Here is a 72,089-nt window from a genome sequence, read left to right as displayed (position 1 = left end):
TTACCTGAGAAAGGAAGTAAGGAGGTGAGTGATAAGTGTGTTTAGTATGCATTATTTTATGTTATTTTATATTTATTTTGCGTGTATTTATTTTATTTTCGTGAGTTTTATTAGTGTTTTATTTTATATGTATGCATTATACTCTCCTGGTTGAATTTTGTAGGAAAATAAGCATTTTATGGGAATCCTGTGCAAACAAGCCGCGCGCGCACGAGCCTATTGCTCACGCGTGCGCAGAAGGATTATCCAGAGGCATCCAGGCTAATGTGCGCGCGGAGGAGCTTCTGCCCCGTGCGCGCGTAGAAGAGTTTTCCAGAGAAGTTGCAGGGAAGTCGCGCGCGAGGCGTTTAAGGAATCACTGTTTTTAATAGGTGCGCGCGCGGAGGAGCTTCTGCCCCGCGCGCGCGCAGAAGAGTTTTTCAGAGAAGTTGAAGGGAAGTCGCGCGCGAGGCGTTTAAGGTATCACTATTTTTTATAGGTGCGCGCGCGCGAGCTATGCAATGCGCGCGCGCGCGTGTTTGTGAGGTGAAAAATCCGAGAATTTTAGTTTTACGAGGATTCTAATTGGCGCGGCCCTATAAATAGAAATTTTATACTCTTTTTCCAGACTTTTTGTCTTTTTAAGTACGCGCGAAGCTTACGGCGGCTGTGGAACAAACTTCTCCAGATTTTCTTCTACTCTAGTATTTTTTATTTTATGATTTTAGACTTGGTTTATTTAATTATGTTTATTAGTGAGTAGTAGTTTTTATTCGATCAAGACCACGTGATTGGGCCAGAAAATTGATGTAGAAAACTCGTTTGTTTATTTGAGATTTTCAGACTTGATTTGAATTTATTGTTTATTGAATTTATATTTGTCTTGTGAATTTCCTGACCAGTTATTTGCTTGCATGTTAATTGATTCCAATTCGATAGAGGAGGTTTCAATTTTGATCACTTCAATAATCAACATAGTGTAAAATTGACTAGAAATAGAATTCGGTTTTATTATGCGGTTTAGGTGTCGACTGAATTTTCACAGTTATTCATGCATTCAAATTTGATTAGAATTATGAAAGATTAGTTCATCAATATTTGAATAGGTTTGATTGTTCTAGAAATAGTCCTTCGAACAAATTAGGAAAATTCTCGTGAATTAAGATTAAGTATGATGTCTTAGATCGACCGCTTGTTACATGAATTGTCTGGTACCCGCGTGTGTCCTTGATCGAGCTTTTCCCAAATTGGATTTAAATCTAAATTTTCCAGGTGCGTTTTAGTTAATTAAATTTTAATTGCAATTTTTATTTTTATTTTAAAATCTGAAATCCTTCTTTTTGATTAGTCTAGATTAAGTAGAAATAAATATATTTTGGTAATCATATGTATACAGTCCCTGTGGGTTCGACATTCAAATTTTATTCACTATCTATAATTTGACCTGGTGCGCTTGCCAGTTGATTTTTAATCATACCGATTTAGCCGGTCAAGTTTTTGGCGCCGTTGCCGGGGACTGTTTGATATCAGAATTTTTATTTCGCTTGAGATTAGACCTTATTTATTTTCTTAATTTCTAACTATAATTTCTTGGTGATTTTCAGGTACCTTCTGTTGTGCATGCATAACATTCGATCAAGGAAATTACTACCACTTGATTTGGAGATCGAACGCACGCTTAGTAGGATCCGAAAAGCCAAGAAATCTATCAATCTTGAACTAGAGTCAGAATCTGAATCTGAAGTAGAGATGGCAGACAACCGTACTATTTGGGATATTATCCGTCCGCCAACTGAATGCTATGGATCTAGCATAGTTCGCCCCGCTGTTGAGGCGAACAATTTTGAGCTGAAACCCTCTACTATTCAGCTGATTCAATTGCAAGCTAGATTTGGGGGGTATACATCTGTGGAAGACCCCTACGCTCATCTGGAGCATTTTCTGTCGATCTGCAACACGTTCAAGTTGAATGGGGTAACATCTGATGCAGTGCTACTGCGGTTATTCCCATTCTCTCTACAAGGAGAAGCTGTTGAGTGGCTAGACAATTTGCTTGCTGGATCAATTACTACATGAGATCAACTTGTTCAGACCTTTCTGAATAAGTATTTTCCCCCTACAAAGATGGCTAAACTGTTCTCAGATATCATCTCATTCAGGCAGAAGGAAGCTGAATCTTTACATGCTGCTTGGACTCGATTCAAAAAGATGTTGAGGATGTGTTCTCAACATAATCTTACTCAGATCCAGCAGACTCAGACTTTCTACAATGGGGCTGATCAATCTGTTCGATCCATGTTGGATGTCGCTTCTAATGGAAGCCTATTCAGAAAAACACCGGCAGAGGCATGAGAAATCATTGGAAATATGGCTGAAAGCAACATTGGATGGCCAGATGCTAAAAAGGAAAAAAGGCTGGAGTACTAGAAGTTGATGCACTAACAATACTGAATGCCAAGATTGATGCTCTTACTCATCAGATGGCAGTTATGAAGACATCTTCAGCCAACCAAGTGCAAGTTCAACAGCCTGACGAACAACAAGTATTTGAAGTTGATGCTGCGAATTTTTTGGGGAATCAAGGGAGAAAGATGTACAATCCCTACAGCAATACTTACAATCCTGGCTGGAAGAACCATCCAAACTTCTCTTGGAAAGCTGCAGATTCTACAGCTAATACATCGAAGCCAGTCAAGAAGAAGCCCTCCTTTGAAGAAATCATGATGAAATATGTAGCTGGTACTGAGATCCGTCTACAAAATCAGGAGGCAATGTTGCAGAAGTTAGAAACACAGATGAGTCAGATAGCAACACAGCTGTCTACTAGGCCAGCAGGATCGTTGCCTAGTAATACTGAGAGGAATCCCAAGGATGTCAATGCTATTCTGGCGGTGACTAGATTGCAAGCAGATACTGTGGAGAAAAATACTGAGGATGAGGAAGCAAGTGAGCTAAGCAAGGAAAAAGGGCTGGAGGAAGTGCCAAACCAGTCAGACTCGACGCCTACGGGCAAGAAAGGTAAGTCCTCTCACCCAATTATTAATGAGAATATTGATTTGAGTAAACTGCCCTTCCCCCAAAGAGCAAAGCAACTGCAATTGGATAATCAATTTGCAAAATTCTTAGAGATTTTCAAAAAGCTTCATATTAATATTCCCTTTGCAGACGCTTTGGCTCAAATGCCCAGTTATGCAAAATTTTTAAAAGAGATTTTGTCTAACAAAAGAAAACTTGTGGATTTTGAAACTGTGAAGTTGTCGGAGGAATGTTCTGCTATTTTACAAAATAAACTCCCTCCGAAACTCAAGGATCCCGGTAGCTTTTCAATTCCATGCACTATTGGAAAATCATTTTTTAACAAGGCTTTTATGTGATTTAGGTGCAAGTATTAATCTTATGTCTTATTCATGTTTTGAAAAGCTAGGAATTGGTGAATTTAAGACAACTACTATCTCCCTGCAATTAGCTGACAGATCTATAAAATATCAAAGGGGGATTGTAGAAGATGTGTTAGTTAAGGTTGATAAGTTTATATTTACAGTGAACTTTGTTGTGCTTGATATGAAAGAGGATCGTGAGATCCCTCTTATTTTGGGTAGACCGTTCTTAGCCACTGGAAAAGCATTGATTGATGTGCATAAGGGAGATTTGATGTTGCGTATGAATGATGAGAAAATTATATTTAATGTTTTTCAGGGCATTCGATATCCTGTAGACGATTCTGATTGTTTCAGAATTGATATTACTGATGATTTGGTTGAGTATTCTGTGCAGGAACAGTTGTCTGTGGATCCATTAGAAATATGTTTGACAGGTACAACTGATGAAGAGCATGTCAGTGAGGAAGTTCATGAAGTAGCACGGTACTTGGATTGGAGTTTGCCCTTCGACAGAATCATCAATACCAAGATGAGGGAGCTTAACCATACTCCAAAACCACTGAAGCCATCCACCGAGGAGCCCCCCACTCTTGAACTTAAACCACTCCCTTCTCATTTGAAATATTTGTATTTATTAAAGAATGATAAACTGCCAGTAATTTGTTCATCTTCTTTAATAGGTTGTGAGGAGGAAAAACTATTGCGGGTGATTCGAGAACACATAAGAGCCATCGGATGGAGCTTAGCCGATATCAAAGGGATTAGTCCAACCATGTGCATGCACAAAATATTGATGGAAGCGGAGCACAAGACATCTACTCAACCACAGAGGCAACTCAACTCAGCGATGCAAGAGGTAGTGAAAAAGGAGGTAATCAAGCTCCTTGATGCAGGTATTATCTATCCTATTTCTGATAGTGAATGAGTGAGTCCAATTCAAGTAGTGCCTAAAAAGGGAGGGATGACTGTAATCGAAAATGCAAATAATGAATTAATTTCTACTAGAACTGTTACGGGGTGGAGAGTTTGTATTGATTATAGGAAATTGAATGATGTCACCCGTAAGGATCACTTCCCCCTCCCCTTTATTGATCAGATGGTTGAGAAACTTGCAGGGCATGCGTTTTATTGTTTTTTGGATGGTTATTCTGGATATATGCAAATTCCTATAGCACCTGAGGACCAACATAAAACCACTTTTACTTGTCCTTATGGTACTTTTGCTTATAAAAGAATGTCGTTTGGTCTTTGTAATGCCCCTGCCACTTTTCAGCGGTGTATGATGTCTATTTATCATGATATGGTTGAAAAATTTATAGAAGTGTTAATGGATGATTTCTCTATGGTTGGATCTGAAAGAGTGGGTGCCCGGTTAGCCAACTTGTGGCTAAGGGCTTTTATGACTCTATGTATAAATAATCTTTGTTTAATATAATTTACATTCATTAATGGCATTTTCTTTGTCTTTCTTCATATTGTTATATTGTGATATACTATTGTTGTTTTGATAAAGACCTTGAATATACTATAGTGTAAGTAAGATGAGATAGTGAATAAAGAGAGATCACTATTATGAAACACATTTTATAGTCACTGTATATTCTAAACAGTTCCTAGTCAATTGAGCCGTCCGCTAATAAGGATAAGGATCGCTCGAGATTGAGACTAGCATTTGTGATGCCAAGTACCATGTTTCATTGGTAATGGACATGGAGATATTCAAAGCATGCAAATGGATATTCATATGATGAATGATCGAACTACCCTATTCGGACTTTCCAAGTGGTTATCACTTATCGAGTGGATAAAGTACGTGATTTTGGTTGTACACCATTAGTCCTTACTACTTGAAACATCATTGAGACTCTATATGCTAGTACTGTACTTTGACTCATTTACCGACTCTATTGGGGTCAACAGGTGTCGGGATTGGGTACAGTTACGACACATATAGGAGTCGATGCTTTGTTGTCAAGGATTCACCACATACTTGCGAGTGTGGATATCCTATGCGATCTGAGGAGATATTAGTGTGACGAATCTCTGGCCAGAGTACATGATGTGTTTTAGGTTACTCGATTTTCCTAGTAACACATGCGATGTCACTATTTGATCTCCAAGATGTAATGCATAGTTATCGAATCTCGAACAACTCTCGATGCACCAATGATTGTTGATTCGATCGGGATATATGGATGAAGGGACCGTACTGTACGCTAACCAAAATCTACTGGTTCTTGCAGGCACTATCAGTGATACCTAGGGAATCATGGGGCGATGTTGCTAGACGCTCTTACCATGATTCATTGGGCAAGTCGGAAATTGTTGTTCCAAGTCACAAGGAGTTGTGAGCCCATGGCTAGCTGTATCCCTGAGCCATTGAGGGTCACACAAGTAATGGATTACTAAACCCCGTTGAGATAGTTAAATTTAAAGAGTTAAATTTAATGAAAGAGAAGTTGGACTTCTTAACTAAAAGGGAGTGGAATTTCCTAAAATGACATAGGGATGGGCAATTTTGGAAATCACTGAATTTGAATTCAGAAAAATTATCTTGACTTTAAAAGGTGCAGAAATGGTTTCTGTGCACATTGGTGAAATCGGTTTATCAATCGGAGTCATGATGAATTTTATATTAATTTCTATAATAACGGGATTGGCTTGTTAGGCTTAAGTTATGGATCGTGGGCCCTAAGGAGTTAGAGTCCTAATACAATCATAACTTAATCTAGTGTAGAAATTATCTATAAATAGATGAGTAGTGCGAAAATCACAAGAATTCATTCTAGCAATTTTTGAAAATCACTCATATTATTTCAAGGGGATTTTCGAAATCCTCTGTCCCTTTTTGAGAAAATTCAGTTTGTGATTTTTACGGAAAATTACATTCTGAATTGACAGATCAAATCTGTTTATTCTCATCGATAAACATCTGATTGATTTCTAGTGCAATCAATCAGAGGGTTTCTGTTTTCTGTTCGTGGACCTGATTTCGGAGATTGATCGTGAAGCCATCGGTACCCGGGATATACAAGAAGAACAGATTAAATTCTGTTGGTGTCCATAATCAAGCCGTTGCTTGAAGAGGTAAAAATTTAATTGTGATTTTATTTTTACTTGCATAATTTAATCGTAAAGTTTTGATACCCATAATATGGAATTGTTCCATATAAAATTTTAAACTTCCGCTGCACCGGGTATCAATTCTTAATTGATCTGAACACATTTTTCCAACAGTGGTATCAGAGCCAGGTTGCTCAGATCAAACGATTAAATTAATCGATTGTACAAAATTTTTGGCCTCGGGTTTTTGAAACAAAAACAAAAATTTAAAATTAAATTTTAATGGGCACATCGGGCAGCGAACGTCGCTGCCCAGGGCAGCACAGCGATCGTCGCTGCCCAAGGGGCAGCGACGGGCTGCCCTGCCCGGGACCCATTTTGGGACGCGTGCTGCCCGGGATTGTCCCGGGCAGCCTGGGAAAATTAAAATTGATTTTTTAATTATAATTTTAATATTTTAGAATTTTAGTTTTTGGTCCGATCGAAAATTGTTTTTGATTGGTCCACGAGGCATCGGATCAAATTGTTTGAGTCCGAAATTTTTAAAATTGATTTTTGGATAAATTTGAATTTTTGGAAAATTTGTAAATCTTATCCGTTAAATTAGATTTTATAAAATTAATTATTTTGGTACAATTGATGATAAGATATGATCTTATGAATGTATTATATAAAATATGATTTTATCTTTTAATTATGATGTCATTGCATGTTATCCAATGTTTTAATTATTGAATTAATTATTGGATAAAAGGATGATCGATTGCCATGACCAATATTGTAGGTGTATGTTAGGTAGTTTACATTTGGTTTTATTGTTGTTGGGTTTTATTAATAGGCTTGGTTTATGGCCCAATTTGAATTGTCATTTGTAATAAAAAGTGGGCTTGGTTTATGGCCCGTTCCCACCCATTAAATATGTATCCCCTACTTGTCATCGAAATTTATTGTAAATTTGTTAGACTTAGTGGGAGATAAAGATTTGAAGACAATGGTGGGCCCAGCAGACGATAAAGACCAAAGAAATGTAAATGGAAGCTCAATGTAATAGGATTGCATTGCATACTTGCATATCACCTAGGATTGAACTTAGACTCGTGATTGGCAACCACGGGTCGATTAGATAATGGGATCGATCATCCTTAAATAATATATGATATTATTGATGTATGCATGTTTAGACTAAATTGTATGAATCCCGCAAGCATACATAAATTGCATGATGAGACAGATTTTCAAAAATTAAAAATCCCTCATTTTAAATATGATTTAAAATTGATATCAAGATAAACAAAAGGGAATTTAAATATTGTTTAAATATTCCTACCTTCCATCAACGATCAATGTATGAGATGCTACTCGCGGGCACGGTCCGGCTCATATTATTGGGGGGGCCCGTTCGTCGGAAAGCTGTACATTGGATCGACACATGTTGTAAGTTGGGTGGAACTCCCATGGGATTGGCTCATATTATTGGGGATCCACATGGCGACTGTCCATCACAACTTAATATTGATGGGTCATCTTGACATGTCACATTAAACAACATCATATTATTGGGCCCTTATTGGACATGATGTAAAAAACATGGGGGTTGCTTTGGAAGCAATTGGGCTCTATCTTTTGAAAATTATGGTTGGCTGATATTATTCGGGACTATAGTTTGTCAATTGGACTCCATGTTCCCACTAAGAAAACAAGTTTTCCGTTTTCACTAGAGGGTAGTGAAATCGTTAAAATAGTGGGAGTGAAATTCATAAAATAAATTTCGCCATATTTTATGTCTTAGTAAATTAATTAAGCAATCATCGATTATTGTCTGTTTCATCTCAGTATATCATTATGATGAATATTCGTAATCCACATGTTTCAATTCTCGAACAAAACAAACTTTCTGACGCAAACTATACGGAATGGTTCCATAAGTTAAGATTGTCCTGAGCTTGGAAAAACATTTCTAAGTGTTAGAAAAGGCTCCTCCGAAAACAGCCCCGGCTGATGTAACTTCGGAAAGGTTGGCCGAGCTAGAGAAATGGTAGGATCATGATCTCAAGGCCAAATGTTACATGCAAAGATGGACAAGTCTAAATAAGTTTGCCATCACTGCAAGAAACTCGGTTACTAGAAGCGCAACTGCAAAGAATGTATATCGAGTAGTTACGAACTACAAAGGATATATTTTATAAATGTTTCACTTAATACTATTTTTTGGGTATTGGATACCAGATGTAGATCTCACATTTGCAATGAGTTGCAGATGATGACAAGAAGTCGTAAGCTTAGGATGGGTGAGACCCAGTTAAGGCTCGGGAATGGTTCCAGAGTTGAATCCAAAAGCTATGGGAAACATTTGTTTAATTTTGCAAAAACAATTTTAAGCTATATTTTGAGAGAGATGTTTTTATTTGTACCAAGATTTCATTAAAACATTATTTCTTTTTCTATTCTTGATAGAGAAGATATTTCTTGAAAATTTGCGAATGGGATTTGCAATATTTACAAGAATGAATGTTTGATTTGAAATGGACAATTTAAAAACGATCAATATAACTTAAAATTAAAAGACATTCCAATTAATTATGTTGATAAACCGGTAACAACAAATAAAAAGAAAAATGATAGTCAAAACCCGGCAAACCTTTGACATGCTAGGCTAGGTCATATTTCCTCAAGGAGGATGAACAAGCTAGTGGGAGAGGGCATGTTTGATATGTCTGATATTAACTCTCTAACTACTTGTGAGTCCTGCCTAAAAGGAAAAATGACTAAATCTCCTTTCAAAGGAAAGCCTGAGCGTAGTCAAAATCTGTTGGATTTGATCCATACAGATATTTGTGGACCATTTAGTATCAGTACTAAATTTGGTCACACCTACTTCATTACCTTTACTGATGATTATTCTAGGTATGAGTTTTTATATTTAATTAAATATAAGTCTGAATCATTTGAAAAGTTCAAAGAATTCAAGGCTGAAGTAGAAAACAAATAGGTAGAAGTATTAAAGCACTTCGATCGGATCGAGGTGGAGAATACTTAAGTACCGAGTTTTTGAGCTATCTAAAAGAGAATGGGATTCTCTCTCAGTGGACTCCTCCTATGACACCTCAACTAAATGGTGTCTCGAAGCGTCGCAATCGAACTTTGTTGGACATGGTTCGATCTATGATGAGCTTCACTGAGCTCCCTCCTTCGTTTTGGGACTATGCACTTGAAACGGCGGTGTTGTTGTTGAACAATGTTCACACCAAAGCAGTGAATAAAACTCCATACGAGTTATGGAATGGCAAAGCTCCCAAGTATTCGTACTTGAGGATTGGGGATGTCCTGCTTACGTGAAGCAGAAAGTGGGAGATAAGTTGGATAGTCGATCCACCTTATGTTATTTTGTAGGATATCCGAAGAATTCAATCGGATATTATTTCTATCATCCTACTGAAACAAAAGTGTTTGTTTCGAGGAATGCCACCTTCATGAAGAAGGAGTTTTTATTAGATAAGAAAGGCAAGATGATGGAACTCGAAGAAATTCGAGAAGAACCTGAGATACAAAATAACGATCCCACACCTCAAGAACCTTCAGTGGACACGCCTAAATCTAGGAGATCCAAGAGGACTTCTAGACCTCCTATTCGATATGGTCTTCTTCTTGAAAGGGATCAAAGTGAACCCGACATTGGATGTGATCTAAGAAACTTAGAGGAAGCAATTTTTGATGTGGATTTATGGCTTGATGCTATGCAGTCGGAAATAGACTCGATGCATACAAACCAAGTTTGATCTTTAGTAGATCCTCCCGATGAAATTGTTCCAATAGGGTGTAAATGGATCTACAAGAGAAAACTTGGGCCTGATGGCAAGGTACTAACCTACAAGGCACGATTGGTAGCAAAAGGTTATACTCAAAGACAAGGAGTTGACTATGATGAAACCTTTTCACCAGTCGCAATGTTCAAGTCCATAAGAATCCTTATTTCCATAGCAGCATGGTATGACTATGAGATATGACAAATGGATGTGAAGACTGCATTTCTTAATGGAAACATTAAGGAAGAAATCTATATGATGCAGCCCGAGGGATTCACATCCATGGGAAGCGAGCATAAGGTATGCAAGCTTCAGAGATCAATTTATGGTCTCAAACAAGCATCAAGAAGTTGGAACAAGAAATTTGATGAAACAATAAAGGACTTTGGTTTCATCAAAAACCCAAAGGAACCGTGCGTGTACAAGAAAGTAGTTAAGGATGCGGTGACGTTCTTAGTGCTTTATGTTGATGACATCCTACTCATTGGGAATGACGTAGGGATGTTGCAGTCAACAAAGATATGGTTATCAGGTAGATTCTCGATGAAGGATTTGGGTGAGGCCTCCTATATTCTAGGGATACAGATCTATAGAGATAGATCTAAGAGAATGATAGGACTCACTCAAGTAACCTACATCGACACCATATTGAAAAGGTTTTCTATGGATGAGTCCAAGAGAGGACATCTACCTATGTGTCATGGAGTTTCTCTATCCAAGTCTATGTGTCCCAAGACTGATGAAGAGATAAAGAAAATGACACACATACCATATGCGTCAGCCATAGGTAGTATTATGTATGAGATGATATCTACCAGACCGGATGTAGCCTTTGCTCTGAGTGTCACGAGCAGATATCAGGCCAACCCCGGTCAAATGCATTGGAAAGCCGTGAAGGATATTCTTAAGTACTTGAGAAGGACTAAGAATATATTCATGGTTTATGAAGGAAGAGAATTGAAATTGGAAGGCTATACCGACTCTAGCTTCCAAAGCGACGTGGATGACTCGAAGTCAACCTCTGGATTTGTATTCATGCTCAATGGCAGTGCTGTCTCTTGGAAGAGTTCCAAGCAGGACACCACAGCGGATTTCACCACTGAGGCAGAATACATTGCAGCATCAGCTGCTACTAAAGAGGCTGTTTGGATGAGGAATTTCGTCCAAGAGTTGGGCGTAATTCCTGAAGCTGTTGGTCCAGTTCCGGTGTACTGCGAAAACACTGGTGTCGTTGCTCAGGCAAAGAAACCAAGGTCTCATCAAAGATCCAAACACGTACTGAGGAAATACCACATAATCCGGAAGATTGTGGAAAGAGGAGACATCACTGTCGAGAGAGTGACCTCTACAGACAATATCGCTGATCCACTTACTAAACCCTTGCCAGGACCATTGTTTGACAAACATCGCGAAGCAATGAGATTACGTAGTATGACTGGTTGGCTTTAGGGCAAGTGGGAGATTGAAAGAGTGGGTGCCCGGTTAGCCAACTTGTGGCTAAGGGCTTTTGTGACTCTATGTATAAACAATCTTTGTTTAATATAATTTACATTCATTAATGGCATTTTTTTTGTCTTTCTTCATATTGTTATATTGTGATATACTATTGTTGTTTTGATAAAGACCTTGAATATACTATAGTGTAAGTAAGATGAGATAGTGAATAAAGAGAGATCACTATTATGAAACACATCTTATAGTCACTGTATATTCAAAACAGTTCCTAGTCAATTGAGCCGTCCGCTAATAAGGATAAGGATCGCTCGAGATTGAGACTAGAATTTGTGATGCCAAGTACCATGTTTCATTGGTAATGGACATGGAGATGTTCAAAGCATGCAAATGGATATTCATATGATGAATGATCGAACTACCCTATTCGGACTTTCCAAGTGGTTATCACTTATCGAGTGGATAAAGTCCGCGGTTTTTGTTGTACACCATTAGTCCTTACTACTTGAAACATCATTGAGACTCTATATGCTAGTACTGTACTTTGACTCGTTTACCGACTCTATTGGGGTCAACAGGTGTCGGGATTGGGTACAGTTACGACACATATAGGAGTCGATGCTTTGTTGTCAAGGATTCACCACATACTTGCGAGTGTGGATATCCTATGCAATCTGAGGAGATATTAGTGTGATGAATCTCTGGCCAGAGTACATGATGTGTTTTAGGTTACTCGGTTTTCCTAGTAACACATGCGATGTCACTATTTGATCTCCAAGATGTAATGCATAGTTATCGAATCTCGAACGACTCTCGATGCACCAATGGTTGTTGATTCGATCGGGATATATGGATGAAGGGACCGTACTGTACGCTAACCAAAATCTACTGGTTCTTGCAGGCACTATCAGTGATACCTAGGGAATCATGGGGCGATGTTGCTAGACGCTCTTACCATGATTCGTTGGGCAAGTCAGAAATTGTTGTTCCGAGTCACAAGGAGTTGTGAGCCCACGGCTAGCTGTATCCCTGAACCATTGAGGGTCACACAAGTAATGGATCACTAAACCCCATTGAGATAGTTAAATTTAAAGAGTTAAATTTAATGAAAGAGAAGTTGGACTTCTTAACTAAAAGGGAGTGGAATTTCCTAAAATGACATAGGGATGGGCATTTTTGGAAATCACTGAATTCGGATTCAGAAAAATTATCTTGACTTTAAAAGGTGCAGAAATGGTTTCTGTGCACATTGGTGAAATCGGTTTATCAATCGGAGTCATGATGAATTTTATATTAATTTTTTTAATAATGGGCTTGGCTTGTTGGGCTTAAGTTATGGATTGTGGGCCCTAAGGAGTTAGAGTCCTAATACAATCATAACTTAATCTAGTGTAGAAATTATCTATAAATAGATGAGTAGTGTTCAAAAATCACAAGAATTCATTCTAGCAATTTTCGAAAATCACTCATATTATTTCAAGGGGATTTTCGAAATCCTCTGTCCCTTTTTGAGAAAATTCAGTTTTTGATTTTTACGGAAAATTACATTCTGAATTGACAGATCAAATCTGTTTATTCTCATCGATAAATATCTGATTGATTTCTAGTGCAATCAATCAGAGGATTTCTGTTTTCTGTTCGTGGACCTGATTTCGGAGATTGATCATGAAGCCATCGGTTCCCGGGATATACAAGAAGAACAGATTAAATTCTGTTGGTGTCCATAATCAAGCCGTTGCTTGAAGAGGTAAAAATTTAATTGTGATTTTATTTTTACTTGCATAATTTAATCGTAAAGTTTTGATACCCATAATATGGAATTGTTCCATATAAAATTTAAAACTTCCGCTGCACCGGGTATCAATTCTTAATTGATCTGAACACGTTTTTCCAACAAGATCATCGTTTGATGCATGTTTATTTAATCTGAAAAAAGTGTTGCAGAGATGTGAGGAGAGCAATCTTGTGTTAAATTGGGAAAAATGCCACTTCATGGTAAAAGAGGGCATTGTTTTAGGACACAAGGTGTCTGAGGTAGGTGTGGAGGTAGATCGAGCAAAACTTGAAGTAATTGAAAATCTTCCACCTCCCACGAATTTAAAGGCATTAGGAGTTTTCTTGGGCATGCGGGTTTCTATAGGAGATTTATTAAAGATTTTTCTTCTTTTGCTAAACCCCTTATAACTAATTTATTAATCAAAGAGGTGCCTTTTAATTTTTCTGCTGAGTGCTTGCAGGCCTTTCAGATTTTGAAGCTGAAATTAACAACTGCACCAGTGATAGTAGCGCCTGACTGGAATCTGCCGTTTGAATTGATGTGTGACGCCAGTGACACTGCGTTTGGAGCCGTGCTTGGACAAAAGAGGGACAAAGTACTTCATGTGATTTACTACGTCAGTATCACCCTATCAGCCGCCCAACTGAATTATGCAACTACTGAAAAAGAACTTCTCGCAGTAGTGTTTGCCCTGGATAAATTTAGGTCTTATTTGGTGGGAAGCAAAGTCATCGTTCACACAGACCATTTGGCATTGAAGTATTTGATGAGAAAAAAGGATGCTAAACCCAGGTTAATTCGTTGGGTTTTATTGTTGCAAGAATTTGATTTGAAAATTGTTGACAGGAAGGGCGCGGAGAATCAAGTTGCGGACCACCTTTCTCGTTTGGAAAATCAAGGAGATGAAACGCAAGTGATTCATGATGATTTTCCTGATGAATAGCTATTTGAGGTATCTAATTTACCATGGTATGCAGACATCATTAACTATATGTCAAGTAAGTTTCTTCCTTCGCATTTAACTTATCAACAGAAAAAGAAATTTTTCTCTGAGTTGAAATATTTTTTGTGGGAATATCTTTTTCTGTTTAAGATCTGTGCAGATGGTATAATTCGTAGGTGTATTCTAGTGGAAGAGGTAAGATCTATACTCTCACATTGTCACACAGGTCCGACTGGAGGTCACTTCGGCGCGGGTCGTACCGCTGCTAAATTACTTCAGTCGGGATTTTATTGGCTTTCTTTGTTTAAGGATGCATATGCCTATGTGATTACTTGTGATGTTTCTCAGAAAATTGGTAATATTTCTAGGAGACATGAAATGCCCCTCAACAATATTCTTATTTGTGAAGTTTTTGATGTATGGGGTATAGATTTCATGGGGCCGTTTCCTGCGTCTGAAGGGAACAAATATATCCTGGTTGCGGTCGATTATGTGTCTAAGTGGGTTGAAGCACTTGCATGTAGGACAAATGACTCTAGGGTGGTTGTTAAGTTTTTGAAAAAATTCATATTTTCTAGATATGGTACCCCTAGAGCCATAATTAGTGATGGAGGAACCCACTTTTGTAATCAGCAATTTGATACACTTTTGACAAAATATGGGGTCACTCACAAGGTGGCAACACCTTATCATCCCCAGACTAGTGGGCAAGTTGAGATTTCTAATAGGGAGTTGAAAAGAATTTTGGAAATAACTGTGAATTCAAACATAAAAGAGTGGTCGAATAAATTAGATGATGCGTTATGGGCCTATCGCACTGCTTTTAAAACACCTATAGGAACTTCTCCCTTTAGGTTGTTATATGGCAAAGCATGTCATCTTCCTGTTGAACTTGAGCATAAAGCATGGGCTACTAAATTTCTAAATTTTGATGTGCAGGCTACAGGTGAAGAACGTTTGCTACAGTTGAATGAACTTGAGGAGCTCAGGTTGGATGCCTATGAAAATGCCAGAATTTACAAAGAAAAGACCAAGAAATGGCATGATCAGCGCATTGTCTCACGTGAGTTCGAGGTAGGCCAAACTGTTTTATTATATAACTCACGTTTGAAGCTCATGCCAGGAAAGCTACGTTCGAGATGGTCAGGACCGTTTACTATCAAGAAAGTGATGCCGTATGATACGGTAGAAATTTATAGTCCTGCCACAGGAGCATTCAAAGTTAATGGGAAAAGGATAAAAGTTTATCGAGGTGGTATCGTGGATCAGACACAGACCACCGTCGACTTGCAAAACCCGATAAATTAAAAAGGGAGGTACAGTCGGGCGATAGACTATAAATTTAGCGCTGGCTGGGAGGCAACCCAGCAATTATTTTGATCGTTTACATTTTTATTTTAGTTTTGTTTTTAGTATTTTTCGTTTTTATTGTTTAAGTTTTTTTTTTGTTTCGTTTTATTTTTTTTATGCAGGCCGAAGTTTCTGTTCTATTCCACTGCGCATGCGCGAGGGCCCTTCCTCGCGCGCGCGCAGGCTAGTACTCCAGAGGCTTGCTAAGGGGAACGCGCGCGCGTGCGCGCAATGCAATCTTCCAGAGGCACACTTAAAGTCTCTCGCGTGCGCGAGAGACGCAGATTGAAAGCGACGGGATTTTCTCTTTCTCTCCCATTCTTTTCTACCTCTTTTCTTTCCTCCCTCTCATAAACCCTAAATCCCCAAATCTTTCCTCTCCAATTCCTCCATGTATTCTTGACATCCTTTCTTGTAATTTGCAGATTTTTGGAGTTTATCATCGCGCTTCAAGTTCGGGTCCGCCAATTTCTGCCCAAATCCTTTTATTGCTCACCACCACTAACCGCCGCCACTCACCACCGTCAGCCACCACTGATCGCCGCCTCTGTTCTGGTCGACCACCACCATGCCAGCCAAGCGATTTCGTTAGTCCGGCCCTATCATCGCTAGCTCCTCATCCTCCGCGGCAATCTCCAATAAGTTCGTCTCTCGGGAAGCCCAAGAAAGGTACGAACATGCTCGCCTCAATCAAAATCCTATTGCTGAGCGTGGGATAAATATGGATTGTAATGAATTTGTTGCATTGGGGATTATTAAGAGAAAATGGATTGTATTTTGTCAAGTGCCCGAACCCGCCATTGTTCCAATGGTTCGGGAATTTTATGCTAATGTCCCTGCCCGAGAGGACTCGAAAGCTTTTGTCCGAGGAAAACTTGTATCATTTGATGCCGAAACATTGAATAGGTTGTTTGATACTCCTGCTGTTGAGGATAGCCAATTTAGGAGTTTTAAGGCGAATCCGGACTATTCTTTGATGTTGAGAGAGATGTGTTATGCGGGCGTTCAGTGGCACGATCCCCTCCGGTTCACTCATTTCCCGGAGCGTTTTTTGAAACTTGAGTCGGCTTTGTGGTATGCTTTCATAGCCCGACGACTTTTACCCGTGCTCCACACAGTTGACGTGCAGGCAGATAGGGCTATTCTTGTTTATGCTATCACGAAGAGGTGGCCGGTTAATGTGGGCACTCTTGTCCACGATTCCATTCTTTATTCGATGCGGACTCCGACGGTGGGCCTATAATTTCCCCATACCATCACAGCCCTATGTCGCCAGGCGGGTGTCCAGTTTAGTCCCGATGAGGAGTGCCTTTCAAGATCGTAGATGAGAAGCTTGCTACTACCAAGCAAGCGAAGTGAAATTTGGAATTCTATAGCGGTCAGCGGCATGTTGGGAGTTCCTCTAGCAGTCGACCACCGCCTCAGCCCTCTCCTCCTCGCCGCACCGCTCAGGATATGGCCGTCGAGAGTTCCGCTTTTGACCACTATGCCATGGATTATTTTCAGGCTACTTCCACTCATCTCCATAATGTGGAAGACATCATTCGCAGCATGACGACACAGTTGGGGCTTGATACATCGGGCTTTCGAGCGGTACCTCGTTATCTACCTCCATTTCTATTCCAGTCTACCGTACCACCCCAGTATGCTCCGGTTGCACCACAGGATCCATCCATTCCCGAAGAATAAGATGATGACTAGTCACCAGGGGAGTCTTTTTGTTTCATTTTCCGTGTTTCATTTGCATTTGTTCATGTTGTCGTTGTTTGTATTCTGAAGCATTGAGGGCAATGCTTTGGATAAGTATGGGGGGGGGGGGGGTTTATTTGTTAGTTATCTTGTGTTGTGTTCATTCTGTTTGCATTCGTTTTGTGTCGTTAGTTGCATCTAGTCGTATTCATAGCATTTGATTTTGTTGATGTTTGTATTATCGATGCGAGTTGAATGAATTTTGTTAGCCAATGATGATTGAGTGGAAAAGAGAAATTATGTTGAAAGTTTTTGCTAAATTTTTGCTCTTGATTGCACATGAAAAGATGTCAGTCGACTCGTGAATAATATTAAGCACGCATGTGAGACTAGTGTAGTGTAGCGATGTAATTGATGAAGTTCGTGGTTGTTTGACCATTGCACGACAATAGGTATTTGTTGATCATGATAGTACCTTTGGATTCTTGATGATTGTTAGACATTGCATGTATGATCTTGGGCGTACCTGTAAAATTTTTGAATTTTTTTTTTTGAAAATTAAGTTAACTCCATCCGGGTTACGAGCAGAGATTGAAATCCTAATATCTGTTCTTGACTAAGTATGCGGATCTCATGGGGTTAAAAATTTTGAAAATTTAAAATAACAATTTCATCCGGGCTTGGACAATGATTGAAATCCTAATCATTGCGCCATGGCTAAGTTTGCGGGTTAAATAGGATTGATGCTCCATCCGGGCTATAGACGACGGGATTGAAATTCAAATCCTATCTTAGTTATAGCTAAGTTTGCGGATAATTATTGGGGCTTATTAAAAAAATATCGGGTGCAAAATCCGGAGGTACGTAATTAATCTCAAGAAAGTACATGTTTTTGTTTGGGATTGTTGAGATGACGGAATACTGGATTGTGACACTTGCACTAATTTGTCATAGGTCGCTAAGCATTCTTAGGACAGAATCTTTTGAAGTTGCATGAAGCTGGAATGACATGGCACACACACACGTTTGAGTTCAACTGACAGTGTATTGTGGACGATCGAAAGTTGTTTTAGTTTTTTGGGAAATCGATTTAGGACTCGTCTGAGGCTATTTTGAACATGACTCATTCATACTTGTATCTTTGCATCTTGTTTTTGCATGTCTTTCTTGAGGGCGAGCAAGATTTAAGTATGAGAGTGTTGATAAGTGTGTTTAGTATTCATTATTTTATGTCATTTTATATTTATTTTGCATGCATTTATTTTATTTTCGTGAGTTTTATTATTGTTTTATTTTATGTGTATGCATTATACTCTCCTGGTTGAATTTTGTAGGAAAATAAGCATTTTTGGGAATCCTGTGCGGGCAATCCGCGCGGGCGCGAGCCTCTTGCTCGCGCGTGCGCAGAAGGATTATCCAGAGGCATCCAGGCTAATGCGCGCGCGGGCGAGCTTCTTCCCCGCACGCGCGCAGAAGAGTTTTCCAGAGAAGTTGCAGGGAAGTCGCGCGCGCGCGAGGCGTTTAAGGAATCACTGTTTTTTTATAGGTGCGCGCGCACGAGCTATGCAATGCGCGCGCGCGTGTTCGTGAGGTGCAAATTTTGAGAATTTTAGTTTTACGAGGATTCTAATTGGCGCGGCCCTATAAATAGAAATTTTATACTCTTTTTCCAGACTTTTTGTCTTTTTGAGTACGCGCGAAGCTTACGGCGGCTGTGGAACAAACTTCTCCAGATTTTCTTCTACTTTAGTATTTTTTTATTTTATGATTTTAGACTTGGTTTATTTAATTATGTTTATTAGTGAGTAGTAGTTTTTATTCGATCAAGACTACGTGATTGGGCCAGACAATTGATGTAGAAAACTCGTTTGTTTATTTGAGATTTTCAGACTTGATTTGAATTTATTGTTTATTGAATTTATATTTGTCTTGTGAATTTCCTAGCCAGTTATTTGCTTGCATGTTAATTGATTCCAATTCGAAAGAGGAGGTTTCGATTTTGATCACTTCAATAATCAACATAGTGTAAAACTGACTAGAAATAGAATTCGGTTTCATTATGCGGTTAAGGTGTCGACTGAATTTTCACAGTTATTCATGCATTCAAATTTGATTAGAATTACGAAAGATTAGTTCATCAATATTTGAATAGGTTTGATTGTTCTAGAAATAGTCTTTCGAACAAATTAGGAAAATTCCTGTGAATTAAGATTAAGTCTGATGTCTTAGATCGACCGCTTGTTACATGAATTGTCTGGTACCCACGTGTGTCCTTGATCGAGCTTTTCCCAAATTTGATTTAAATCTACATTTTCCAGGTGCGTTTTAGTTAATTAAATTTTAATTGCAATTTTTATTTTTATTTTAAAATCTGAAATCCTTCTTTTTGATTAGTCTAGATTAAGTACTAGAAATAAATATATTTTGGTAATCATATGTATACAGTCCCTGTGGGTTCGACATTCGAATTTTATTCACTATCTATAATTTGAACTGATGCGCTTGCCAGTTGATTTTTAATCATAACGATTTAGCCGGTCAGTGAGTATTTGGGAAACACTCAGCAAGTGAGAGTCAACCGAATATTGAATATAAATATAATATGAGTTCAAAAGTGACGTGCATGTCACAATATTTCTTAATATTAAGTAATTATTTATGTAAATAATGTATAAATTATATTTAAATTAATAACTTTGGAGATCATTTTATAAGATTGTCTAATAATCGATCGCTAAATAATTTAACTAGGATAATTTTAATTTTTTTATTTTCATAATCAGTAGATGTACGAACTGTTATGATAATTTGTTATGTATTTAATTAGTACTGTTTGATGTAATGTCTGAAGGAAAACTGAAGTATAGTATTGTATGGTTAATTACCGAGTCACCAATTAATTTGAACATATGAAAATTAGATTTTATAGCTTTTGACACCATGCAGTATTGATCTGATTCTGCACAAGGATAATCAAAATAGTATGCTCCCCCCGGGCTAGGGTATATGTAAGTGCTGGACTGAGAGCTTGAAGGCTATATAGATGCTGATTATGGAGGATCGGTTGTAGATAGAAGATTCACTTCCGGATATTGCACTTCCCTTGGAGGAAATCTAATGACATGGAGAACAGGGAGAAGTAAGAAACAAAATGTGGTTGAACGATCAAGTAGAGAAGCTGAATTTAGAGCAATAACTTTGGGGATATGTGAGCTATTATGATTAAAATAATATCAGAAAATCTCAAGATCAAGTGGGAAGGACCAATTAAATTGTTGTGTGATAATAAATTGGTCATAAATATTGCTCATAATTCAGTGCAACATGAAAGGACTAAGCATGTTGAGATAGATATGTACTTTATAAAGAAGAAGATATATAGTGGACTCATTTGTACTCTTACGTTTCTACCAAAGTCAATTGGCAATGCATTCACAAAAGGACTTAACAATGCAACCTTTCAAGACTTGATTTTCAAGTTGGGAATGATGGATGCATGCTCATCAGTTTAAGTGGGAGTGTTGAAGATCTCGATGAGATAATATAGAGATGTTAATTGATTGTGATTGTAATTCTAAATACATATTGTATGATATATATATATATATATATGTATATATATATATATATATATATTTGATTATCATAGATTAGGGAATTAGTTAGGGAATTTAATCTTTTAGTATTTTTTTTTTCTTTTAGGAGTCTTATCTTGTAAAGTGTTTGAATACACGTTCATATTGTATTGAATAGAGTGAGTTGAATCCTCAAAGTTCGCACAAAAGCGAGAACGCAGGGTGGTGGCTGATGGCCCGTAGAGTCCAATTGCTTCAAAATGGGCTGGGTATGATCGTCTAACCGAGCCCATAATGGTGTAGGGATTTTTGTTTTGAAAAAGTGTTTTTTAAATTGGCTTTTAAAGGAAAAATTACATTTTCAGTTATTGTAATTTTTTTTTTCATTTTTATCAAGTTAATAATGAATTTGTAATTTAGTCACGTGACTTGCATTTCTTTTTCATTTTGATAATATTACGATGAATTTTCACTTTTAGAGGGTGTTTGGCTAAGTTTATTAAAAAGAGCTTATAAGCTCTTAGAGTTCAAAAGCTGTTTTACGAGCTTATAAGCTGTTAGAACTTATTTTAAAAATAAGCTGTTAAAGTTTTTGGGTAAACTTATTTTAAATAACTTAAAGATGTTGATATGTTTGGTATTATAAGACCTTTTTATTGTTAAAATTACCAAAAAGGGTATAATTCTATGAAAATAATATTTTGAGTTATACACATACGAAAATAGTTTTAGAATAAACCTATATTAAAAAATAAAATTCTTTTAATATTTTATTTTTAGAAAAATTTATGTGATTTGTAATTTTTTTTAAAATAATATTTAATATTTAATAAGTGGAGGATAAGATAGAGATTTATTAAAATATTTAAGGATATTTTAGAGATATGAAATATTAAAATAAGATCTTTTTAAAAAAAGTACCTCCCCCTTACTTTTTTAAAAACAGCTTATAAGCTGTCAAACAACTTATTTTGACAGCTTATAAGCTGTTTTTTTAAAAAAATTACCAAACACATTTTCAGAGCTTAAAAGCTCTAAAATAGCTTATAAGCTATTTGAAAGAGCTTTTAAGCTTTACCAAACACCCTCTTAGTCTTAGGGCACCTACAATAACACAAATATTTCTCCCAAATATTTGTTAGTCCATCATGCCACATCATCTATCCAATATCAGACCTTTCAAATATCTTACATTCCACAATTAAATATCCAACAATCCAAATATTTGTGGACCCCACTGTTATTATTTTATTACTACCAATTAATTTTCATTTAAATAAAATAATTATAAACATTATTTTATAACGGTTACATCATAACACCAAGTACAATTAATTTAAAAGACTAAATTTATTTTAATAAAATATTTAAATTTTTAAAAATAAATTTTAATTTTTTTAAAATAAACGATATCATATATAGCAACATTAATGTTTGAAATTATCGTCTATAATTTATTTAATACAAAATTTCTATTAAACGACAAATGGTAATACAACGATACGAATGCTTGACAAATTATAAATTAAATTACTTCTTCACTAATCAGAACGACACGTTTTTCAAATGCGTTCAACCAAGTCGTGACGAAACTGATGATGCACTTGACCATCGTGTAACTCCGATTTTTTAAAAACAACAACCCAATTAATCTACATAATAAATGTTTAAAAAAATTTAAAAAAAAGAAAATAAATTGCAACGTGTGGAAAGAATTTCCACCCGTTGCGCGCGTGATATCATGCAGTGAGCAGCACGCCTGCCATTACTAAAAATAAAAAATTAATTTTTTTAAACTGGAAATTTCCGAACACAAATCTGTGCCCGGACTAGACCTGGCCATGGTCCGGATCCGGGTTGGTATTTTATCAATCCTTAATCGGCCCGCCCATGGCCGATTTCGGTCTGGGTTGGTAAATAGGAGGTTCCGGTCCGGGTCCGGTTAAACCGCCGGTTCAGGGTCCAAGCCAACCCTTGCAATTTTTTTTTAAAAAAATTATAGCGCCCCCGCGCTACAAAATCAGCGCGGGGGCGCTGCACCTTCGAATTTAATTCGAAGGTTCAACCGTGCAAGTGTGCAACTTCAATTTTTTTAAAAAAAATTTTAATTTTTTTTATAAGACATTTTTTTAAATAAACTCAGTAAAATATTTCATATCTCCATAATAAAAAAATCTATTACATTTATTAAATAAACAATATATTAGAATTTCATCATCTTATATTACGAATCTATTACATTTTATTCTAATTCACTTGCATTTCCTTCCGTCGTAGTTTCGGATGTTCCTTCGGTATCATCTTGGTCTTCTTCATCACTTAGAATATGTTGTGTTCGAGTCCAAATTTTCCGGCCTTAAGCTAGAACATCTCTCGTCCAATGTATTTTCTCTAATACTAAATGATTGCTCCACTGCAACTGTTGAAACCAGACAAGCTAGAATTTCTTTTGTCATTATAGACAAAATTGGATATATTTGTGTTTTTTGCGACAACCATCTCAAAATTTCCAAGTTTTCCTCATCTGTATCACTAAAATCAAAAGTAGTGGTAAAATAATTCTCAAGTTCCTGACTGGAACTTGAGGATCCTCGTGGATGTTTCGTCCGTTCCCTTAATAAAAGTTGTGCATCATGTGAAACAATTTGTCAACCATATTTCATGTTATATTCATTATAAATATCAAATAAATGACTTTAATGATTTTTAATATTAAACAAAATCAATGAGATAGTAGGAATCGTTTCTGCAATAGGCTCCAAAGATTCATAATATAATGTTAACATGTCGCTTAAGCCATCTAATTTAAGTCTAGGATCTAAAACAAAAGCACATAAAAAAATTTCAAGAATGATCAAAACATATTTTTCTCATTTTGCTTTCATGACTAAAATACATTGAGATAAAACACTATCATTAGATTTAGCATGTTCATAAAAAATACAAGCAATGTTTGCAACAATGTGTTAAAACTAAATGTGAAGTAGGATAATAAACACCAGATATTGAAGCTTGAACAAATTGATGAAAAAATGTACATAATAAATCTTTATATTCAAAAAAGGATAATAACAATTTGTATGTTGAATTCCAATGAGTTGGAACGTCTCGTGCAAACCGCTTAGGCATCATACCATTTACTCTACAAAACTTTCCCCATTGCTTCATAACTTGGGAATGCGTCCATAAATAATGAATAGTGTTCCTGATTGGTTGAATATGTGTGCCTAAAATTTTTAGCCCATATTGAACACACAAATTTAAAATATGACATGTGCATCTAATATGAAAAAATTTGCCACCTAGTGATGGTTTACATATTTCAATAAGCTCACTAATACTAGAAGTATTTGCACTAGTATTATCAAAAGACATTTAAAAAACTTTAGTAGTTAAACCATATTCTTCTAAACTAACAAATAAAAGTTGAAAAATATTTTGTGTCGTGTGTGATTCATTGAAACATCTATATGAAAATAACCTTTTTTGAATGTTTCAATTATTATCAATCCAATGACATGTAATACCCATATATGAAACTTTGTCAATGATCACTCCAAATATCGGAACACAAAGAAACATTATTATTCAAACTATAAAATTCCTTAATTAATTCTTTCTTTTGATCGACAACTAACTTTTTCATAGTGCGTTTGAGACTATTTCTTAGAATACGTCTAATAGAAGGATTTGCACTTGTAAAAATCCAATTTTCAAAAGATAATTTATCACTAAAACTAAAATAAATTTGTTCAACCGCACAAAATTTAGCCATTTCTTTTCTAAATCTAGCATCGTTATATTTAAATAGTTGAGATTCATTACCCGGTTGAGAAGGGAATGCTGGAATTTGAGTTTGAGAACGATCAATCCCAATTTCCACCGGATGATTTCTCGATATGTCGCGTCAAAGTTCCATAACCACCTCCTAGTTTAAATGAGTAACATTTCAAACTATATTTTCATTTGGCTTGGAAATCACAGGAGGGAAGCATCATCTTCTCGAAATTTTTGGTGAAGATATCGGATGTCGGGAGAGGCACCGCTCGAGTTTGTCTTTGAGAGGTCGCCAGATCGTTTATACTTTCTTGACTTGCATGATGACGTGGTTGTTCAACTTGTTGTACTCTTTGTTGCGCCTCTTGTCGAAGTTCTTGAATTTTATCATCGGAATATTCAAGATCAAAGCCATCGACATTGAATTGAGGATACTCGACCTCGGGTGGTATGATGCTCTTTTTCCTTCATTTTCCTTTGTCACCCCTACGACTTGATCCCGCTCCAGACATTTGTATAAATATGAAAATAAATCAACAATTAACAATAAACCAATAATCGAGACTTGATATTTTTGATAATTCAAGAAATTAGAAGGAATTGAGAATGAATAGAATGAAGAGAAAATTATGTAAACAAAATGAAAGGGGTTGGGGGTATTTATAGATAAAAAATATATTTTTTTTAAAAAAAAAAAGTTTTCGGCAGACCCGGCGGATCCAACGAGTCGACCCGCCGGGTCGGCCGGGTTTTAACGGCCATGAAATCGTGGCCCTTGAGAGCTCCAACCACCACAATCAAGTGGAAGTTGGATCATCTGGGCGCCCATGGGGGCGCCAGGTTTCAAACCCGTCGGGTTGGAAGGTTCCAACCCGGCGGGTTATACCCGTGCAAAACCTGCCGGGTTTCCGATTTTCCAAAGAAAAAGCCGGGATCGGACCGAACAATTGCGGGTCCGGTCCCGGTTCCGGGTCTGGCTCGTTGACCCGATTTACCGGCCCGTGTTTGGGTCGGGTCTGGGTCCAAACCGACCCTTGGCCAGGTCTAGTCCGGACATTTCCAACTTAGTACAAGGGAGGACATTTGTGTGTAGCTAAGGACATTTGGAGAAATGACCTCTTCAAATGTCCTCTATTGTGGTTGTCCTTATAATTTATTATTATTATTATTATTATTTTTTTTATATTTTGATCTTTTTTAGACTAAATCCATCTAGAGGTAAGGGTGTGCAACGATCGGTCTGGTTCGTTTTTTCATAATTACGCTTTGGTTTTTCGGTCTACGATTTTTTGAAATGTCTAATCAAATAACCAAACCATTTAATTACAATTTGGTTCGATTTTATAATACTACGGTCTGGTTTATATGGTCGGTTTTGTGGTTTTAGAAATAAATTCAATTGATTAATTATATCATTCTCCGAGTTATAAATTGGTAATTTAAATTCAGTTTTATATAATTTTTTGTTAGGTTTTATGAGTTTACAATTAAAAAATTTGATAAAAATTTGTTTTTATCATTTTTTCAATTATGCTAGTTATACATTAAATTATTTTAAAATGTATACAAATATCTTGTAACGAAATTTTTAGTAAAGTTATAATTAGTTATAAAAATTTAATGCATAAAAATATATTCAAATAAATATACAACAATTTATATTTGAATTATTAAACTTATATTCATCTACCAATAAGTATAAATATAAATAAAACATTTATTTTATTAAATTATGGTTTAATCGATCGGTTTGGTTTCGAAGTAAATAAAACCATAACCAAACCATAATAATTTCTGAAAGGGAATAGGGGTTGCACATAATCAGTTTGAGGTGTTGTCACAAGGTGCTGACAACACTTTTAATAACACATTGAGTAATTTGCAGCGGAATATAATTTAAGCGTGAATAAAATAAACAAGCAACCAAATACATAGATTCAAATGTTTTAAGCAAGAGTATAAAATATTCTTGCAGCGCTTCAGGAAAAAACTTTCACTAGAAAATAATTCAAAGAGTTTTACAAACCCTAAAACTAGTGATTATTGTAAAATCAATTTTCTCCAACATATGAAAAAATAAATCAAAGAAAAACATCTCCTAAAATTCTATATGAAATAGAATAAATAAACAAAACACGGAGATGAATCCTTGAGGCCAAAACTCGACTAGAACACATCAATGTTTGATCTTCGATCTTCACGTGTTCTTCAAGGCTTCAAGGTTACACGACCAACATAGCTACAATAATTCTCCAGAATTCTTCTCTTAAGTTTGTATGTATGTATATCTCTCTAAATCTCACACGGTCGTGTATTTCTCTCTAGGCTCGTTCTCTTTCCTTGTACACGCCTATCTCAATATATAGTCAAGAATCATTCTCTTATTGGTTTCCTTATATACGTAGGATTCTCCTAGATTTGATCATATCAAATCTACAAAACATAAGAAAAGATATGTTAGATATGAGAAGCAAATATTATGATTAAGTATAATAATATCTCAAATCTACTTAACAAAGGAAATAAATAACTTAGATAGAATTTACTTCACGTCCAAGAAAGGCAAAAGATATTAAATAAAATATTTTCAAAAACTTGAGAAATTTAGGAATAAAATATTCCTTTCAATCTTCTTTTTTTCGCCTTTCTGGACAAAACACAATTAATTCAAAAACACATCAACTTAACTCCCCCTTAATCAAAACTCCCCCTGAACAAATTTTTCCCCTAAGTGTAAGCAGAGGTTTTGTCATGAGATGTTGGCAACATCTAGTTACAACACTTCAGAACAATAAACAAATGTAAAAGGAGAAACAAATAAAATATCAAATCAAACACACAAAAAACAGTTTTGATTAAGAGCAGATTAAAAACACCAACTTAGCAGCAAAAAATATCAAACTAAAAACACTAAACCAACTAAAGAAAATCTAGAATGGATTGCTCTCAGATGAGCCATCATCATCAGCTTCAGCGTCTTCTGCAGCTTCACTTTCTTCTCCCCCTTTTTGTTCAGAAGGGCCAGCTCCACTTAGTAGAGACTCGTAGTGAGTCTTCAACCCTTCATAATAGGCTAGATCAGCCTTAACTTGGGTGATCTTCTGCTCAGCGTGCAACAATTGAGCTTGAATAAAGGCAGTATCAACATTCTGAGCAACAGAAGGGGGGTACAAAAGTTGAAGTGGCAGAGGAGGTGTTGACAACATCTTCCACAACACCTGCAGCAGCATCTGATTCAGACCAAGGTAGGTCTATCTTTCGGTTGCCTCGCAGCAATGCAGGTGCTATCTTCAGTAGTTCCCCAGCTTCAGTGAGTGGTTCATAATCATCCTTCTCGATCCCTTGAGATTTGAGCATTGAATAGATCAGAGAGGGATATGGTAGCTTAAGTGTAGGTTGAGCAAAATCTACAAAGGTCATGACTGTGTCAAACACCAGTCTACCATAGTTGAAGGCAACCCCAGTGCCAATAGCATACAATACAGGAGCCTGATGCTTTGTGACAACTGTAGAATTTCCAGAAGGAGTCCAAGTTTTCACAGCTGTCTTATGCAATACAGAGTAGAAAGAAGTGAGTTTGGCAGAAGCTACCTTGTGAGGATGAGCTGGAAATACAGGGACTTGACCATCTGTAATGACAGAGGTCATCTCATCTAGAGAGGGTAGCACAACATCATTAGTAGATGAGGTACACAAGAACCCATTGATTACTGCTGGGCTGAATTGAAGAAGTTGGCCTCTCACATATACCTTTCCATATTTGACATATTATGGATCCTTCACAGCTTCAGTTAAATTACAGTAGAATTCTCGAACAATTTCCCTACAATACAGACCAGCAGTGGTAACAGTGGACAATATGTTTCTTAACTCAAAAAAATTGTACCACGTTCTGAGCTTCATAGCTCTCCAAGTCAATATTGTGTTCCTCAAGGAACTCATGATCAGCATACTTGTCCCAGCAATCAGCGATCTCCTTGGAATAAAAAGCAGAGGATTAGGAAGAATTTACCCGATATTCTTCACCCAAGGTGTTGTCCAGGGTGTCAGAAACACCTTCCTCAGCATCTTCCTCAGAGTCATCAGATTCTGACTCTTTTTCCAATTCTTGTTCAGCATTTGAGTCTTCGCTTGATTCAGAGCTAGAACTATCAGAGGGATGAGGACGGTTATAAGCATACTCTTGAAGCATTTCTTCATCGGGTTCATCATCGGATTCATGAATAGGAGTAGGAGCAGCAACAATAGGCTTCTTGCTTTTGGAAGCTTTCATTCCAGCCATGAATTTGGCAATCGATGCTTCCTTATCATCCAAAAAAACAAGAGGATCAACCATGATGGTCTCCTCAACAACAGGCACAGATGCAGATGCATCTTCTTTGACAGCAGGAACAGTGGTTTGAGTCTCTGAGGCAGAGGAGTCAATGACTCTGTTGAATCATCAGTAGAAGAGGAGTCTTTCTTTGATGTTTCCTCTGTTTCAAATAGAACTCGGATAGTTGGAACAGATGGTTCCATGGCACTGGCCTTTCCCCTTTTTTGATGCACCAATTTGTAATCCTCATCATCACTTGCATCACCAGATGAGTACTCGCTGTCCACCAGAGAAGGTCTAGAAGGTTGACCCTTTCCACGAAATCTCTTCGAAGCTGTATAGTCTGGATTGTATCCGGCTTGGCGCTTGGATCAACGAGTCAAGGGTTTCGTGGAAAACACCTTTTTTAGAACGGACATGTCAGGCAAATTTTTCACGTCAATGACATTACCAGTCTCTCCTGGAGCAATGGAGTCCAGGGGCACAGGTTCCTCAACAACTGGAACCAACACTTGCTCTAACACAGGGTGTGGTAAAGTAGGTGTCGTAACACCTCCAGCAGCATCCACTGTAAATCCCATCTCAAAACGGATGTCATGAGAATCAAATCCCTTTCCTGCCATTAGAAGATTGCGAACAGTGAAAAACTTTAGGGCAGACGAAAGAACAAAAACAGAGGCAACAAAAATATGAGAAATTCGGAGGCTCAAGATGATAAGAATATATTTCCGAAACCAGATAAATATAAATACTAATACACTCAACCTTTCCTATTCTCACTCGAATTTACAGCCCCTTATGGAAAAAAAATCCCCAACAGTAACAATCGTATTTAAATTAGGAAACAAATATTTTCAATTTTTGCAATAATCTTCGGTCCAAATATTTTGCCAAATATCTCCAATTTTAAATCCTCATCGGAATATAACACCACTGAAACGAAATCCAATCACATTCAAATTCAAAAATTCAGTGGATAGGGCAAAAATCAAAATTTTGTTCGATCAGAATTTATAACCTTTCTGCCAAAAATATTCACAAAATAACAAAATATGCATGTCCTAATTATGTCTAAAACAGAGTGTGACATAAAAATAAAATGCAATCATATGCAAAAAATATTTTGACAAGTGAGGTGTTTTTCACGGTGTTGGCAACATCTTCTAACAACACTTCAGGATTCATAAAGATTTTGGTATCCAATTCATTATTGCAGAAGTTGTAGCCGGCACACTAAAGGAAACGATCTTCAAAGGATCCCTTTAGGTAGATTTTCCATTTGCTTCTGATTCTTCAATCAAATTTGATGATTGATTTGATTATGATTAAACAAATTGAAAATTTGAGTTTCTGATTTTGTTATCACTTTCACTTGGGACAGGATCATGGAATACACGAACATCCTCCACTACTTTGTGATTTAGTCAAAACTCATTTTCAATTAAATCTCATATTAAACTGTAAAATATTTTGCACAGAATCCTGAGTGAAAACTAGTCAATGGTTACAAGGTATCAAAAACATCACAAAACAGAATGAATGCATGAATGCAATATGTCTAATGAACCTAAAAATGCCCATGCATGAAAAGGTGTTGTCACAGGGTGTTGGCAACACTCCTGACAACATCTCTGTTCTGTCTATAATGCACACATACTGAAAGACTTTCTTAGACTATAGAATCTCTCTAAATCCAAAGCTTTTGTGAATATATCAGCTAATTGGTTATTTGTTCCAACAAACTCAATTAAGATCATGCTTTTCTCGACCAAATCTCGAATGAAGTGATGTCTAATGTCAATTTGTTTAGTTCGAGAGTGTTGTACTGGATTTTTGGATATATTAATGTCACTAGTATTATCACAGTGCACAATAGGAGTATCACTCTTAACTCCATAATCATTCAGCATTTGATTCATCCATAGGAGTTGTGAGAAACAACTACCTACAGCAACATACTCAGACTCGGCAGTAGAAAGTGAGACACAATTTTGTTTCTTACTATACCAAGACAAAGGTTAATTCCCAAGTAGAAACATCCTCCCGAAGTGCTCTTTCTCTCATCTAAATCCCCAGACCAATCAGCATCACTAAACCCTAACAAATTCGAATTGGTTTCTTTAGTGTACCACAAAATCAAATTCAAAGTGCATGCCCCATATTTTAGTATACGTTTCACGGCCTTTAAGTGAGTAATTTTTGGGTTAGATTGATATCTATCACACAGACAAACACTATACATGATATCAGGCCTAGTAGCACTCAAATAAAAAAGACTACCAATCATGCTTCTGTAGAGGGTATTGTCAACACCTTCGGCAACATCCTCCCTAGACAGTTTTTATTAGACCCCATAGGTGTACGCATGTGTTTAGTGTTGTCATTCAGAAACTTTTTCACCAAATTTTTAGCATACTTTCTTTGACACAAAAATATACCATCATGCATTTGTTTCACTTGCAAGCCCAAGAAATAATTTAACTCACCAACCATGCTCATTTCAAATGTAGAAGACATGCACTTCACAAAATCATCAACAAGTTAGTCATTTGAAGCACAAAAGATTATATCATCTACATAAAGTTGGCAAATTAAGATATTACCTTGAGAGTTTTGCACAAATAAAATCTTATCAACTTCACCTCTTTTGAAGCCAATATTGAGCAAGTACTCGATTAGTCTTCCATACCATGCACATGGTGCTTGCTTCAATCCATACAATGCCTTTTTCAAATTATACACATAATCAAGATGATTTGGATCCTCAAACCCTTTAGGTTGTTTCACATAAACTTCTTCATTTAGGATCCAATTCAAAAAATCACTTTTTACATCCATTTGAAAAATTTTCATTCCCATGTTACATGAAATAGCAAGCAGAATTCGGACTGACTCAATGCGGGCTACAGGAGAAAAGGTTTCATCAAAATCCACCCCCTCAACCTATGTATACCCTTGAGCTACCAACCTAGCTTTATTTCTAATGATGTTTCCTGACTCATCATTTTTATTTTTGAAAATCCATTTAGTTCCTATAACATTACCATGAGCAGGACACGGTACCAAGTGCCAAACATCATTCCTAACAAATTGTTCTAACTTTTCATGCATAACATTGACCCAAAATTCATCCTTTAAAGCTTCTTCAACCTTTTTGGGTTCAATGTTTGACACGAAACAAGAAAATCTTACCTGAGAATATGTAGAGCTCGTGCACATTAAACCTGCCATATTTCGATAATCCACTTTCTCTTTATTTCGAGTTTGCAAGTCTCCATGCACATCCCCAATTACTTGTGAGGTTGGGTGATTCTTCTGAATTATTCTTGGAACATTCTTTCCAACTTCATTCAACTCACTGTGCTCATCAGTATTCTCATCAGTAGGTTTCTCAACTTTTGTTTCTGGAATTTCTTCAGGAGGTGTTGTAACACCTTGGACAACATCTAAATTTTCAGAATTATCAAGCAGATCATCAACTTCATCCTCAGCTGTTTTCTTCTTTAGATCTTGAAAATCATCAAATACAACATTAATAGACTCATAAATAGTCCTAGTTCTCAAGTTATATATCCTACAGGCTCGGCTATTTGATGAATATCCCAAGAACATACACTTATCACTCTTTGCATCAAACTTAGCACGATGATCCCTATCTTTCAAAACGTGACATACACATCCAAAAACATGAAAATATTTAAGGTTTGGCCTCTTTCCCATGAGTATTTCATAGGATGTCATAGTGGTACCATTCCTCAAATAAACTCTATTTGAAATATGACATGTAGTATTCAAGGCTTCAACCCAAAAACGTTTTGAAATATTTTTCGAACTTAACATCACTCTATCCATTTCTTGCAAAGTCCTAATCCTTTCAGCAATTCCATTTTGTTGTGGAGTTTTAGGAGCAGAAAATTCGTGAGAAATACCTTTCTTATCACACAAACTTGCAAAAGAAGAGTTTTCGAACTCCTTACCATGATCAATACGAATCCGGATTATCTTCAGATTGTGGAGATTCGAAATCTTAGTGAGCAGTTTCTTGAAGACATCAAATGTGTCTGAATTTTCTTTCAAAAAGTTTACCCAAGTATATCGTGAAAAATCATCCACACAAACAAAAGAATATTTCTTACCACCGAAGCTTTCAACATCCATTGGACCCATCAATTCCATATGTACAAGCTCAAGGCAGCGTTTTGTCACAGATGTTGGCAACACCTCATATGACACCCTAGTCTCTTCCCTTTTTGACATGCTTCACACACAAATTGAATACTAGATTTTAAGTTAGGCATACCTCTAAACAACATCTAACTTACTCAAATTATTCAGTGTCTTCAAATTTGCATGACCCAATTTTTGATGCCATATGCCAAATTCAGTAACTTTTGTGTGCCTACAAGCCATCTCTTCTCCAAGTTGACAGTAGTTGTCGGATGACCTAGTACCTGTCATGACACACAAATTTGAACTATCAAAAACTTTGCACACTTTCTTATCAAATTTCACATGCAAATTATCATCACAAAGTTGGCTTATGCTTATTATCTTCGTGGTTAATCCTTAAACATGAAGCACATTGCTAAGCTTAGACAAACCAACAACATTCAGTGTTCCTTTTCCAACAATGTTTCCCTTTGAACCACCTCCATGGGTTAATTTTCCACTTTTCTGTTCAACATAATCAATGAGAAACTTCTTGAAACCTGTCATATGACGTGAGATACCGCTATCAAAGTACCAAGAACCTGAAACATTAGTTCTCAAAGCAGTATAAATCATATAACAGTGAATATCAGCTTTTGGTACCCAAAATTTTCTTACAGTAGGTCTGTTTCTGTAGTTGTTGTGTGAGGGTGTTGGCAACACCTTCGATGCAAATCTCTGTCTGTAGTCATCCTGCAGCTTGAAACAATATGGTTTGATATGACCAGGTCTATGACAGTAGTGACAAATATACTTAACTTTCATTCTAGGTTTTGTAGGAACAGTAGGTTGTGGCTTTGGTTTTGGAGGATTAGTTGGTGTGGAATTTTTGGTTGAGCTTTTAGTACAACTACTTCCCTTGAAAAACACAGGGCCTTTCGAAATTTCACCAACCTCAAATTTGCTATTTTCAAAACCTAGACCAGCCGTTCCATCTCTTCCTATCATGAGTAAAGAGTCAAGCTTGGTAGTGATTGAATTAAACTTGGTAAATGTAGATTTAGATTTTCCGAGTTCTTATTTCACTTGACTTAATTCCATGTCTTTCTTACTCAGCATAACTTCCAGCCTTGACACATCAGCCTTTAGATCATAATTTTCTTTTGAAAGAATAATATTCATCTTTTTCCTTTCAATCCAATCAGCATGTTGTTCTTCAAACATTATCCGAGCTTCTTCCATTGATATAGTATCATCACCTGAATCATTATTACACATATTATTTGTAATGGAATAATTTAAACATACTGACCTTTGGGAGGTGTTACGACCAGGTGTGGCAACACCTGCGACAACACCTAAAGGATTAACTTGAAATTTCTTTTTGCTTTCCAGTAGGGTAGATAAGGCAGTGTGGCTTTATTCATCCTCCTGTTCTTCATCTTCATCAGACTCTTCATCACTCAACTATGTATTCATTCCTTTCCTAAGCATGTTAGCACACTCATTTGCATAATGTCCAAACCCTTGGCAAGCATGACACTGTACCATGTCTAACTTCTTTGGAACTGACTTCTTCTTTCCTTCCAACATCAGTCGAAGCTTAGGAGTATCAATAGGTTTCCTTGGTGACTGTTCTGGTCCAGTAATTCTCAAAGGCTTGTTAAAAAACATTGGAGCCTTGAGTTTTTGATCCGTTTTTCTTGTCTCTTTCATTTTCTTCGGATAATCATTGAATTTCCTAGTCATGAGTGAGATTGAATCATCCTATAAATCAGACTGATGAAATTCTTGGTGAAATTGAACATACTCCTCATATGAGGGTTTTGAAGCTTGAAGAGCTATTGATTTCCCTTTATCTTTCTCTTGTGATGTAAGGTTCATCTAAAAAACTTGAAGGATACTAATCAATTCAGTCATCTTCATCTTTGAGGTGTTTTTTACTTCCTCAAGCGCCCAGATCTTCCCATTGAATCTATTTGGTAAAGATCAAAAAACCTTGTTCACCATATTCTCACTTGCAATAGGTCCTCCAAGAGCAAGCGCCTCTGTAGCTATCTCCCTAAGTCTCTTATCATAATCAGCAATAGTCTCATTCTCATCCATCCTGATATTCTCAAATTTTGTGTTTAGAAATCTCAGTCTTGTTCTTCTCACACTATCAGATCCTTCACAGTGTTCTTGAAGAGCTTTCCACGCATCCTTAGCAATGGTGCAGTCAGCTATGAGTCCAAACATTCTCATATCCACAGATGAAAAAATTGCATTGATTGCTTTAGCATTGTAGCTTGAACTTTGTGTTTCCTCAGCGGTCCAAGTTGCTTCTGGCTTGAGAACGTATTCTCCTTCTAGATCTAGCATCTTTGGAGGAGTCCAACAAGTCAGAATGCTTTGCCAAGCATGAGTATCCATCGCTTTGATAGTATAGAGCATCCTTGTCTTCCACAACGCATAATTCGTGCCATCAAGAACCGGAGGTTTCAAAAACGAGTTCGCAACAGACGATGAGTCCATCTTATTCCCTGTAATAAAATAAACAAACCGGGATCAGTTCTTAGTGTATCAAGAATATGGCTCTGATTCCACTTGAAAGGGAATAGGGGTTGCACATAAACAGTTTGAGGTGTTGTCATAAGGTTCTGACAACATCTTCAATAAAACCTTGAGTAATTTGCAGCGGAATATAATTTAAGCGTGAATAAAATAAACAAGCAACCAAATAAATAGACTCAAATTTTTTAAGCAAGAGTATAAAATACTCTTGCAACGCCTCAGGGAAAAACTTTCACTAGAAAATAATTCAAAGAGTTTTACAACCCTAAAACTAGTGATTATTGTAAAATCAATTTTCTCCAACATATGAGAAAATAAACCAAAGAAAAACATCTCCTAAAATTCTATACGAAATAGAATTAATAAACAAAACACAGAGATGAATCCTTGAAGCCGAAACTCGACTAGAACACTTCAATGTTTGATCTTCGATCTTCACGTGTTATTCAAGGATTCAAGGTTACACGACCAACACAGCTTCAATAATTCTCCAGAATTCTTCTCTTAAGTTTGTATGTACGTATATCTCTCTAAATCTCACACGGTCGTGTATTTCTCCCTAGGTTCGTTCTCTTTCCTTGTACACGCCTATCTCAATATAGAGTCAAGAATCCTTCTCTTCTTGGTTTCCTTATATACGTAGGATTCTCCTAGATTTGATCATATAAAATCTAAAAAACATAAGAAATGATATGTTAGATATGAGAAGTAAATATTATGATTAAGTATAATAATATCTCAAATCTACTTAACAAAGGAAATAAATAATTTAGATAGAAGTTACTTCACGTCCAAGAAAGACAAAAGATATTTAATAAAATCTTTTCAAAAACTTGAGAAATTTTAGAAATAAAATATTTCTTTCAATTTCGGTTTTAAGTTATAAAACCAAAATTAAAAATATGGATTATGGTTCGGTTTGGTTTTCGGTTTTTTCGCTTTAGATTTTTGGTTTTTTTGGTTTTGATCATATTATGCACACCCCTATCTAGAGGTGATAAAAAAATTTTTATTAATCATCCCAACTGAATTGCTTGGTGTCCTTTTTTTTCTTTTCTTTTCCTCCTAAAAACTACGATGAAAAATAATAATCACTAGCATCCAAGCACATGCTTTTCTGTGTGATATAATATATAAATCCTATGTATTTACATATCTATGTATATATTAATGTGGTTTATTTCTCACTATTACAAAATAAGTGGTTAAGAACATAACATGGAGAAGAATGTGAGAAAGTGTGGTAGTGATATGTTATCTTTAATGAATAATAGTAGGGGTAATTTGGTACAACCATTAAAATAACAAAAAACGGTTACTCTAACACCCTCATGCATTATAATATTGTATAGATAATATTGTATAGATAATATGATGCAGTTATTTTTTTTAAGAACCGCACTAAACTGTATCGCCCAAACCGCTATTATTTGGCTTGGAGTTATAATAATATGTTAACAACTTATTCAATTAAAGTTGACATCCAATTTTTCTCAATTCTCGACAAAATTCTTTTTATGTTTTTTTTTTCAAATTAATCATGTATTTGTTAAAGTTATTGTTTTTTACTACACATATTTGGATTTTGACTTGTTTATCTAGTTTGATTTTTGTATGATTTGAGCTGTATTTTCTCAATTGAAAGATACTTTATATATTTTTTTGTTAAAGCTACTGATGTTTTTCATATTTTGTGGACTACATTAAATTTTGAATTGTGTTATAAATCATAAGAGAATAAGAGAGATGAGTAGAGAGAATTCATGAGAGAAGAGAGAATTTATATGAGTCAATACTCAGGTGCAAATTTCATTGAACTCAATCACCCCTATTTATAGGAAAAGATTACAAGATGCAAATCTGTACAAATATTATCTTTACATATTTATCTTGATCACATATCTTTAATAAGATAATCATTTATAATAATAATATGTTTATAACACTCCCCCTTAGATGATTATTTGCACAAGTAATCGATTTTTCAAAATCTCCACTTGGCAAGATGTATGTCTGAGAACTTCATCGGGACTCAAGTGTTGCCTCGTTAAAACTTTGACAGTAAAACCCCGTGGGAAAAATCTGAACGAAGGAAAAAGAGTACAACAACATATATTTTCTTTGGATATCTTCCGGACGATGGATGCGCCTCGTTAAAACCTTATTAGCAAAAACCCAGTGGGACAAAATCCTAATGAAGGAAAAAGAGTACGACATCTCTTGATACTTGTTAATTGTCTCATTAAAAACCTTGTTATGAAAAACTACATGGAAAAAATCATAGACAAGGGAAAAAGAGTATAACTTTAATTGCTCTCCCTCTTGCAAACATCACTTTCAATTATTAACTCTTAATATTTCAATCTTATGCACTACTTTGCCAAAAATTTATTCAGATGTTGATTTTGCCATATATATGGTACTTCAAGACAAAATATCTTTTCTTCTTCAAGTTGGCAAAAACAATATTTTGAGCATCGAATCTTTCGAGGATGTTTCTATATGTATCACCATCAAATCAGTGCATCCACGATAAGTGCAAATATTTTATCATAATCCACTTGAAATAATTTGAGAAACTTTGCTAATATTTGCTCATATTGCACATATCATTGTTATTGAAAGTTCAACAAGTTGTAGTTCAAAATAATCATCATTTTGCGTAATAGCAAAACACACGAATGATTATATCATTTCGATCCCAAATAATTTGTGAAATCTCATATTTTGATATACTTGTTATTCTTCATGAATAACATAATCCAAATTGGATTCATTGAAATAACTGGCCGTTCACGCTTCTAGCGTCTTTTTCATTTACTTGCAAGTAATATAAGATATGGTCCTGCAGGACATCGATTCTTTTATAATGATCAGCCTCCGTTATTCTTTTCACATTGAGATATTCACTTATTTTCTTTAAAGGGGTTCTTCGTCACTAAAGACGATTTATATACTTTGTTCAACTTGAACATAAATGAAGCTAAATAGTATAAATGATCTTATACACAAGGTCAAATAATGTATTTTGAGATTTAAACTTTGAACATCATGTTCACTTTATATTTCATTGGAACCGATCTCAAAAATATTCTTGTAGCTTCTAATTACTCCCCCTCAATGTTGGAAACATTGTTTTACAAGAATAACAAATGAGAATTTCGCGTCATAAAATCTCATTAATCAAATAATTGATCATAAGATCTAATTTATTTCCAACATATTTACAATCTCTTCAAGAGATTTATGTAGTGCATTTCTCGCACAAACATTAACTTTCAATACATAATCATTTGACATAATATATATTTCAGATATCCCCAACTATGAGGAATTTATTCACAATATGGTTTAGTATTTGATTGGAGGCAAAATAAATCAACTACACCAATGTATTTATAATCATAAAATTGATATGCATATCCTCTTTTGATCAAGCTTGTCTTGAATATATATTCTGGAAGTTTTTCTCAATACGTATTTTTGCAAACATCATGTTGCGCTTCGTGGGCCCACGTTATTTATTTATTCCAGATAATATGGGATTCTCTATCAATTTGAGCTAATGATAGTGGTATAAAATTTGATAAGCCAATAAGAATTCATAAAATCTTCTGGATCTTCGATTCAAAAAACATCCATATTTATCGATCCAGGAACTTTTGGCATATTAATTAACATCTTTGCACACTATCAATAGTTTTTCAACTATATATATAATTTGAATGCTCAATTCAATTAATTATGCCAAACTCTGAAAGTATTTATATCAATGATACTTCTGGTGCTCTTTAGCTCTTCTAAAAATATTGATTTGTAATATACTATTTAAACCAAACCAATATCTACTAGATTCAAAAATACACATACGTCAATATTGTGTATCACTATTTATAATATCAAGCACATTATCTTTTTTATCGTCAATCAAACGATCTTTAAGATCTTTCATAAATTTATATCATCATACGATGAATAATTTTGGATAGACATCAATGGTCTCCACAAACTTTTATATCTTGCTTGATAGATATCAATAAAATCTCTTTACATACTTTAGGTACGATAGTGATACGAGATACCGATGTATGTTTAATACAATACTTGATTATCATGACGTATATCTCAATATTTTGTGCCGAATTTATGATTCATATCTCGCTTCATACAAGATGACATATTCTTCCTTGAAGAATTAAACTACAGTGTATTAATTGTATTCATTGACACTGTCTCATTCACTTAAAAGAATGTACCACATTAATTAGACAATTGTCACAATTGTCTTTCCTTGAACAAAATAATATAAATAATATATGCTATTAAAATAATTGAAATTGTGAACTCGGACGTACCTTTTAAAATTCTTGTATTCACCAAGTAGATCTTTTACCTTTAACAATGACATTCAATCTATAACAATTTTCATCTCACATTAAATTTATGTTCCTACATGTAAAATAGTTATAACATGTTATAAAAATATTTTATCATTCATTTAAAAAATGATAACTTAATCAAATGATTTTGAAAAAAATCCAAAATTTATATCCACAATCAAAATTGAAGAATTTAAAATCCATAATCAAAATTTATGGAATAAAGATTTAACAACCTAATATATCCTTAAACTATAAAATTCTTTAATCAAAAAAAATTATCATCAAATTTCATATTCAATTAATGTGACATCTCATGCAATTTATTAACCAATAGAATAGATTCACAAATTTTGTAGATCTTATTTTATATCATCAAAATAATTTATGTGAATCAAAACAAAACACATGCTAGAGTTTTCACAATTTAGTTTAAACAAATACAAACTTAATTTACCAAAAATAAATTAGTTCAATAAATAAATAAAATGACTTGAAGTTAGTCATAAATCAACCCATTGACATCATCATGCATAGGCTATCATCAATCCATCATCATCGTTGCTGAATATAGATGATGGTCAAATTCATTGGGTTTAACATTTTTTTTTTTTTTTTCGGTTGATAGTGTTGCGATCTTACTACCGCACATTCATAATTTTCAATCAATAGCCTATGCAGTTCATCATTGAACATCAATTCTCTATTCATAAAAATAGTGACAAATAATAGATCATTATTCTTCTAGAGCATTAAGAACAAATATATGATTTGAATCGATATCAAGTCAATATATTTTGATATATATATCTCACATATATCTTTAATAATCTTTTCTTATGGATATTGACAATTTTAGATCATATATCGATATTCATTGAGAAATTGTACTAAATTTTCCAATTCATAAGATCCTCAACAACCAAAAGAACATTAAATTATATTCTTCCAGAATATTTTCAAATCTTGGATCTTATATTAATATTCTTCACGAATATTATCAATTCTTGCATCTTTTTATCAATATTTCAATATTGATATATTTTGACATGAGATCTATTTCTTTAATGATATTTGTAGATGTTTGATATCATATCAGATATCAATTATGATTTTTTCACTTTCTCAATATACCAAATCATATATTACATCTTTATCATGAATCTATTCATATTTTCTATATATTATATTATAACTAGGAATCTCTTTAGATTCTCAATATATTTGATCTTATATCAGATCTTAATCTTGAATATCTCAATATTCAATATATTATATCATGAATTCATGAATATCTTTCGATATATCAAAATTGTAATCGTGAATCTCTCAAAATTCTCAATATATCATGATCATGAATTTCTTCAAATTCTCAATATAAAATCATGTTGTGCTACTTTATAGCCATCAACATATTCATGATATTTCATGGACACCAATATATCAATTATTTTCTTTGTGCTACTTCTAGAGCACCAATGAATATCTCTTTGTGCTACTTCTAGAACACCAATGAATATCTCTCAAAATTGACAACACGTTGTGCTATTCCAATAGCATCAATAAAACGAGAATTATTTTCGTTCTCAGTTGGTTACAACATCGTGCTGATAACGTGTTATAAATCATAAGAGAATAAGAGAGATGAGTAGAGAGAATTAATGAGAAAAGAGAGAATTCATATGAGTCAATACTCAGATGCAAATTTCATTGAACTCAAACACCTCTATTTATAGAGAAAGATTACAACATATATTATCTTTACATATTTATCTTGATCACATATCTTTAATAAGATAATCATCTATAATAATAATATGTTTATAACAAATTGTCATTATTGGTGATATCATACCCACATACTGTTTGATTAGAAAAGTCAAGGGGATAAAACCTTTTTTTTAAAAGAAAACATTTTTCTTAAAAATTATTTTGTTGGTTACAGAAGTTGTTTGAAAAAAAACACATACATAAGTGTTTTTTCAAACGATAGAATGTCTAGTTTTCGGGCTTTTATTTCAAATTACATGAAAAAATAAAAATAAAAACTTTTTAACATTTATTCAAACGTCAAAATGACTTCTATTTTTTTTAAAAAAATAAAAATAAAAACACTTTAAAAAGCTGAACTTATTTAAATGCTTTTAAAAGTGGGTTTTTTTAAATTACAACTTTTGTATCCAAACTGACTCATAGTAACAGATTGGTTTTCCTCGTTTTACAGATAAATTCGAATTATTATTAAATTATAGTAACGGATTGGTTTCCCTCATAGTAACCACTTTTGCTCTTTTGGTGTAACATTATCTAAATTTTTTAAAATTTTTTAATTTTGTTTATCTATCTGCCTTTTAAATTTTTAGATGACTATATTACTCATAATACAAATAGTATTAGAATTTATTAGTTTAAAAATAACGAGAATTATATATTTAAATAGTTATTCAAACTGGTACAAACACAATTAAAGCTGAAACAGAAAATGTGTGCAGAAGATATTAGTAATGATCTATACTATTATCTTTCTATTCTTTCTATATTATAAAAGTTGAGACTCTTAGTGGTCCGACTTGATGACATCAAATAGTTTTTTTACAAAAAATACTCATGTACACTTAAAAAAAAAACTAAATTTACTCATAACTACCACATCTTATCCATTTTCAAAAGTTCAAAAATTCAAATATTATCTTTGACAACTCAAATATTCATATATTATTTAAGAAAATTATATCTTTATTATCTTTATTATTTTACACATGCAACGTGTGTGCTCCGTCGCTAGTATATATAAAAGTTGAGGGTTTTTGAATAACTGTTTTTTGTTGTGTCATGACACACCAAAAATAACTTCCAATTTTACCATTTTATCCACATTTTGGTCCACTTTTTCTCTTCTACCTTTTTGAATATAGTAATATATTAAATTTATATTATCTTTCTAATAACTAATTTTCAAATACTAAATAATATATTATTTCATAAATAAAAATCATAAAATATCATATATTATATCACACACGCAACTGTGTGTGCTTCTGTCGCTAGTAATAATAATCTTGCATCATGTACGTGTCTACCCCCTTGAATAAAGGAAAGCGAAGAAATATTTGAGGAGATTTTTTTTTGGTAGGAAATATGATAAACAATAACTAATGCATACAGGAGTTTTTGACTCTCACTCTGTTATTGGAAAAAAAAAATTATTATAGCAATATATATATATATATATATATATAATATTATTATAGTTGTATATATAAGTTTTAAACCCTAGAACACGTGAGAATTGAGGAGAAGTGAATTTTCGGAATCTTACAGATATTAAATAAAATCTTCGCCATGATATTGTGTGATACTCACGTCACTTTCTTTACTCCACTAATTCCTTCAATTAGCGAGAGCTCGTGAGGTTAAAAATTTTCGGAAGATTCCTTCTTCCGAAAAGCCAAAAAATTTACATAATTGAGAGTCAACATATAGCCACGGAAATCTTATTATATCTTACTACGTTGTTATTATATCATAATTTAATTCATAACAAAACCAAAATTATTACACAAAAAATCAGTCATTTTATACAACCTTTAATTTTCTTAACCATTAGATGTTTATTTATTTATCAAAATGAAATTAACTTAGTAAAATTTTGGTGTCTTTTTATTTATAGGAAAATATCACATACCTTTAAAATTGATGATTGGTTTCGTTTTCGTGACTATTTATTTATGAAAACACTATCTTTTTGTATTTTTAATTACACAATTACTTTTTTAATCTTTTTTTTTAAAAAAAAAAACATTATTTTACAAACACACAACACGTGCACGAGAGTACTATTTATTTATAATTAAAGTAGAGTCGAATTTTTATTGACCTTATCATAAATATAATTGTCTAACACCGGCTGTTTTGAGACGACAAGCCTTATGATCCATCAACGACTCTAGTTCTGCGGTAAAATTTTATTTATTTTTATGAATTTATGATTAATAACAGTTGTATGTGATTGTTGTATGTATGAATCAACGATCGTAGTTGGATTTTTATATAAAAAATTGCAATATATCTATTGCGTATTCAATCCAATTCGTAGAATAAAAGTAGCAGGTAACACTCCGGTCCATGAATTCAATTAACTTTAGGAGTTTATAATTTTTAATCCAGAAGAGGCAAAAAAATTATCTGTGGTAGAATTAAGTGTCGCTTTGAATGGTGATAAATAGATTTTGATCATTGAAGAATGGTTAATAATTTTTATCACCACAGTCGGATGATTTGTTTGTTTGTTTTAATAATATCCACAATTTTGTGTTATCAATAATGAATTAGGTTATATTTATATGATCAGTATCTTACAAATTTTATTATGTTTTACTTTGCGGAGGATATATGTATATAATAAGTATTAAGTTTTGGTTTAATTACATGTTATGTTAATGTGATTAAAACTTATTTTAAGCCGTACGTTTATAACATGTTACATTCTATATGTTATTTTATGAGCTTTTGATTATCAAAATTACAGCTTTTGATTATCAAAATTACAAAAATAAATAAAAGTTTCTGGGCATGTTATGGGATTTTTTTTTTTTTGAAAGCACATTTTATGGGATTTTTGTACATGGGATATAAAGAAAATTTATGAGGATGTTTTATACTACCGCACGTCTATTAAAAGCTAGTCAAATTTTCTCATCTAATTTGGCTCATAATATCATATTATTTGTATTTCAGTTTCCGAATTCCACTGGTCTGAGTAATGGAAAACATCGGTACTGATGATGTTCCGGAGTGGCTTTTGACGGAGGTTCTTCTCAGACTTCCGGTAGTGGCGTTATATAGGTTTAAAGTGGTGTGCAAACAATGGCTTGGGCTGATTTCTTGCCCGTATTTCATTGGTAAATATGCTTGTCGGGAATCAATATCGCCTCATTGGGGCTTCGTGTCTCCTATGGCATACGTGTGTTGCAAACGTAACGGTGTTGAGGAGCACCAGCTGCTGATGGACTTGCATTCTGGAGATCTAGATGTTCAACCCCGAATAATTCCGCCAATGCGGAACTAGAAATGGGTTCCTATATAATAAAGGGAGTGAGCAACGGGTTGGTTTTGTGTAGCTGTATTGCGTTGGATCCTGAAACTAATGAACAGCATTCGTATTTGGGCGTATGCAACCCCGTCACCAAGCAGTGTTTCGCCCTTCCCCAGCAATTCGCTAAAGAGTTTCACTGGATAAATTGCTGGGGATTCCTGTCTCAAATGAAAGATGGAGTCGTCACAAGTTACACCGTAGTGACTTATCTGGAGAGAGAGTCTAAATTTGTAGTGTTCTTCTCAGAAATCGGCGAGTGGAAGGCCTACACCGTGCCCTCGAGTGTGTATATTGACCCTGCTTACATGCAAATGACATCCACCGATGTTGATGGAATTCTGCATTGGATAAATCCCTCGAATGGGATTATTGCATATGATCCCCATCGCAACCCCGAAGCCCTCAGTATCATCCCTTTTCCTACGAACCGGGACGACAGAATGCAGGGGAAAGGCCGGATGGGAATGTGTGGCATACACCAAGGATATCTGAGATACAATTGGAATCTGCTGCTATGAGCCTGAGTGTGTGGCTGCTGGACGATTATGGTTGCGGAGACAATTGCACTAGTAGAATTTTCGCTTTTTACTTCGGCTATTAACTGAAGTAGTAGATAGATAACTACCGAAGTAGATGCACGTGAAGTAATAGGATACTATTTTACTTCGCTTAAAAACCGAAGTCTTAGGCATGAATTTACCGAAGTCTTTGGTCGGTTCACGGAGTCAAAACCGGTTCATGATTGGACCGGTTCCGAAGTAAAAGGATGCCTTTTACTTCATCATTTTCATTATGTGATGAAGTAATATAATATCTATGACTTCGATATTTACATTGACTGACGAAGTAAATGCATGTATTTTACTTCGGCAGTTTCATTATGTGACGAAGTAATAGAATATATATGATTTCGGTATTTAGGATGACTGAGGCAGTAAAAGCAGTTCTTTTACTTCGGAATTTTCATTAGGGGACGAAGTAAATGCATGTATTTTACTTCCGCAGTTTCATTAAGCGACGAAGTAATAGAACATATATGACTTTGGTATTTACATTGAGTGATGCAGTAAATGCTCTATTTAACTTCAAATGCTATGTAACTTGGCGAAGTAGAAGCATGCCCTTTACTTCAGCAATTTCATTAACTAAAGTAATAAAGTACATATGGCTTCAGCTTTTACATTGGTTTGATGAAGTAAAAATATATGTACCATTAAATCAATATATATATATATATATATATATATATATATAGTTTTGAAACGTAAAATGTACTCAATAGATTGATAAATTATCCATCCAAAAACTACAAACATCCGTAAATCCACAAGTACATCTATCAATCAAAAATTATGCATCCACGAGTATTTCTTCAAAAGTAAAAGTGTTATAACAAGTAGTATATCCAATAATACATGGAAACAAAACACATATTTTTCCCAACGTGCATGACCAATTTAGGAACCTACATAGGAGTAGACGAATTCGCTCCATTCAGTTCTAATTTCGTCAAATTGAGCTTGACCAAAATATTGGTTCTTGATGGATCCTGAATACTGAAATGTAAAAAAATAAAATAGATCAGATTAAAATTCAAGATCGAGGATACATATTTGCTGGTTCACAAGGGTAACAACAACATATGCGGGTACTGATCAAAGATCGTCATTGCAATAACTAATTAAATTAAAACATTACAAAATTGAAAACACAATCTATCAAGGATACATATATATTTGTTCCACAAATAATTCCAACAGCTAGCTAGCTAAAGAAAACACTGACACCCAATTGATGTTAACAATGCAGTGAACCATAGCTTGTCCACCAAAATCAAATGTTAGTTCACTAGGAACGTCCATTACTGCAAAAAGCTAAAGAGACCATGGAGCAGTCGCACGAAATACCATTGACCCCAACGAAACTAAAACATTAATCACCAATCATCATAGAGCATTCGCAAAAGTGAGACCATGGAGCAGTCGCACGAAATACCATTGACCCCAACCAAACTAAAACATTAATCACCAATCATCATAGAGAATTCGCAAGTAATCTCAGACAGTTTTGATTCCAAAAATTATCAGCATGAAAGAATGCCCTTGTTCGTACGAGAAAATATGATATAAACCAGCGACTCAGTGAGCAAGTACAATATGTCAATATCTCTAACAAAAATTTGATTAAGAAATAATTATAAAGCACTCTCACCCTTAACAGTGCCAAGACAAAAAGTTTGGAAAGAAGGATGCCAAAAATGTCAACTTCAAAACAGAAGCCTCTACCAAAAATGTCAACTTCAGATTCATTTCTGAGCAACTAAGCAGCAAAGAAGGATGGAAACAGATTTTCACATAAACCAAATCATAAAATGAAAAGGAAACTCACCATCTTCTCCAACTGTAGATTTTCAGATTCAACAATATCTTTTATGTACTTCATCACACAAAATCCGCATTCAACAGAACCACTTTGTTTTATATTACCCTACATGAAATAAAAAAATATTGCAATAATCACAATCCAAAAAATAAGTTTTGAAACACAAAAAAACTGAAATAGGTAAGAACAAATGAGTAAAGCTCTCAAATATAATATAACACTAAAACACCATCCCTAGTCCCTATAGTACAATACTGTAACACCGTCAAAATATTGCAACAATCACATTCATGTCTTCATATGTAAGCATAACACATACCGTCAATTGTTTAAAAACTGGCCCTCTAGGAATACCTCTCGAGGCATTGTACATCTTCACCCCACTACATTTGAAAAAGTCAAAAGTTATTTTTTTTCATATGTATAAGTGAATTGATTCGTCAACATAATCTACTACCTACTTTGTCACTATCTTTTTCCATGCTTCGTCTCGGCATCTATTAGTAGTAGAGTCCAACAAATAGATCATATTTTTATCTTCATTGACGATATTCAAGATCCAATGATACCTGCCAAAATGAAAAAATAATATGACATTGACTAGTATACAGTATGAATTTTTAATTAAGTAAAATCATACCCAGTGTTGTATGGGATGAGGCATATGTTGTCTCTACACACTGCTTCCAACTGGTTAGCAATATGTTGAGATAAGCGACTGCCATCGCTGTCAATTGGGCATGTAGGTATGTGTCCAGGATCCACAAATGAAATACTATCAGCCCGTTCTGCTTCCTTCAAATATTTGTACAGGTGACTACAATCAAGATTACAAACTTCGGTGAGAAATCTATCCAATAGTGGACAAGTTCCAAATAAAATATTAAATATGCAAACATTGTAAGTTAAACACAACATACCCCATATAAACCAAAATATGTCTGGCACCTATCTCTTTCATCTCCATAAATGGTATGATATCTTGGCTTAGCAACCGTACGCCTTGAGGACGTCCAAACATAGCATCATCTAACTTCACGTAGATGCTGTCAATTTCATCCATCAACCTAACAACATACGAGTATATAAACTTGCATGCCATGGGTAATGTTTTTTCAACGTCCTTGAACTTCTCATGCTGGCCAGCAACATCCAAAATAGAAAATGGTTGATTTCTCTCCTTCTACAGATCAGCAAACAACTTTTGTATGTCATGGCCAAGGCATGCGCTTAAAAGAAATCATAATGCACAAGCAAAAAAGAAGATGAAAGTGAAAAAAATCTTCAACTCGAAATACCTATGCCCATAAAACCGGACACTATCCATATTAATGAACAGATGACAAAGGCAATAAAATCATTTGATCTACACATGTAGAGTGCAAGTGTATTATTCAAGAGAATATTACTTATAAAACCAATAAGTATACAAATCAAGACAAAGACAATAAAATCATCTACTCTCCCAATTTTCATAATTAAAAATCAGTATACTTGGTCACAATATCTTTTTCTTTGGAAAAATTACTAACTCTTTAGGCCAGCCAACAATGGCTCCAATTGCATCACTGACGATTGTTGGTCCAGACTTAAATGGGATTGGAAGCTTTGCTGCTTCATCTAACACAACATCAATAGACACCTTGAAGTTCTCTTCCCCAAGTGGAACATTGTGAATCATGACATTTGGGCCCCCATCTGATATTATTGTGCCATACACCACCACATTTTCACGTTTTTTGACGGCAAGGTGGCATTTTTTACCCTTTAAGAAAAATAAATTATTATATATACATATGTAAATGTGATAATGCCTAAGATTACAGCAAGAATTGTATAATGCCTAAGATTACAGTAAGAATTTTATGACGCATAACTTTCAAAATGTAGGAATGACTGAGTATAATGAATGGATGCCATTAATTTTCATATTTGCCTTAAGTTATCTGATTAAATTGTTCTTAACAAAATGAGAAATAACAGAGGAAAAAAGTTAAGGAGAAAAAGAAGAGTTCTGGTCCAATTATAAAAGGCAAACAACTAAAGTCAGCGTATGGATAATCAATCAAGATTTAAATCTTGTACTCACCGAGATCTCTTCCCACACCTTTTGTTTAATGTTTTCTGGAACATCGGGCCACGACTTTATATTGATTGGCACCATGGATCTAGCAATGGATCCAATGTATGATTGTAGTGCCCTCCCATTTGCATTGTATGTTGGCCGCCCCATATCATCATAATCGATCTTCGCTTTTTTTCCCCATCTTGCAGCTGCACTTACTTTAGCCATCAATGTAGGACCTCGCTTCTTTTGAACATTTACATGATGTTATTCTCCATCAGTAAGTCCAAGTTCCTCTTCATCTCCATGACTATCATCAACATGTTCTTCTTGAAGCTCTTCCACTGCAACTTTTTTTTTCTGTTTTCTTTGCATCATTATATATGTTTAACACTGCATAAATTTTTTGGAAACCAACGTTAAATAATAATGATAACATAAATATGGCATAAATAATAACAAGAAGTCAAAAGACACAAATAATAACAATAAGACAAAATAAATAAATAATAACAATAATAATAATAATAATAATAATACTAATAAAAGTTCATAACATATATTTTTAAAGCCCATAAAGTGTCTTTGCTTATCCATAACAAAACATGACATAAAGTATTAAACATCATTTTTTCTTGTTCGTTTCCCAGACACCCTCGTTATCTGCTCTAAAGTATCTTTCATGAACAGGTATATCATGAGTATCAACATCGTCAATTGGTCGAGAATCAGGAATACAGTTCCAACCATCGTCCTCCCCCTCATAACACCTATTTGGCACTGGGAGCACAATTGACCATCCCTTTTTTGATGGGTCATCAATATAAAAAACTTGATTCACTTGACTTGAAAGGACAAATTCATCATTCTGGTGCCCTCTTTTGTTCATGTTGACCAAAGTGAAGCCACAATCATCATTGTTTATTACTCCTTTATCATTCGCGACCCAAGCGCACTTGAAAAGAGGAACTTGAAATTGATGATAGTCTAATTCCCATATTTCTTCAATTACTCCATAGAAAGACACATCAGCAATCAAGGGATTTTTATCTTTGGCACTACAGACAAGCATGGTGCTGGCAACTAGAGAAACCCCACTGTTTTGACAAACTCTCTCATCATCCCGCTCCTTTGTTTGGTATAAGTTGCCATTAATCACGTAACTACTGTACTTAATGACTTGCGCACGTGGTCCATGAGCTAGCCATGTCAATGTCGATGTCGTTCCACCATTGCAGCTGTCTATTTCAGCAGCCACCTAACATGTATTCAATTTAAAAAAAATAATTATAATACTAAATACAACATGCTCACCGCAAATACTTTAATAAATATTTTTGCATTCAACTAACCTTTGCACGAAACCAGTCAATAAACCTCTTATTGTGAGCATCTTGTATCCATCTTTCATCTTTCTCTTTTTTCGGAAACATGGACTTCAGAAAGGTTTTATGTTCGCTATGGAAATATTTATGTATAATATTTTTTAGACAATAGATTTTGACAGAAGTGCAGAATAATTTATTAACGAGTTGAACTTACATTATGTAGGGAGATACTTCTTCCGTATTTTCCAGAACAGTCAAATGTGCTTGTTGCATATCACTTAATGGCACTAAAATTGGTGTTTTGCATGCTAAGAATCCAGGAACATTGGATTTGGGGTCTTGGTTTGATTGAGGGATGCCAACAGGATCAAGTCCGTCGAGGTATTCAGAACAAAACTCAATTGCTTCTTCCGCTGAATATCTCTTAATAATGCAACCTTCAGGATGTTTTCGACTGCCAACATAATTCTTAAACACCTTCATGCATCTTTCGAATGGATACATCCACCGAAAGCAGACAGGTCCACATAATCGAACTTCTCGAACAAGGTGGACTGTTAAGTGCAGCATAATGTCGAAGAAAGATGGGGGAAAATACTGCTCCAATAAGCAGAGCGTAACAACCAAGTCAGATTGCAGCTTATCTAACTTGGATACATCTATAACCTTGCAACAAATATCTTTGAAAAAAAAACATAATCTTATGATGGCATATCTAACATGTTTTGGCAACGCATCACGAATGAGAATTGGCAGAAGATGTTGCATTAGAACATGACAATCATGGGATTTCAAGCCAGTCAACTTCAGCTCAGGCAAGCTCACAAGATTCTTCGTGTTCGATGAGTAACCTTCTGGAACTTTTATATCCATTAACGATTGGCACACTTGTAACTTCTCTTTTTTTGTAAATGAGCATGCAGCAGGAGTAATATATGTTCTTTTTTCTCCGAATTTAGGTGCCAATTCAGGCCTAACTCCCATTTGAAGCATGTCTAGCCTAGCTGCCAGATTGTCCTTAGATTTTCCTTTAACATTCATCAAAGTATTAATGAGGGATTCAAAGACATTTTTCTCTATGTGCATCACATCGAGACAATGCCTAACATGAAGGTGTTTCCAATAAGGAAGATTGAAAAAAATTGACTTTTTCTTCCAACATTTTCTGAAATCTGTTGCCCCTAAATATTTTTCTTCTTTACTGTCTTCCACATTACTCTCCTTTGCATTCTTTCTCTTTTTACCTTTCACACTGATCTTCTTTCCAAACTCACATCTTATGTCCGCAAGCTTGTCAAACAAGGCAACCCCAGATAATGGTGTAGATTTTTCTCCATGTTCTTCCATGCCATTGAATTCCTTTGTTTGCCTTCGATAGGGATGAAACATTGGTAGGAAATGTCTATGACCAACAAATGACATTTTCTTCCCATTTACCAAATGTTTTGCACAAGTATCTTCTCCGCATACTGGACATGCATAATAACCATGTGTAGTGCATCCACTAAGGTTACCATAGGCAGGAAAGTCATTAATAGTCCATAATAAAACTGCTTTAAGGGTGAAAAACTGTCTTCGATAAGCATCAAAAACGCCATCAACTCCTTCCCACAATTGTTTCAAATCTTCAACTAGCACCTCGAGGTAGACATCTATATCGTTTCCTGGTTGTTTAGGCCCTGAAATGAGCATAGATAGCATGATGAATTTCCTCTTCATACACATGCTTGGAGGAAGATTATAGGTGGTCAACATGATTGGCCAGCAGCTATACCGACTACTAAGATTGCTATGAGGATTAATGCCATCAGCTGCAAGTGCTAGGTGAAGATTTCTTGGTTCACTTTCGAAGTCGGGCCACATATGATCCACCAACCTCCAAGATGGGGAATCAGATGGATGACGTAACTGACCAGCAACTCTTGTGGTTTCTGCATGCCAAGTTAAATTTTTTGATGTCTCTAAAGATTTGAACATGCACTTAAATCTTGGCATGGGAGGGAAATACCACATCACCTTGGCAGGAATACCTTTCTTCTCAATGTTCTTCTTGTTTAACTTCCAACGTGACAAGCCACATTTAGGGCAAGCTACACAGTTTTTATATTGTTTCCTATAAAGAATGCAATCATTGGAACATGCATGGATCTTTTCATGACTCAACGACAAACAACTCAACGTCTTTTTTGCATCGTACGTTGAGGATGGTAGATTGTGATTATCTGGCAGCATATCCCCAAAATCAGTTAGTAGATCTGAAAATAGAGCATCACTCATCCCATGCCTTGCTTTAGTATTGTATAGTTTCACAAGTGCACTCAACTTTGTATAACGTTTACATCCATTGTACAAAGGTTTCTCTGCTTCCTCTAAAAATTTCATAAACGCTTCTGGATTTTCTGTATAATTATCATATGCTGCCTCACACATATTAGCGGTTTCAAAGTCGTCATGATTATCACCAATTGGCTCCTGGTTGGTGCTTAAATTTACTCTATCATTTTCAGCAGACTCGCCATGCCAAATCCAATTCATATAATTCTGACTAAAACCATGGAAATAAAGATGCTCTCGAATGGACGTAATCGATCCCTTTTTCAGATTTTTACATTTGCAACAAGGACAATGCATTAAATTCGAGTCAATATGAGGATTTCGTATACAACCGCTAATGAACTGTTCCACACCCTTCTCATATTTTTTTGACCTTCTATCAGAGTGAATCCAAGATTTATCCATAATTAACAACTTACCTTCAACAAAAATTCAATAACGATCAGTTATAATAAAATTTTTTAATTACACGACAATCATGAATGATTTCCACTTCAAACACTAGTTACTACGACTATTCAATCATTTAAGTCGCTACATAAAAAATTAGCGAATAATATATACAAATTATGTTTTTTACAGGCATAAGAAACGAAATTCCTGACGCGAACAATGAATCATCATATAATCAAAATATTAAAAGCACACGGAGAAAATATGCGATCAGGTTTAATTTCAAAGAACATTAAAACTCCACCAAAACAGAACAAATACTGAAAAATACCTGTTGTTGTTGCGGCAGTGAAGTTTGCTGCTTATACAAGTTTCGTAGTCTTTTAACTTCTCTCTTAAGCACTTAGTGCTCCACTGCAGAAAATTCCAGAAAGTAAAAATCAGATTCCATCAAAGAACTTGTCGAATGAGTAGTGCAAGAATCCATGTTCAGATTTGTTAGATTCAGGTGCGAGCGAGTAGAGCTAGGATGCTACTTTCAAGTTCAGCTATATATATTGTATACCAGCTAAATTTATTTCAACAAATTTGCAAAGATTTCTAGCAACTGAAAGGGTTTTCTTGTTTTCTAGGTACATTGATGTGAAACTGTAAAATAATAGAATTTTCAAGTTCAGTTATTTAATTATGTTTTTTTCAAGCTACAGTACCAACAAATTCAATAAAATTTTATGAAACTGTGAAATAAACTAATTTTGTACATTTTTATTGACACAGTAGGTTACATAAACACAACTTTATAAACCCATAAATACATACTAATTTTATATTTTATGAAACAGATCTTATAATTGACTTAATCGATTAAAAATAATTACTTTTTTAATCAATAGTATTATTTTTAACCACATATATGCATCTGACCCATCGGTCACAAGACAAATAACCATGAAAAAAATATTGTTAAGTTAAACTTGTAAGTTTTAATTTCATATAACATAGTCAACATAAATAACTCTAATAAAATCCAAAATAATTTTATAATACCTATACACATGATTACTATTTAATCCGGTTAATTTTACTCGTTAGTGTGCATGCAATATGTCTTCTCTTTTATCAATTAATTTGTGGGATTAAAATAAATATTTTATAATTACTCAAATTTAATCGTTACTATAAGAAATTGGCTTGTTTTAATTTGTGCTTTCTGCCCTGCCCTTTTTCTATCACAATGATAATTAATTTGAATATTGATTTTTGGGACAAATATTGAGATCGAGTGAAAAAAAAAGAGGCTAAAATGTAGAAGAAATCAATTCATCAAACTTAATCCAGAATTTAATAAATTGGAGGACCAAATACTTTCATAATAGCCCTAATTATTTAAAATAACAGGCCAGATTTGAGAGGCTAACTTTTTTTAAAAAAAAATTCAGAACAATACCTTCATAATAGCCTTAACTATTTAAATAATAGTTGCTTACGTATTATTTGTCGGTGCCGAATTAGCTTGGTTGCTGCTTGACAGACCAAATATCCCAACAAGAAGAATATTTAAAACTCAAATCAACAGAGAAACCCACACGTTTTTTAAAAAAAAGGAAACATTTGCATATATTTGTAATTTTCTGGATCGAAAAACAAGTAAAACGCAAAGAAAAAAGGAAAACCTGAGTTTATGTTCAAAAAAAGGGCATCTCGTATTCATGTAAAAAAAATAAAGAAAACATCTTCCAAAACATGTAAACCCTAAATTGAAACCAAAATAGAGAGATTCAGACCTTTTGCTTTCGAAATAGGGTGTTGGCGTCGGTTCCCGACGGTGGTTGATGGTGGGCGGCTGAAGAAGAAAAGGATCGCCGAGCAGGGTTTCTTTTCCCGCAATGAAGAAGAAAGGGGATCGTGTTTTGTGATGTATATTTTACCAAGTGTTGAAAAAGTAAGAAAGAAAAGTCATTGAGTCAATATTTAATCCAGTTCATCCTTTTACTTCATCAATTATAATTAAAAATTTTAATTTTTTACTTTTTACTTCATCAATTATAATATGATGAAGTAAAATACTATCCAAAATTATTAGTGAAGCCCGGGTTTTTTATGTACCAAAGTAGAAGGTGCGTTTTTACTTCGTCCGCATTATTAGCGAAGTTGATTGTCACATTTTACTTCGTAATTATTAATTGGCAAAGTAAAAAATGGTGAAGTAAAAAGCGATAATTCTACTAGTGTTGGTTGTTGCAACATAGAGTAGAGTATACCGAAATTATGCAACATGTCCATCATGACAAGAAAAAATTGAGGAAAAAGATTAAGCTACAACCCATATCTTTCCATCCCTTGGATCCACATGTCATCTACTTGGGATGTGATTATGTCTTTGTTTCTTACAACATGAAGGAAAGGAAAACTCAAGTTCTCAAGACTTTTGGGACGAAAAAAGAGAGAAGAAGAAACTATCAATGGCGTCGAGCCTTTTCCCTCGTAATCCCGCAATTTCCACTCTCTCTCCCCTTGTCGGAAAACTGTATGCTAGACCTGGACGCTTTATCCCCATCTCATATAGTCATTGGATGATATGATATGATTTTCTCCATTGAAAAATATTAGAGCCCCGTATTATCTAATAGGTTTCTTGTCTCTTGTTATATTCTTTCTTTGGCAACATCTGTTGATATTCTGGAATAATATTCATTGATGCTTTAATTACTTTATGCGTAGAGAATATATATATATAGCTAGTACAGAAATATCATTATAAAATCTAGATATATATAAGGCTGGAAACAAAAATATTTACTGCCAAGTAGTCCTGCATATCTTTCAGAAATAATTTGCCGTGTTTAAATATCTCTTGTTTCTACTTTAATTCAAACATTACTAGACTAGCTTTGCAGTTCCAATCAAAGTTCATGGATTGGAAAAGACTGTTGAGAATCAAACACGTAAGAAGATAGAAAGGTTAAGAACATATAATGGTTCGGAGTATCTCATGAACCATGAGTTCAATGACCTGTGCAAAAAGAATGGTATAGCCTGACGGTGAGACATACTCCAAAACAAAATGGACTTCCCAAAAGAATGAATCGAACCTTGCTAGAACGAGTGAGGTGCACGCTCTCAAATGCAAAGCTTCCGACAAGTTTTTGGGGAGAAGCAGTTGCTACTAGATGTTATCTAATTAATAGACGTGCATCCTTAAGAGTTTAAAACACCCATTCGTATCTGGTCAAGGAAACCAGGGGATCATCAAACTTTGAAAGCTTTTGGTTGTACTGAATATATACATGTGAATGAAGGAAACTTAATCCAAGAGCCAAAAAATGTATTTTTCTTGGATATCGTGAAGGAATCAGATGATATAGGATATCATGAAGGAATCAAATTTTCCAATTACATACTTCAAGTTTTTTTCACTTATAAAATACTAAAATCGTTTTTAAAATACATGTTCAAACGAAACCTAATTTTTTTTAAAAAAATAAATGTATCGTGATTGATGCACTGGTTCCTTGAGTTTATGTTCTTGTTAATTAGAGTATGCTCTAGTTATATGTAACATGAAAGAAAGATAAGGCCATTGTGATCTTGAGTCTCATGCGTTTTCTGGACTTGGTGAAAAGGGCTCTAGGACAAGTGGACGTAGGACCATTTGATCCAAATCACTATAAATCTTTGTGCATTTTATTGTTTTTTTTAATTCTAATCCGGTGGATCTAATATCTTGTCCTTGATGAATCATCACAGATCGAATATACATTCATAGATAATCTGGAATTGCCCATAACAATAAAAAATTTTGAAAAAAAATTATTATTACAAACTTACAATTTGCCAAATAAAATATTAACACTGTTTTAGTATTTCATACAAGTCCAATTTCAAATGTTGCCTGCTTGCAGCTCACTAATATAGTGTAGGAGTTGAGACATTATGATAGATTATCTTGCTTCGAGGTAGCTAACCTCCTGAAGAAAGATGAGAGATGCAGAGAGAATTTAAGATCCAAGAGAAGTTGAAATTTCATATATGAGTATTATCCCACAAGTAACAGTAGTTCCTCTATTTATAGCCTATTACAGTAGCTAGCGTATTTCCATCTTTTCATTTATACAATCATTTAAAACTAGTTACATAATCTTTGAATTTATTTGTAGTCAACCTCCTTCTTCTGACTTGCTTTTCTCCCGGAAAACTTCCCACCTCAACTTCATTTTTTTTCATCTTCACATCAGTACCATCCTCCTCCAAAAACACCTTGTCCTCAAGGTGAAACTGCGGATACATGTCCTTGAATTGAACCAAATCCACCCACGAAGTGTCTTCCACTGGCAAACCTTCCCATTGAACCAATAGTTGAGGAACCCAGTATGTATCTCGTTTAATTTGCAAGTATTGATGATTGCAAGAGGTGTGACTAATGGCTGGTTGTCAATGGAGTCATGTGGCAGAGGAAGAGTAGCCAAATCTTTTGGATTCGGACAAAGTTTGAGAGCCGAAACATGAAAAACCGGGTGAATCCGACTGGAAGGCGGAAGATATAGTTTGTAGGCCACCAATCCAATTCGCTTGACAATTTGAAAATGCGCTTCTTTGCGATGATGATCTTCTTGTGATTTCATTTTCATTTGAGCTCGCTGCAAATTCTCTTTTAGAGATTTCAACACCGCTTCGCGCTCCTGTAAACCTTGATCCACAGCTTCCATGGTTGATGAATCCACAAAATATGATGGCAAGGAAGGGGGAGGCTTCCCAAACACAGCCTCGAATGGGGACATGAGAATTGTGGAATGAAAACTGGTGTTATATGACAATTCCGCCCATAACAGAAACTTGTGCCATTTATGCGGAAATTCGGATACAAAACTCTGAAGGTACTGCTCAAGACACCGATTGAGGACTTTCGTCTGGCCATCGGACTGGGGATGATAAGCACTAGACATGCATAAAGAAGTACCACTATGTTTAAACATCTCCTGCCAGAAACGACTCAGAAAAATGGGATCCCGATCCGATACCATGAACTTTGGAAATGAATGGTGTTTGACAACCATTTCAAGAAAAAGTGTCGCAACTGTAATCGCTGTGAACCCTGACTTTAGCGGCCCAAAATGAGCATATTTGGATAACCGATCCACCACAACTAATATGACAGAAAACTCATTGGACATCGGCAGCCCGGTAATGAAATCAAGTGAGATGTCCTCCCAAATGTTCTATGGAATGGGTAGCGGTTGTAAAAGCCCCGAGCTTTTGACTGGACAATACTTTGTTTGTTGGAACACGTGACAATTGGCAATATAAGATTTCACGTTCTTAGCCATCCCTGCCCAATAAAAACTAGTTGCTAGTCGTGATAAGTTCTTTCGAATGCCAGCATGACCTGTAACAGGAGTGTTATGAACTCAATAAGGAATTTGGGTTTGAGAGGGGAAGAAGGATTGAGACAAAGGCGGTTGTGTTGAAAAACAATACCATTGATTAGCTGAAAAGGATGGCCCTGCAAAGAAGAAGAGTGAACCAGGTCCTGATAGTAAGGATCATTAGCAACCTCCTGCCGTAAGTCCTGTAGAAAGGAAAACTCTGGAATGGAAACAGCAACCAGAAGGGAAAGGCTATCACTGGAAGTTGCGTCAGCAAATTGTCTAGATAACGCATCAGCAACAACATTGGTTTTACCGGGTTTATAGGAGATATCGAAATCATAGCCCATGAGCTTGATTAAGTATTTTTGTTGCTCAGGAGTGTGAATAGATTGGGACAATATATCTTTGAGAATGTGATGGTCAGTAATAATGGAGAAATGGGCGCCCAATAGATATTGATGCCATTTCGCCACAGCCTGGGTAACAGCAAAAAGTTCTCGAACATATGTGGAAGCCGTAGCTAATCTGGGACTGAGTTTCTTGCTGAAATAAGCAATAGGGTGATCATTTTGTAAAAGAACAACACCAATTCCAGTACCCGAAGCATCTGTTTTGATTTGGAAGGAAAGTGAAAAATTAGGCAGAGAAAAGATAGGAGTTTGAGTAAGAGCCCTTTTGAGTGATTCAAAGGCCTGCTGTGCATCTGGAGACCATCCAAATTTATCTTTTTTTAGAAGATCAGTCAAAGGAGAGGCTATACTAGCATAAGAATGGACAAATTTGTGATAATAACCAGTAAGACCCAAGAACCCACGCAATGATTTAAGGCTAACTGGAGGTGGCCAAGCTTGAACAGCGAGGATTTTATTTGGATCTGGGGCCACCCCAAGAGCGTAAATGATATGACCCAAATAATCAATCGATGACTGGCCAAAAGAACATTTGGATTTTTTTGCATAAAAAGAATGTGCTCTTAAGCAGGATAAGGCTGTTTCTAAGTGAGAAAGATGAGCCTCCAAGGATTTACTAAAGATGAGGATATCATCGAAAAACAACAATGATAAATTTGCGAAGGTAAGGCTGGAATATGGAATTCATAGATGCTTGAAAAGTAGAGGGGGCATTGGTGAGGCCAAAAGGCATGACAATGAACTTATAATGTCCATCGTGTGTTCGAAAGGCAGTTTTGATAATGTCATGAGTGTGAACCCGAATTTGGTGGTATCCGGCACGCAAATCAATTTTTGAAAAAATTGTTGCACCATGGAGTTCATCGAAAAGTTCATCAGTAGTAGGAATTGGAAATCTATCCTTGATGGTTACTTGGTTCAAAGCTCGATAATTGACGCAAAAGCGTCAAGTGCCATCTTTCTTTTTGACTAAAAGAACGGGAGAGGAAAAAGGGCTTTGGCTTGGTCGAATTATACCCGATTCAAGCATGTCATCAACAAGTTTCTCTATTTCTGATTTCTGGAAATGAGGATATCGATATGGTTTGACATTTACAGGTTGCGTATGGGGAAGGAGGTGAATTCGGTGATCAATGACACGGTGAGGGGGTAAGCTTTTGGGTTCGTCAAACACATCCTGGAACCGGTCAAGTAACGCCGAAAGTTTATCACGATTAGCAACAACCCGTGACTGAGGGACCTCTGCCTCCGTAATGGACAATAAGTGTAGACATCCCACTATACCCTGGGATTTAGCCAAACACTTCAATTGATGTAACTAGACTTCTGCACATTGGATCAGAGGTTCCCCTTGAAGTCGGATCATCCTCCCTTCCCACGAAAACTCCATATAAAGTTGATGATAATCAATAACAATGGGACCAAGAAACTCCAACCATTGAACCCCTAACACAATGTCCACCCCTTGAAGAGGTAAAATATAGAAATCAATGGAAAATTGTTGATCACTCAGCTGTATTACAACATTCGGACAATATCCCCCACAAACCATCGCTTGACCATTGCCACCAATAATTTGAAATGAGGAGACGGTGTAATTGGCAATCCCACAAATTTAGCAACACGTTCTTGGAGAAAATTATGAGTACTGCCACTATATATCAAAGTTTGAAAACGATGACCTGCAATATGAGCTTGAATCCGCAAAGTGCGAGGAGTTAATTGGCCTGCCATAGCATGCAAGCTAATTTCCGGGGTAAACTCAGTAATATCCGCCTCTATAAGGGGTTTAATATGTTCCTCTTCCTCGTGAACCTCATCATCTACCACAAACAGAGATAAACGCCCTTTGAACCTATGGCCAAACGAGTATTTCTCGTCACAGTTATAACACAAACCTTTCTCTCGTCTGGCAGCCATTTCAGTAGCAGAAATCTTTTTGATAAAAACAGCAGGTTTGTATGGAGGTGGCTTAGTATGATGATCCGTAGAGGGTGTAGGCAATAAGGGAGGTAATTGGGAACCCCGGAACGACCATCCTGGTCTGTCAGATTTGAACCCCTCGTCTCGAGGATTATAGCTCCCTTTATGATCCAAGTTCTTATCATCGAACAATCGAGCCAGCCCCATCGCTTGTACCAATGAAGTTGGACGATAAACTTGGATCTCTTTCCGCAGCTTTGTTTTCAACCCCGATACGAAACAACTGGTCAATACATGTTCTGGAACTCCCGGACTTTTGTTGGCTAAATGCTCAAATTGGTGTAAATAATCAGCAAGTGAGTGCTGATGTACCAATTTGGTTAATTTTCCAAAATTATCTTCATACTCCGATGGTCCAAAACTTTTTTCAATGGACAAAAGAAATTCTGATCAACTCGGAAGCAAGTGATTCTTATTCATCCAATCAAACCAATCAAGATCATCTCCATCCAAATGAAACGATGCAATTAATAGGCGCTGAGAATCGGAAGTGTTATAATATTCAAAATAACGTTGAATTCGAGCGATCCACGCTGCCACATTTTCCCCAGCAAATTGCGGAACCTCTAGCCGCATCGTTTTCACCTGAGGTCCGTCGTATGAAGGCGGCGGCCCAGGTTGTGGAGATTTAGGGCTCCGAGGTGGTTGCGGCCTGTGCTCTGACAAAATCGGTGGACTCCGACGGATGAATTGTTCAACTTTCGCATCGAGTGTATGGAGGGCAACAGAAATGTCATTCATCGAGGCGGTGAGAAACCCTATGTTACTATTCTGCGTATCGATCAATATGGAATGATTCTCCTGTAGGGCAGTGATTCGTGACAGAACCTCATCAAATTTCTCATGACGATTTCCTTCCGCCATTGCGATTTGCAGATGAACAACAACGAGAGCACCAAAATGATAGATTAGCTTGCTTCGAGGTAGCTAACCTCCTGAAGAAAGATGAGAGATGCAGAGAGAATTTAAGATCCAAGAGAAGTTGAAATTTCATATATGAGTATTATCCTACAAGTAACAGTAGTTCCTCTATTTATAGCCTTTTACAGTAGCTAGCGTATTTCCATCCTTTCATTTATACAATCATTTAAAACTAGTTACATAATCTTTGAATTTATTTGGAGTCAACTTCCTTCTTCTGACTTGCTTTTCTCCGGAAAACTTCCCTCCTCAACTTCATTTTTTTTCATCTTCGCATCACATTATCTTCTTCAATGCTACAACAACAGATTTCATGCTAATTATCCTTTCATTAGGATTCTCTATGGAACATTCTAAAGCTATTTCCATTATTGACACCAAAAATTCCATCTTTTCGTCGAAATATCTTTCATCTGGACTCAACAGTTCCGAATCTATAACATGGATAATTCCATTAGGCACAGAATCATTCACCCACCTCCTCGGGTTTAAGTCCTTTGTAAATTTTGTATCGTTCGGCTTAGTTCTTGTAAAAACTTCCATCAACATTATGCCATAGCTATAGACATCACATCTCACAGACACCAATCCTTCTGAACCGTATTCTACAAGACCCCAAAAAACTATGAAGTTCATTGAATTTATAGCAAGCTAAAAGAAAAAAATATGATTGATGGTCAAGATTCGAGTGAAAAATGGCATGTTTACCTGGAGCAATGTAGCCTAATGTGGCAAGAGTCCTCGTGAGCATAGTGTTAACTCCATCATTTAAAAGCTTAGCGACTCCAAAATCGCTCAAACAGGCAACCATATCTTCATCTAATAGCGCATTGCTTGGCTTTAAATCACAGTGAACTATAAGTATTGAGTAACCATGGTGTAGGTATTCTAATGCACATGCGACATCTATCATTATCTTTAGTCTCTGCATGATATTCAAGAAGTTGTTTTCCAAATATAGCCACTTTTCCAGGCTTCCATTCGGCATATATTCGAGAACCAATGCCTTGAAGTCTTCATTCGAACAAAAACCCACGACTTTGAAGAGATTTCTATGGCGAAGACTGCGCAGGACATCACATTCTGTATCAAAACTCTTGAATCCACCTTCTGATTGCAAGTTGAACACCTTCACCGCGACATCCTCTCCATTTCGAAGCCTCCTTTTGTAGACAGAACCGTAGCTTCCTGTGCCAAGTAAATGGCTCTCGTCGAACCCTTCGGTCGCCTTTACAAGATCATGATATGGGATTCTTGAAGGTGCAATATTAAATGACGTGTCTCTGATAGTTTCTACCTTGTTTTTCTTTTTATATCTTGCAACCACATACGACAAGGTTATGGTGAAAAATAGCACCGAAATCCCCAAGAAAATGTATACAAAACGAAGAATCACTCTTTTCCTTTTCGACTTAGAGACTTCATTTTCATGACAAGGTGGAACTCCATACATAGGATCACCACAAAGCCCTCCATTAGACATGAAGAACTGACTCGAAAAGAATCTGAAAGGGCCACCAGTAGGAATTTGACCGCTCAACTGGTTGAAAGAAACATTAAAGTACTTGAGATATTGAAGTGCTTCTAGTGACACTGGGATGGCTCCAGAAATATTGTTGTGTGAAAGATTAAGTATCTCCAAACTCACTAACTTACTGATCGACTCTGGAATAGATCCTTGAAATCTGTTATGTGCCAAAGAAAGATTGACAATGCTTTCTAAGCCTCCAATAGAACTAGGAATGATGCTTGTGAGTTGATTTTCTGACAAATCAATAGCGATCGCAACCTTCAGATTTCTGATATCTAAAGGCAGAAAACCCGTTAGGATATTTGAAGATAGATCGAACACGAGAAGATCGCTGAGGTTCCATAGGCTTGTAGGTACAGAATTTATTCTATTGTTTCCCAAGTATAGTCCCCTGAGAGAGCTAAGATTTCCCATGCAATCGAGGATAGAGTCGATTTGAGTTTGGTAAATCTCTATGCCATTCAAACTCTGTAATGTACAGAGAATATTAGGAATGGATCTACTTAATCTATTGTCTGCGAGAGATAGTCCTTGAAGTTTTTTCAAGTTTCCCAATGTTTTTGGAATAGTACCCGTCAGTTTGTTATTCCCAAGACTGAGAAGAACCAAATTTTCAAGATTTCCAAATCCCTCTGGAAAGCTGCCTCGTAGATCACATTTGTAAGCATAAAAATATTGAATAGAGATGGACATATTCCCAACAGAAGCTGAAAGAATTCCATTGAAAGGATTCTCTGTAAAAATTAACTTTCTTAGACGGCTGCAGTTTTTCAATGGAGTGATGAAGCTTAGCTCTGATGTTTCACTAACAAAATTGTTCCTGCCAAACATTAAAGTTTTCAAAAGAATCAACTTGCCAAAGGAGTTGGGAACTTGTCCACTGAAACTGTTGGAAGAAATGGATAGCACTTTGAGTTGGGACGAATTTGAGATAGAATCAGGGAATTCTCCAAAGAGTAAATTGTCATCGAGGTAGAGTTCTTGTAGCTTAGGCATCCCAACTGTCGGAAGGTGACCTGAAAGTTGATTCAATGAAAGAGAAAGCAATCTTAATGTGGAGATGTTGAAGATTTTTCCTGGGATATTACTAGTTAAATAATTATATTTCAGGTCCAAGAGCTCCAAATTGTAAAGATTGCCCATCTCTTCTGGCATTGAGCCTAGAAAATAAATACATTTTATTTCTTGGATTCACAAGCTACAATTTTAGCAAATATTATACCTATCAAGTTGTTCCGGGTTATAAGCAATGTTTGCAACATTGTTAAGTTTCCAATGGCTTTTGGTATGCTTCCAGTTATGTTGTTCCGAGACACAGAAAAATACTGAAGTTTTGAGCATTCGCCTATGCTTTCTGGGATTTGACCTGTCAAAAGAGCTAAACTTCATAGGGGACTTAACAGTAGAAATAGGAATAACATACAACTTTATATAGCAAGCCTATGTGAACTAACAAGATTTATGGCCAAAAACTCAGTCAAAATCTCCGTTCAAACCATAGGAAAAACATGAACCATAGGGCCTTTGTTTTCCCCATCCCAAGAGACAACAAACTTATGCAAACATATAGGCTTTGACACCTTAGGTGTAGTTAGAAAAGTAAGTTCCCTCAATAAGAATGGTAGATCCAATCCAATGAAATAATAATAATCAATTTGACATTAAGATTCCTCCAGAGATATTACCTGTTAAGCTATTCTGTAACAAGTCGAATTGCACAAAATTGGAAAGGTTGCCCATCTCTTCTGGTATTGTGCCTGAAAACATGAACAGTTTAATATAAATTTCTTAGATGCACAAGCTAAAATTTCTTCAAATATCATTTATTTCTATCAACTTGGCATGGGCCAATACACTTATGCTTAGTAATGCAAACATAAAGAGTTTGGCAGCTAGAAAAAGTATGTTCTGTAAACAAGAAAGGTAGATCCAATCCATTGAATGAAATCCAATCTAACACCAATTTCTTCTCACAAAACTGTAAAGTGAAGTTTTTGTTTACACCTGTAAAATGGTTGGAACCAAGATACAACATTGCAAGTGAAAAGAATTTTATTCTTTGATATTTTTGGCCCTTAATAAATTGGATATTATAAGATTTTGCTTTTTAGACAAGATAATATATATGGTAAATATTTAGTGTATATTTCGAATATGTTAAAGATATATTTGCCAAAACTTAAATCATGTCTTGATAAGGTAGATATTAGATAGAATATTATTTAATATTATCAAGATTTGATTTACAAGATTTGATAGAGTTTTATTCCTACTAAAACATGTTTCCTTATTCATGTAGGACTCTATTTAAGGAAATCTTCAAGATTTGAATGCTAATATATAAAAGGGGTTTTCACGCACAAGATGAAACATGCTTCAGACGTTCTCTGCGCAAACTCTGAAGAATTCCATTGAAGAATTTGAAGAATTCTGAAGAAAGGTTTGCAACCTTCGTTGTTGCATGTCTCCGTGTTGCCGTTCGTGTTGAAGACATCAGAGACAACACTGTGGGAACTTTGTTGTTGAAGATTTTTTGTCTCTATTCAATTTAGGCTACGGAAGTTGCATCCGATTTCTTTTATTCTAAGTTTATTTAGGATGCAAGTTTGATTTCTCGACTTGTTGAGAAATTTAGGATTTAATGACTTTTCATAAAATTACTAGGATTACTTTGTAAGACTGATCTTACGTTTACTAGTAATATTTAGCCCTAAGGCACCCGCACGAGTTTTATGCTCGTGCAAAATTATTTACTTGTGTTTTATTTATGCTTTAAATTTCCGCTGCACTGTGTTTGCTGTAGTGTTACAACACAAAGTACAACACTGCCTATTTTACATAACCAACCACGTACACTGTTTCTTTCACGTGGCATCAGAGCCACCACTTGACTTTACTAAGTGAGTTCCTGGTTTGTGTTACAGGTTAGTTATGGACACTCCGTACACAAGTGAAATTCGTCCACCTATTTTGGATGGAACAAATTATGGCCCTTGGAAATTGAAGATGAGAATGTACATTCAATCCATTGAGTCCAGGGCTTGGCAACGTGTTCTTGACGGTTGGACACCACCTATGAGAGATGATGATGTACCAGGACCAAAGCCAAGATCACAATGGACAGCCGATGAGAATACTGCGTCTATTTATAATGATAATGCTCTTAATGCTATGTTCACTTCAGTTGATATGAACATGTCTAATCTAATTGGTACTTGTACTTGTGCTAGGGATGCTTGGGAGAAACTGCAAACCCACTGTGAAGGCTCGGCAAGTGTTAAGAAAACAAGGATGCGTCTCATAACTTCAAAATTTGAGAAAATGAGAATGGAGGAATCAGAGACCATCATGGAATATAATGGAAGATTGAAGAGCCTTGCAAATGAAGCATCTGTTCTTGGTGATCCTATTTCGAACGAGAGACTTGTATCCAAAGTGCTTCGTTCTGTCCCCAAAAGATTTCACACCAAGGTTTGTGCTATAGATGAATCCAAAGATACATCTATAATGGGTTTGGATGAGTTAATTAGTTCTCTTCGCACTTATGAGATGGAGTTGGAAGCCGAAGATGACTCAAAAGGTAAGTCTATTGCTTTTCAGGTTTCTAATGATGTTTACAATGATTTTTCTGAAGTTCAACAGGAAGTAAAGGAATCTGATCTTGAAGAGAATTCGATTGCTTTGATCTCGAAGAAGTTCACTGATTATCTCAAGGTAATGAAAGAAAAGAAGGATGTGAAAGGTGCGCAACCTTCAAAATTTCCTAAATTTCCTACTTCAGAGAAACCTCAAAAACCTGCTGCTACTCGAGGACCTCGTCAAAGGTATGAAGGTAAGGTTCAGTCCTCAAGTAAAAATTTTGATAATGTTCAATGCAGGGAATGTAAGGGATATGACCACTATGCTTATGAATGCGCAAATCGCCTTAGGAAAGGTATGAATGTTTCTCTGAGTGATGATTCGGAAGAAGAACAAGAAAAGGTTGAACAGGCAGATCTCATATTTTTTACTGCTTTGCTGGAAAGTAAGAAAAATTTTCAGATCAATCCTCTCGGTGTTGGCTCCGGTGTTGCAACACCTGGACGCAACACAGTTCAAAAATCTGTGTGTTTTGTTGCTTCTAACCTTGATAATTCCAGTAATCATGAAGAACAGGTAGCTGATCCTTATACTCTGGAAGGTATTCAAAAACTCTATGAAGAGTTGTACTGTGATTGGAACAAGAGAAATCAGTTGAACACAACTCTCACCAAAGAGAATACTGAATTGAAAGCTGTTGTGGCTAGGCTGGAAGTCATTATGAGCAAGAAAGATCTAGAATTAGGATTGTTGAATTCAGAACTTGAAAAAGTAAAAACAACTCTTGCTGGATTTAATTCAAGTTCAAACAAACTTGATACTTTGTTGTCTATGGGTAAGAATGACAAGTTTGGACTTGGTTTTAAAGAAAGTGTGTTTGAAACTGGTGAATCTTCCAAAACACCAGTGTTTGTGAAGGAAGGTAATGACTCCTTGAACCATCCTTCAACTGTTTCGAAAGGTAAAAAACCCATTGTTGAAAAGAATGTTTGTGTCCCTAAGCCAAAACAATGGAAGCGTCCTTTTGTATGTCATTATTGTCTCAAACCTGGTCACATCAGACCTTTTTGTCGAAAGCTTAAAAATGACTATGTTTTGTGGGAATCTATGCAGGTGTTTCCCCCTGTGTTGCACAACACCAAGAGCAACACTGGCATAAAGAGGCCCACTATAAAGAAAGTTTGGATACAAAAGCCTGATGTTAGATGTTTTGTTATTTATACTTCCTTGAAAGCTAACACTGCAGGTAATTGGTATTTTGATAGTGGAAGCTCTCGCCACAAGACAGGTTTGAAAGATCACCTCACTGACTACGTTGAACAAAATGGTGGTAGAGGAAGTGACCTATGGAGGTGGTGCAAAAGGAAGAATTGTTGGCAAAGGAACACTCAATGTGGAAGGGTTTCCAAAGCTTCATAACGTCTTACACGTTGAAGGACTTAATGCAAACTTAATTTCAATTAGTAAACTGTGTGATGATGACTTGCATGTGAAGTTTGATAGGAATACTTGTAAAGTTTTTAATGCTAATCGTTGTGTTATCACAGGTACAAGATCAGTTGATAATTGCTACCAACTCGGTGAAGAATTGGCATGTAGACACTCAAAGGTTGATGAGTTTAGTCTATGGCACCAAAAGCTTGGACATGTGAATTTTAAGACCTTAACGAATCTGAGTAATTTTGAAGCTGTCAGAGGTCTTCCCAATCTAAAGTCTGGTGTTCCATATGTTTGTGGTGCATGCCAAAAAGGTAAGCAAACCCATGTTGCGCACCCCGTGTTACAACACTGTGGGACAACACGGTGTCTTGAACTTTTGCACATGGATTTGATGGGTCCCATGGAAGTCTAAAGCTATGGAGGTAAAAAGTATTCTTTGGTATATGTTGATGATTTTTCTTTTTTTACATGGGTCAGATTTCTTAGAGAAAAATCAGACACTTTTGATGTTTTTAAGAAGTTGTTTACCAAGATTACTAACCTACATACTTTGAGTGTAGCAAGGATCAGAACTGATCATGGAAAGGAATTTGAGAACTCATCTTTTTCTTATTTATGTGATAAGAAGGGCATCTCACAGGAGTTCTCTGCCCCAAAAACTTCTCAACAGAATGGAATTTCCGAAAGGAAGAATAGGACGTTGCAGGAGATGGCTAGGGTGATGATGAGCTCAAAAAATATCTCCAAGAGATTTTGGGCAGAAGCATTAAACACAGAATGTCATATTTCCAATCGTGTTTTTTGAGAAGTGGTTCTTCAATGACTTCCTATGAAATCCTCATGGGAAAGAGGCCAAATCTCAATTATTTTCATATCTTTGGCTGTGTATGCTATGTTTTGAATGATAGAAATCACCTAACAAAATTTGATTCCAAAAGTGATAAATGTTTGTTCCTTGGTTATTCTACAAATAGTCGTGCATATAGGATGTATAACCTTAGAACCAGAACAATTATGGAATCTATTAATGTTGTTTTTGATGATGGTGCAGATCTCAAAGGAAAAACTGCTGAAGATAATATTGAAGGCTTGCTGGAAATTCCTCCCGAAGAAAACAGTGTTGTCCCGGATGTTACGAAACCAAACACAACACTGGTTCCTCCAGAAACTGTCCATGAGGAAAGTTCCCAAAATAATGAGGAAGCTGAGATGATTACTGAAAAGGACATACCAAATAAGATACAGAAGAATCATCCATCATCACAAATTATTGGAGATGTTCATGGAACAAGACAAACCCGTGCTAAGGACAAAGTTGACTACCACAAGATGGTTGGGTTAGTATGCATGAGTTCTGTGTACTCACAGGTAATGTGTAGCGACCCATACCGGATCCCTTACCTAATCAGAGATAAGAGCATAATTAAGCATGCATTAAATAAAATCGCTGCGTAAGACTTAAATACAAGAAGACCGGCAGAATACAACCGGCAAAACAAACTCGATTATACAACTCAATCGAATTACTTAAAATAAACCTACAGCTAATCTTGCTGTCTTCAAGGGCTACTGGCCTCTCCAAGCTCCTGGTGCTCAATCTCGCACCTAAACCTGCCCCGTCGAATGGGGTGTCCAGATACACAGAAAAGACTGGACGTGAGCGCTAAGCTCAATACGAAAGCACGGATAAACATACAAATATGATGCACGCAAATGATAGGGTATCCATATCTGGGATAACTGTATACAAAACTGCTCAGACTGGCGCCTGAAGTACGAGCTCGTCACATCGGGGTAGCTAACCACTGTGTGCGACCACTCACTTCCAAATCTCGAACGCGGACCACGGAGTCCTCTAGGTATCAGTACCTAAAGGTACTCGATATCAAACGTCCAAATAGGGCTGAGTAACCCTAACTGGCTCATCTCTAGAGAGGTACAGACGTACAGGCACAAGATGATATGTACATGCCATATATCAATAACAATAACAATAACATGCAAACACATAAATGCAACACATAAGCATGCATATCCGCTGGCAATCTCAGTCAGTACTTACGTACCTTTCTACAGGCAGTCCTAGCAGTCCAACTCTAAGTTCCAAGCCTATCATCAACTCTACAATGCAAATACCAATGCATCATTCATTAAGCTCTAAAAGCCTTAACTAAGCTATTGCATACTCCTAAATAATTTAAGGAGACTATAGCTATACCTGCGTCCGTCGTCAGCCCACTGATGGCGACTATCCCGCAACTAGGGGCACACCCCTACTGCAGCTCCAGAGCGTCGAGCACTGCTCCGCTACACGAGCACTGCTCCGCTACTATGTCAGACACTGTCTGACTATACTATAATATTTTTCCCTACTCCAACTCTAAAATAAGAGTACCCAAAGCCCTAAAATAGAGCCACGTGGGCGAAGGAGAGGAACTCAGAATTCGCACCAAATGAGGAGCTCGGACCTCATATTTATAGAGCACGTTCGGATCGTCCGAACTGCTTCGGGCCATCCGATCGCCTCATCGGATCGTCCGATCTCCGCCACGAGTCCAACCAATCGCATACAACCATACACCTGTCCAATACACTGTTCGGGTCGTCCGAACTAGCTCTTCGGATCATCCGAACATCTTCTCGATGACATCACCAATGACGTATTATTTTGGGACAGCTGGCCGCATGAGTTCGGATCGTGCGAATCCACTTTGGACCGTCCGAAGTCTTCAGAGCCTCCGAAGTATGGCTCCGTCCATGTTCGGATCCTCCGAACTCAAGTTCGGAGCGCTCGAACCTGCCGAACCATACCCACCATTTTTGAGTGTCCTGGATCCATTTCTGGACTCCGTTAATCCATTTGAAATTTCCTTAATCATGTTTTAATTAATTTGAACATGATCCTTCAATTAATTACTCATTAATTGTTAGTTTTGGATACGGGCTACTACATTCTCCCCCCCTTGAAAGATTTCGTCCTCGAAATCTAGGGTAAACCCCGAGAACGTAACATAGACCACTTGCCCAATCCACCAATAGTTCCAGTTCGAAACATCTGGTCGAATAACCTTGACAACC

At 35.8% G+C, this 72,089-nt stretch overlaps 1 protein-coding gene and 1 long non-coding RNA gene across 2 annotated transcripts; both read right to left on the bottom strand.

Annotated features, from left to right (window-relative positions):
• Positions 1 to 46,568: 46,568 nt before the first annotated feature.
• LOC140872931 (uncharacterized) lies at positions 46,569 to 55,696 on the bottom strand. Its single transcript, XR_012147935.1, has 3 exons — positions 55,566 to 55,696; positions 54,113 to 54,195; positions 46,569 to 46,835 (listed from the first exon to the last, which is right to left on the bottom strand). It is a non-coding gene; the product is annotated as an uncharacterized lncRNA (long non-coding RNA).
• Positions 55,697 to 62,522: 6,826 nt separating this feature from the next.
• LOC140872930 (uncharacterized) lies at positions 62,523 to 65,813 on the bottom strand. Its single transcript, XM_073275858.1, has 4 exons — positions 65,678 to 65,813; positions 65,215 to 65,358; positions 63,170 to 65,152; positions 62,523 to 63,066 (listed from the first exon to the last, which is right to left on the bottom strand). Exons 1-4 carry the CDS (start codon positions 65,757 to 65,759, stop codon positions 62,738 to 62,740), a joined length of 2,538 nt encoding a protein of 845 aa, XP_073131959.1. The 5' UTR covers positions 65,760 to 65,813; the 3' UTR covers positions 62,523 to 62,737.
• Between the last annotated feature and the right edge of the window lie 6,276 nt (positions 65,814 to 72,089).

The sequence above is a fragment of the Henckelia pumila genome, unplaced genomic scaffold, assembly GCF_033568475.1.
Source record: "Henckelia pumila isolate YLH828 unplaced genomic scaffold, ASM3356847v2 CTG_498, whole genome shotgun sequence".
Classification (NCBI taxonomy): Eukaryota; Viridiplantae; Streptophyta; class Magnoliopsida; order Lamiales; family Gesneriaceae; genus Henckelia; species Henckelia pumila.
Note: the sequence above shows the minus strand (reverse complement) of the source record. Positions and strands in the feature narration are given on the sequence as shown.

Excerpts from the sequence above, each read along its gene's own strand:
- LOC140872930 (XM_073275858.1), bottom strand. The coding sequence starts at position 65,759 with ATGTTTTCAGGCACAATACCAGAAGAGATGGGCAACCTTTCCAATTTT. Across the intron at positions 65,153-65,214 it reads AACCCGGAACAACTTGATAG|GCTCAATGCCAGAAGAGATG; the intron begins GTATAATATTTG and ends TTTATTTTCTAG. Across the intron at positions 63,067-63,169 it reads ATTAGGCTACATTGCTCCAG|AATACGGTTCAGAAGGATTG; the intron begins GTAAACATGCCA and ends GGGGTCTTGTAG.